General features: G+C 46.2%; 3 protein-coding genes and 2 long non-coding RNA genes across 8 annotated transcripts in view; 3 read left to right on the top strand and 2 right to left on the bottom strand.

Annotated features, from left to right (window-relative positions):
* The first annotated feature begins 2,406 nt into the window (after positions 1-2,406).
* On the top strand, positions 2,407-6,852 carry LOC123135994 (uncharacterized). Its single transcript, XM_044555267.1, has 2 exons — positions 2,407-2,665; positions 6,253-6,852. The coding sequence occupies exons 1-2, from the start codon at positions 2,438-2,440 to the stop codon at positions 6,487-6,489; spliced, it is 465 nt and encodes a 154-aa protein (XP_044411202.1). The 5' UTR covers positions 2,407-2,437; the 3' UTR covers positions 6,490-6,852.
* A 12,536-nt stretch (positions 6,853-19,388) lies between these two features.
* Positions 19,389-24,741, top strand: LOC125179615 (Transcription factor HBP-1a). Its single transcript, NM_001405774.1, has 14 exons — positions 19,389-19,525; positions 20,239-20,389; positions 21,371-21,436; positions 21,546-21,629; positions 22,031-22,114; positions 22,228-22,281; positions 22,357-22,396; positions 22,474-22,531; positions 22,611-22,662; positions 22,753-22,789; positions 22,884-23,098; positions 23,735-23,812; positions 23,899-24,024; positions 24,143-24,741. The coding sequence occupies exons 2-14, from the start codon at positions 20,336-20,338 to the stop codon at positions 24,242-24,244; spliced, it is 1,050 nt and encodes a 349-aa protein (NP_001392703.1). The 5' UTR covers positions 19,389-19,525; positions 20,239-20,335; the 3' UTR covers positions 24,245-24,741.
* Positions 24,742-24,864: 123 nt separating this feature from the next.
* On the top strand, positions 24,865-34,834 carry LOC543289 (uncharacterized). 2 transcript variants are annotated; one of them, NR_175968.1, is made up of 12 exons: positions 24,865-25,574; positions 25,658-25,696; positions 25,908-26,005; positions 26,183-26,297; positions 26,385-26,711; positions 27,394-27,462; positions 28,346-28,428; positions 30,447-30,730; positions 30,820-30,926; positions 31,805-31,956; positions 33,464-33,660; positions 34,178-34,834. NR_175968.1 is itself a non-coding variant. In NM_001405773.1 (12 exons), exons 1-12 carry the CDS (start codon positions 24,876-24,878, stop codon positions 34,488-34,490), a joined length of 2,472 nt encoding a protein of 823 aa, NP_001392702.1. In that variant the 5' UTR covers positions 24,865-24,875; the 3' UTR covers positions 34,491-34,834. The 2 variants fall into 2 exon arrangements, 1 of the variants encoding a protein (NP_001392702.1); NM_001405773.1 differs by having other exon boundaries at positions 30,458-30,730.
* A 334-nt stretch (positions 34,835-35,168) lies between these two features.
* Positions 35,169-37,476, bottom strand: LOC123135993 (uncharacterized). The gene is made up of 7 exons (XR_006466425.1): positions 37,324-37,476; positions 37,032-37,252; positions 36,740-36,885; positions 36,560-36,647; positions 36,268-36,484; positions 35,918-36,054; positions 35,169-35,835 (listed from the first exon to the last, which is right to left on the bottom strand). It is a non-coding gene; the product is annotated as an uncharacterized lncRNA (long non-coding RNA).
* Positions 37,477-60,781: 23,305 nt separating this feature from the next.
* LOC123133645 (uncharacterized) overlaps positions 60,782-60,948 on the bottom strand; it is a 3,749-nt gene continuing 3,582 nt past the window's right edge. Inside the window, exon 6 of one of the 3 annotated variants that reach the window (XR_006465336.1) lies at positions 60,782-60,948. This exon is cut by the window's right edge and continues 654 nt beyond it. This is a non-coding gene — a long non-coding RNA (uncharacterized lncRNA). The other 2 variants (XR_006465334.1, XR_006465335.1) reach the window with 2 other exon arrangements.

Below are 60,948 nucleotides of genomic sequence, written 5' to 3'. Positions count from 1 at the left end.
GATGACTATTTGATGCAAGATGGATATCTCTTCAAAAATGATCGTTTGTGCATTCCAAGAAGTTCTCTACGTGACAAGCTGGTTAGAGAGCTCCATTCAAGTGATCTTAGTGGCCATGTTGGACGGGACAAGACTATCGCTAACCTGGAAGCTCGCTACTTTTGGCCACAACTAAAGAGAGATGCTGGAAAGTTTGTTCAACGGTGCCCCGTATGTCAGACCTGCAAAGGCCAAGTCCAGAACACAGGGTTATACATGCCTTTGCATGTTCCTGTCGCTCCATGGGAGGACATTTCTATGGATTTCGTCTTGGGCTTGCCAAGAACAAGATGAGAAAGTGATGCTGTATTTGTGGTCGTGGATAGATTCTCTAAGATGGCTCATTTCACCCCATGCCGCAAAACAACGGATGTTCATCATGTGGCAAACCTATTCTTTCGAGAAGTGGTCAGACTTCATGGAGTACCAAGGTCCATCGTTTCAGACCGTGATAGCAAGTTTCTTGCTGCATTTTGGCTCACTTTGTGGAAGCAATTCAACACTGAATTGAAACTTTCTAGCACTGCTCATCCACAAACAGATGGACAAACAGAAGTGGTGAACAAGTTTTTGGGTAATCTGATCCGTTGCATTTGTGGAGAAAGAAAGGGACAACGGGATTTGGCTTTATCTCTTGCAGAATTCTCCTACAATAACTCCAAGCATAGATCCACAGGAAGGAGCCCTTTTTCCATTGTCTACACTAAAGTTCCATCACATGTGGTGGACCTGGTGAAGCTACCATCAAGGGGAAACTCAAAATCAGCATTGTCCTTTGCTGATAATTACACCGAGTTATTTGAAGAGATTCGCGGTGCCTTGGAAGCACAAAATCAGAAATATAAACAACTTGATGATTGCAAAAGGAGGCTAAAATCATTCCAAGCCGGTGATAAGGTGATGGTCTACCTCCGAAAAGAGAGGCTGCCTTTAGGTGTTAAAGGGAAACTTAGGCATCGAAGGTATGGGCCCTTCTCTGTCGTGAGGAAGATAAATGATAATGCTTATGTGATAGATCTTCCAAGCGATATGGGTATCTCCAACACTTTCAATGTTGCGGACTTGACTCTCTACCATCCAGAAGAAGCGCTCTATGAAGATAACTCGAGGGCGAGTTCCAAACAACCAGGGGAGAATGATGAGGAACAGTAGATGAGGAACATGAAAATATAATCATATGTCAAAATTGTTTGACTACTTCTAGATACTTCTGTTGTGGTCTAGCATTTATTTTCTTTTCTTTATCCTACCTACTGTTTTCTAGAGTCTTCTAGTTGTGAGTAGCTATGAGTAGAATGGTGAACCTTAAATAATGTTTATAGAGTATTCCAGCTATAAGTAGAAATATGTGAAGGCTTCCCAAAGCCCTATAAATAGAGGTCCTCACCTCTACTTTGTACCAGACTATGTACCCCCTACCTATAATAGAACTTGTTGTTCTTATCTAAGATCTTGGAGTAGATCTTGTGCCCTAGGAGTTCTGGATTGAACTCTTGCTGCCCTATCAGCCTACATTCGCCTCTAGAGTGATATCTAGCGCAACACGTTGAAGCTGTTCCTTCAACACTTGTGTTGTACACATTGTAGCAGCAAGGTGGAGTTGCTCCTCCACAACCTTTGTGCTGCTTCAATGTTTGTACCTCCGATGGAGCGCCCAGAGCGGTAACGCGCGCGCAAAAGCCACTAATTTTTTAACGCGGCGCTTATATAGCGCGTTTGTTGAACATGCTCTAATAGTGTGATTGTTGTGTGTTTCAATGTGGATGTTATGCCCTACCAAACCAATTGGCCTCCGGATCACCCCTCGCGGCGATGGATGGCTATATCACACGATGCAAGACAGGAGTCGTTGCGTGCCAGATATTATGATGAACGTTTGCTCGACATTTCCCCCCAAAAAAGTTAATTGGACTCAGCAATTCTAAAGTAAAAAAGGCGCATGAAAATGATGTGTAGGAAAAATTGAGGTTTTAATGCTACCTATCAAATAATCTCTCTAACAACATGGATGACCTAGGCCATCTATATATATCTTTTTGTAAGCTGCCGTACGGGATAAGTTGATCAGTTATAAATCATATTTTTCATTCTTAAGAATCCAAAGTCAGATTTATAGCAAATTATTTTATCCGCCGCAAAATATATAAAAGCACACACAAAAAAAAATGCCAATTCTGAACTTATCGAACAAGAAGAGGAGAAGTTGCTTCCCCACGTCTCCCCAGTGAAAGGTCCCAGCCCACAACTCCCAAGCAGCGAAAGGAAGGAAGGAGCCATATCCCCATCTCCCACCGACCATTGACATTCGCGCCCGGCCGCCGTCGGATCAACCGCCGCCCCCTCCCCCCCCCCCCCCCCCCCCCCCCCCCCCCCCCCCCCCCGCGGGATCCCGCCGGCGATGGGCTTCTTCCGCCGGATCGCCGGCATCTTCGGCGGCTCCAGGGACGACGCCGGCGGCGGCGGCGGGGACGTCCCGCACGAGAAGGTGGCCGCCGCCGCCGCCGCGGCGGCGGCCTCCGGGCACGCTACTAGGAGCGGATTCAGCGTGCAGGTGCCCGTGCCAGTCGACCGGCCGGCGGCCGGGCCCGTGCTGGCGCCCTGCCCCGCGGGAGACGGCGGCGTCCAGGTATGCCGGATTGCAACTGCAACCCCCCTGTACTACGCGGTGACGTGCGTGCTGCCAGTAGTTCCGCTGCTCCTCGTAGGTCTTGTATATTCACTAGCGCGTGAGATCTTGGTAGAGCTCTTACTTTTTTTACCTTTCTACTGTACTGCTAGTTGAAATGTATGATTGCTCGCCGAATTGCTGAGTTGATGAGTTCGAGCAGTAGCTCCGATGGCGGGAATCTCTGGCTCCGAGGATCTTCTCCGTCACAGCATCGCATATGCTGCGATTAGATGGCGGCGCCTTGGACGAATCCAATCTTGGCTGACGTCTGTGCCAGTTTTGTACTGCCTTTTAGCTTCATGCCGTGGGTTTGCTTTGCGTGCTTATGCAAACTTTAGGTTTTAGGGCGTCTGTTCTCCTTTTCTCCTGTTCCGACAATTGCAGTGCAGCTGTACGTTTTTAGAGTTTGGTATTGGCAGGCGACTATGGATACTAGCTCCTGGTCCTGGTGCTGCAGTTTTTCCCCCATCAATTTCAGGTTGTGTGGGTGTAGGTTCCTTGTGCAACTTTGTGAAGATTATATTTAGTCCACCGCCAAAAGATGTTTCCTTCTTGGTCATGACTTGGGCAACGTGGCTAGTCGGTTTAGCACAGTGATGCCTTTTTTTTAACTGCAATAGAGGGAAGCTGCAAAATGGTTAAGAAATAACGCCAACATATTTTGCTAGTCACTCAGAAGAGGGGAGCTTTAGCATGTATTGGTGAACTTTGTACCTGACTGTTACGGAGGGTTTGGAAAGGAGCTCACCCGGAAAATAAGCAATGCGGATCATTCGTGTTAAAACTTATGTTGTTCATTTGGGGCCAAACAATGTGTCTGATAGATTATGCTGTGCATGGGGTTTACACTGAGATATTTTCCATTAGAAGGTAGGATATCGTGCCATCGGTTGGATGCATGAGGAAGTATATGACTTCATCACTTCAAAACTTAGTTCGAGATACCAATTGTTTAGAACATATTAAGGCAGGTGTATATCTTTAGAGTTCAAATTCATTTGGTTATTGATCAATTACGTAGCCACTCTTCTACAAGCTTAACTCGTTTCATCTGATTGCCCGTTTCTTTTTCTAGTTTAATAGTACTTATTTAATCTGGTAGGCATACTTTATCATGTTTTAGAGATACCAGCAGGACCTCTGTGCATTCATTATGTAAAGATTAAATTTTGTTACAAACACATCCACTTACATGGCTTGCAGACTACTCCTAAAAAGAGAAACAATGGGCGCCGGCCGCACCTACTTGGCCACATTCCGAGCGTAGCACCATTGACCATCGTATAGGTGCACCTTGTCCCCCAGCTCACCATACATGCAGGCCCACGAAACATGGCTACTAGCATCATCTAACTGCCCACAATGACTAAATGAAAACCCGAGAAACCAACCCATTGACGAGGACTACCACTACAAATTCTATGCTGATGACACAAAGCACTGAGTGGCATCTATCAGGTAGTTGTGGTTGCCTTCCCCTTGGCGGTAACCTTCTTGTTTTTATTCTTGTTCACGTTCTCCGCATTCTTCATACGGCGTTAGCACCGTGAATGGACCAAGTTGGCAATGGACTCTTGAAATTGAAGTCCACATTTTCTATGAGGCCTGCACAACTCTTTTTTTTCCAAGCTTTGGCTTCACGTCCAAAAAAACACATGTCCGCGCAAGTAACTCCTGCGCCTCAGACTTGCTCTTGTTTCTAAACCCTTCCTTCTGCTTCTGCTTGATGTGACTGCTTCAGTGGGGTGTGTTGATGCCATGCCCATGCCGGCCTCCATAGGCACCTGCTTAGAAACAGGACCACATCTTGGTTTAGCAAGAATTGGCAGCACTGGCCTAAGATCATGGCCAAGAAGTCACTGAGCTTGCCACGGAAGCTTGTACTGTGTAACAAATCTGCAGGGCATCTTTGTCCATAGGCTGCTCGATGAGCGGCCTGGATGTCAGCTTAGCTAAGCATTTTTTGGAATTCGAGTCCTTTTTGCTTTTGGTACTTATCCAAGCTCAGTAGTGATTCAAAATTACCAGCTCTAGGTCCTAGCTAATGGAATTGCTCATCTGGTGGTCGCTGTTGACCTGTTGGTTTAGGTGTTTTTCTAGTGGCTGTAGGAATTGTGCAATTAATACTCCACCAATACTTTTTTGATAATGGCAAGGGCCAAATGGGATAATTACCTCATGATGAGTTTACCCATTTTTGTTTTTTTGGTATTCAATGTTAGTTTGCTGAGCGTTGATAGTTTATGCAATTATGGTCTATTTAACTCAAAAGCACAATTTTAGTTGTCTATTCAGTATGTTGTCGTCCTTCAGTATGTTGTCGTCCTATTTCTCTTTTAAGAGTCACTTCGGGATGTGAATCCTTTTAGTCTGGTATGACCATTTAGCCTACTCTATCATCGGATTTGACTCTGGTATTATGTGATGTGTAATGTGTTATATGGAAATAGACCTTTTGGTTCTGATTTTGATAGTGTTTAGTCTGGGAGCGCCCCTTGTTTGATCCTTGAGCAGTTACTGGTGATGTCCTACAGTAATCCCAGGACAGAGATGCACCTCACAGTGCCTAGTGCAAATAGAGCTGTTTCCCTGTTTTTTGTTAAAAATGTTTTTTTGCTGCGGATACGATATTATCGTTTTTGTAATTTATGTGATAGTCTATGGTATTGGATAGTGGATATGAGTAACTGTCACGTGTCACCATTAAATGATGAATTAGACCTAGCACTAGGCCTGGAGAGTGCACTCTTCTTGCACTGGAGTGTACACAAATGCATAATGTACAGAATTTCCCAAATCCATCACGAGTGGTGCCTAGACACTTCTCCAAAGTTTGATGTGGACTTGGAAATCTGGCTGCTGCTACGATTACTCATGGTTGATATAACTTCTACAAATATGAGTTTGGATATGCATCATATTCATATGTCATTCAAGTGATCATGTCCATTCTAAGCATAAAGGTCACACATGTGGTTTAATAATTTGTTATCTGCCCAGGTCCGACATTGGATCAAGGGCCACAGTTATTCTAATATACCTTATTCTGCAAGTTGCATAAAATATTTGTGGTATTGAACGCCAGGAATTAGAAGATAGCATTCAGGGATTACTGATCACCAAATCTGTTGTAGGACACCAGACTAGCTTTGTGTGCGTACATGTGTGAGCGCTTACTCTTTGGGTTAGTCCATGGGTGGGTGGGAAGATCTTAAAAAGAGTGTATGTGGAGTATTCTGTATGTTGTACAAGCCCATGGTTTTTCTGTACACTGTAGCTACCATATTTGGTGTTATTTGCCTACTCTTGACGAGGAAATGACAAAACACATCACCGTTTTCTCTAGTGATGCAATACGGGATGTCAGTTGTTACCCATCAATTGTTCTTTTTTTTGGATGGTTGTGCTATCAACACATTAAAATGTTTGTTTCGTATCATGGAAAATGTGAAATTCCTGATATGTTGTAAACTACCTGAGATTTTGTTGTTTCCATCGTGTTGTTTGAATACGAATTTATTCATGCCATGTCCTCATCCAACCAGGGCTTCCGGTGGTATACAAGGAGGCTAAGAATTGACGAAGACGGCGACGTCGCCGACGAGTTCTTGGACGAGGTCCTCCCCGAAAGCTCGAACAACAACGACGGGAGCCCCGCTGGAAGGTTCCAGGTGAAATACAACACGAGACCAACCGCTCTAGCGATGAGGAAGCAAACGGTCGCCGTAGACGGCGACATCCGCCATTGTGTGGAGCATCAAGGGCAGCTCCAGTGGGTGTGAGGGTGTAAACGCAAGCCTGGGTACTAGCGCGCCTTCGGCCGCCGCCTCGAGAACTGCCATCCACTCCCCCTCCGGCCCGAGGAGCAAAGGAGCTTTACCTTGTGCCCCTCGCCGTCTGGAGCCTCTGAGGAGTGGGTCTGGTTTGCACCATTCTCAGTTGAGTGTGTTGGGATCGGGCCTGGTTTCATGGCCGATCAGATCCCTTGTACCACTATTAGTAGCTGTACATTGTTGGACAGTGAGAGGAAAGCAGACAAAGCTGAATTGTTGAAGGGGGGACGTGTACTTTCAAAATAGAGCAACCAACTAAACCCTTAAACTGAAGGGCTGATGAATTTGTGCGAGATCCCTTTTTTTGCCTGCTGTTCTCGGTCTATTTATTTTTTTGCCATCTAGGATCCATCATGGTGGATTATGAATTTATGATGATTTGTTTACGTGATCAACTTTGTGCGATAATTCGTATTTACAACATAGACTACCACTACCTACAACCACAAAGTTTTCGTTCGTTGCACTGTTCTTTGATTTCATTGATGGGGCTGTAATGTGACGTTGATTTGAATTTATACATCCGTGAGCTTGAAGCATTGTATGTTTTGATTGTACAGTAGAAACAACAAAAGAAGGGTCTTCTCAATGAGTTTTGAGTCAATGAAAAACAAAATCCTATCAAATATAATCCTAGACCTTAAACCCTGATTCCTCGAGACCCCTGCTTTGCTTTCATACATCCGTCGTCCAATGAGCTTTTCGTCCATCGCACTGTTCTTTGATTTCATTGATGGGACTGTAATGTGATTTGAATTTATACATCCCTGAGCTTGAAGAATTGTTTGTTTTGATTGTAGTAGAAACAGCAAAGGAAGGGTCTTTCCAATGAGTTTGGGTCAATGAAAAAAAAATCCTATCAAATATAACCCCTAGACCTTAAACCCTGATTCCTTGAGACCCCTGCATTGCTTTCATACATATGTCGTCGCCGGTGCGATAACTTTCAAGAATAAAGGGATGCGATGAATGCGACCTGAAGTAGCAACGATTTTGTGAATTCCTCGCCTAGATTTGCACTCTCGCGGCAGGGGAGGTTCGGCTCCTCCGCGGCCTCTGCGCGGCATGGCGTCGCCGGCGCCGGCGAGCCTCCTTCGTGCTGCTTGGTGGCTCTCCTCCGGCAGGTCTCGGTGGGGTGGCGGCCCCCTTTTCCTCCTGTGCGAGCTCCTCCGAGTGCTTGTCGTCGGATGTGGCAGCTTGCCGGATCTGGCCAGCTCCGGCCGGTTTTGGTCCCATCGGGAGGCTGGCCCGGCTGCGGACGCTGGTCTTTGGCGTGGATGCGGTGTAGAGGGGGGGGGGCAGCTTGCGCGGATTCGGCCCGGAGCTTGTTCTGGTGGGTCGGGGATGAGGTACCAGTGCTCAGGCTCTGCTTGGTGTCGTGCGTCCGTCATGCGGTGGAGGGTTGCGGTTGCCGGGGCGGCGGCCCCGGATTTGGTGGGGGCGGCTTCGGCCAGGGGGCGGTGAGTGCCTGGTCATGGTGGATCGAGGATCCCGCGGCCAGATCGGAGTCGAACGGCGGGCGCGCCCAGGTTCTGGCAGCGTTGCGGCTGCTGACCTGATGGTCGCGCAGGCGGCCTCAGCGGGGGTGGGCACTGGCTGGAGGTGCTCCCCTTGGTGCTCTACGAGGTTTGATGGGCGGCGGTTCGTGGTCGGCCGGTTCGGGCAGTTGGTGGTCGAGCTTCACCAGGAGAAATCCTATCTCCGGCCTTTGCGGGAGACGGCGACGCGGGCGCCGCGTTCTTTCTTGGAAGCGTCGCTGCTGTGTGCCGCTCCTCCCCTCTCCCCGTAGCCTTAGCTCCGGAGGGAAACCTCAAAATTGCGTGATTGGGCGATGAAGGCGTCTTCACGTCTTCTTCCTCCTTGGGGGCATCGTCTCGGAGCCAACTACAACTGGAGACTAGTGGTTGCTGGCATCTTCGCCGCGGTGGATGGCGGCATCTTCGCCGCGCGGTTTGCTGAGGCGGTCGTTCGGGGGCGTGGATCTCTGTTTGGCAACGATGATGGCGTCGAGAGGAGCTTGGGTCGCAGCTCGGACTTCGATAGTCGGATCTTCCCGGCGTGTCCAAGGTGCTTCTCCGTGGGTTGCCTGGTTGCTTTGAAGTCGGAGCTATTGGAAATATGCCCTAGAGGCAATAATAAAAGTATTATTATATTTCAATGTTCATGATAATTGTCTTTTGTTCATGCTATAACTGTATTATCCGGAAATCGTAATACACGTGTGAATACTTAGACCACAATATGTCCCTGGTGAGCCTCTAGTTGACTAGCTCGTTGTGATCAACAGATAGTCATGGTTTCCTGACTATGGACATTGGATGTCGTTGATAACGGGATCACATCATTAGGAGAATGATGTGATGGACAAGACCCAATCCTAAGCATAGCATAAAAGATCGTGTAGTTCGTTTTGCTAGAAGCTTGGCCAATGTCAAGTATCTCTTCCTTCGACCATGAGATCGTGTAACTCCCGGATACCGTAAGAGTGTCTTGGGTGTATCAAACGTCACAACGTAACTGGGTGACTATAAAGGTGCATTACAGGTATCTCCGAAAGTATCTGTTGGGTTGACACGGATCGAGACTGGGATTTGTCACTCCGTATGACGGAGAGGTATCTCTGGGCCCACTCGGTAATGCATCATCATAATGAGCTCAATGTGACCAAGGTGTTGGACACGGGATCATGCATTACGGTACGAGTAAAGTGACTTGCCGGTAACGAGACTGAACAAGGTATTGGGATACCGACGATCGAGTCTCGGGCAAGTAACGTACCGATTGACAAAGGGAATTGTATACAGGGTTTGATCGAATCCTCGACATCGTGGTTCATCCGATGACAACATCGAGGAGCATGTGGGAGCCATCATGGGTATCCAGATCCCGCTGTTGGTTATTGACCTGAGAGCGTCTCGGTCATGTCTGCATGTCTCCCGAACCCGTAGGGTCTACACACTTAAGGTTCAGTGACGCTAGGGTTATTAGGAAGACTAGTATGTGACTACCGAATGTTGTTCGGAGTCCCGGATGGGATCCCGGACGTCACGAGGAGCTCCGGAAGGGTCCGGAGGTAAAGATTTATATATGGGAAGTCGTCAAACTGGCACCGGGAAGTTTCGGGGTCATACCGGTATTGTACCGGGGCCACCGGAAGGGTTCCGGGGGTCCACCCTTCCCGGGGGACCACATGGGCTGCGTGGGGCAGGGAGCCAGCCCCTGGTGGGCTGGGCGCACCCCCTCCCTTGGGCCCTTGCGCCTAGGGTTGAGGGGGGAACCCTAGAGGGGGCGCCCCCCTTGACTTGGGGGGCAAGCCACCCTCTCCCCCTCTCCCCTTGGCCGCCGCCCCCCCCCCCTAGATGGGATCTAGAGGGGCCGGCCCCCTTCTCCCTTCCCCCTATAAATAGAGGGGTGAGGGGAGGGCAGCCGCACCACCCTCCAAGGCGCAGCCCTCCCCTCCCCAACACTTCTCCTCCTCCGTTGTGTGCTTGGTGAAGCCCTGTCGGAGTACTGCTTCTCCACCATCACCACGCCGTCGTGCTGCCGGTGGAGCTGACTTCCTCAACCTCTCCTTCCCCCTTGCTGGATCAAGAAGGAGGAGACGTCTCCCGTCCCGTACGTGTGTTGAACGCGGAGGTGCTGTCCGTTCAGCACTTGGACATCGATGATCCGAATCACGTTCGAGTACGACTCCATCATCACCATCTCCTTGGCTAGCTTCCGCTCGTGATCTATAAGTGGTATGTAGATGCAAACTCTCTCCCTTGACTCGTTGCTTAGATGAACTCATAGATGGATCTTGGTGAAACCGTAGGAAAAATTTTAATTTTCTGCAACGTTCGCCAACAGTGGCATCATGAGCTAGGTCTATGCGTAGTTCTCTAATGCACGAGTAGAACACAATTTGTTGTGAGCGTGGATTTTGTCATCTTACTTGCCTCTACTAGTCTTTTCTTGCTCAACGGTATTGTGGGATGAAGCGGCCCGGACCAACCTTACACGTACGCTTACGTGAGACCGGTTCCACCGATTGACATGCACTAGTTGCATAAGGTGGCTGGCGGGTGTCTGTCTCTCCCACTTTAGTTGGAGCGGATTCGATGAACAGGGCCCTTATGAAGGGTAAATAGAAGTTGACAAAATCACGTTGTGGTGATTCGTAGGTAAGAAAACGTTCTTGCTAGAACCCAATCGCAGCCACGTAAAAGATGCAACAACAATTAGAGGACGTCTAACTTGTTTTTGCAGCAATTGATCATGTGATGTGATATGGCCAGAAGTTGTGATGAATGATGAATTGTGATGTATGAGATCATGTTCTTGTAATAGGATTCACGACTTGCATGTCGATGAGTATGACAACCGGCAGGAGCCATAGGAGTTGTCTTTATTTTTTGTATGACCTGCGTGTCATTGAATAACGCCATGTAAACTACTTTACTTTATTGCTAAACGTTAGTCATAGAAGTAGAAGTAGTCGTTGGCGTGACAACTTCATGAAGACACGATGATGGAGATCATGATGATGGAGATCATGGTGTCAAGCCGGTGATAAGATGATCATGGAGCCCCGAAGATGGAGATCAATGGAGCTATATGATATTGGCCATATCATGTCACAACTATATAATTGCATGTGATGTTTATTATGTTTATGCATCTTGTTTACTTAGGACGACGGTAGTAAATAAGATGATCCCTTACAAAAAAAATTCAAGAAGTGTTCTCCCCTAACTGTGCACCGTTGCTACAGTTCGTCGCTTCTAAGCACCACGTGATGATCGGGTGTGATGGATTCTTACGTTCACATACAACGGGTGTAAGATAGTTTTACACAGCGAAAACACTTAGGGTTAACTTGACGAGCCTAGCATGTGCAGACATGGCCTCGGAACACGGAGACCGAAAGGTCGAACACGAGTCGTATGGAAGATACGATCAACATGAGAATGTTCACCGACGATGACTAGTCCGTCTCACGTGATGATCGGACACGGCCTAGTCGACTCGGATCGTGTAACACTTAGATGACTAAAGGGATGTCTAATCTGAGTGGGAGTTCATAATTTGATTAGAACTTAATTATCATGAACTTAGTCTAAAACCTTTGCAAATATGTCTTGTAGATCAAATGGCCAACGCTCATGTCAACATGAACTTCAACGCGTTCCTAGAGAAAACCAAGCTGAAAGATGATGGCAGCAACTATACGGACTGGGTCCGGAACCTGAGGATCATCCTCATAGCTGCCAGGAAACAATATGTCCTAGAAGGACCGCTAGGTGACGCTCCCGTCCCAGAGAACCAAGACATTATGAATGCTTGGCAAACTCGCGCTGATGATTACTCCCTCGTTCAGTGCGGCATGCTTTACAGCTTAGAACCGGGGCTCCAAAAGCGTTTTGAGCATCACGGAGCATATGAGATGTTCGAAGAGCTGAAACTAGTTTTCCAAGCTCATGCCCGGCTCGAGAGATATGATGTCTCCGACAAGTTCTACAGTTGTAAGATGGAGGAAAACAGTTCTGTCAGTGAGCACATCCTGAAGATGTCTGGGTTGCACAACCGTATGACCCAGCTGAACATTAACCTCCCAGATGAGGCGGTCATTGACAGAATCCTCCAGTCGCTCCCACCAAGCTACAAGAGCTTTGTGATGAAGTACAACATGCAGGGGATGGTAAAGACCATTCCTGAAGTGTTCTCGATGCTGAAGTCAGCAGAGGCTGAAATCAAGAAAGAACATCAAGTGTTGATGGTCAATAAGACCACTAAGTTCAAGAAGGGCAAGGGTAAGAAGAACTTCAAGAAGGACGGCAAGGATGTTGCCACGCCCGGTAAGCCTGTTGCCGGGAAGAAGTCAAAGAATGGACCCAAGCCTGAGACTGAGTGCTTTTATTGCAAGGGGAAGGGTCACTGGAAGCGGAACTGCCCCAAATACTTAGCAGATAAGAAGGCCGGCAAAACCAAAGGTATATTTGATATACATGTAATTGATGTGTACCTTACCAGTACTCGTAGTAACTCCTGGGTATTTGATACCGGTGTCGTTGCTCATATTTGTAACTCACAGCAGGAGCTGCGGAATAAACGGAGACTGGCGAAGGACGAGGTGACGATGCGCGTCGGGAATGGTTCCAGAGTCGATGTGATCGCCGTCGGCACGCTGCCTCTACATTTACCTACGGGATTAGTTTTGAACCTTAATAATTGTTATTTAGTGCCAAGTTTGAGCATGAACATTGTATCTGAATCTCGTTTAATTCGAGATGGCTACTCATTTAAGTCTGAGAATAATGGTTGTTCGATTTATATGAGAGATATGTTTTATGGTCATGCTCCGATGGTCAATGGTTTATTCTTAATGAATCTCGAGCGTAATATTACACATGTTCATAGTGTAGATGCCAAAAGATGTAAAGTTGATAACGATAGTCCCACATACTTGTGGCACTGCCGCCTTGGTCATATTGGTGTCAAGCGCATGAAGAAGCTCCATGCTGATGGACTTTTGGAGTCTCTTGATTATGAATCGTTTGACACATGCAAACCATGCCTCTTAGGCAAAATGACCAAGACTCCGTTCTCCGGAACAATGGAGCGAGCAACCAACTTATTAGAAATCATACATACCGATGTGTGCGGTCCAATGAGCGTTGAGGCTCGCGGAGGATATCGTTATGTTCTCACTCTCACTGATGACTTAAGTAGATATGGGTATGTCTACTTAATGAAACACAAGTCTAAGACCTTTGAAAAGTTCAAGGAATTTCAGAATGAGGTGGAGAATCAACGTGACCTAAAGATAAAGTGCCTACGATCAGATCGTGGAGGAGAATATTTAAGTCACGAATTTGGCACACACTTCAGAAAATGTAGAATCGTTTCACAACTCACGCCGCCTGGAACACCTCAGCGAAACGGTGTGTCCGAACGTCGTAATCGCACTCTATTGGATATGGTGCGGTCTATGACGTCTCTTACCGATTTACCGCTATCATTTTGGGGATACGCTCTAGAGACAGCTACATTCACTTTAAATAGGGCATCGTCTAAATCCGTTGAGACGACACCGTATGAATTATGGTTTGGGAAGAAACCTAAGCTGTCGTTTCTAAAAGTTTGGGGATGCGATGCTTATGTCAAGAAACTTCAACCTGAAAAGCTCGAACCCAAGTCGGAAAAATGCGTATTCATAGGATACCCTAAGGAAACTGCCGGGTATACCTTCTACTTAAGATCCGAAGGCAAGATCTTTGTTGCCAAGAACGGATGCTTTCTGGAAAAAGAGTTTCTCTCGAAAGAAGTAAGTGGGAGGAAAGTAGAACTCGATGAAGTACTACCTCTTGAACGGGAGAGTGGCGCAGCGCAGGAAACCATTCCTGTGATGCCCACACCAACTGAAGAGGAAAACAAAGATGATGATCAAGGTACTTCGGATCAAGTTACTACTGAACTTCGTAGGTCCACAAGGACACGTTCCGCACCAGAGTGGTACGGCAACCCTGTCCTGGAAATCATGTTGTTAGACAACAATGAACCTTCGAACTATGAAGAAGCGATGGCGGGCCCGGATTCCAACAAATGGCTTGAAGCCATGAAATCCGAGATAGAATCCATGTATGAAAACAAAGTATGGACTTTGACAGACTTGCCCGATGATCGGCGAGCGATAGAAAACAAATGGATTTTTAAGAAGAAGACGGACGCGGATGGTAACGTTACCATCTATAAGGCTTGACTTGTCGCTAAGGGTTATCGACAAGTTCAAGGGATTGACTACGACGAGACTTTCTCTCCCGTAGCGAAGCTGAAGTCCGTCCGAATCATGTTAGCAATTGCCGCATACTATGATTATGAGATATGGCAGATGGACGTCAAAACGGCATTCCTTAACGGACATCTTAAGGAAGAGCTGTATATGATGCAGCCGGAAGGTTTTGTCGATCCTCAGAACGCTAACAAAGTATGCAAGCTCCAGCGATCTATTTATGGACTGGTGCAAGCATCTCGGAGTTGGAACATTCGCTTTGATGAGATGATCAAAGCGTTTGGGTTTGCGCAGACTTATGGAGAAGCCTGCGTTTACAAGAAAGTGAGTGGGAGCTCTGTAGCATTTCTCATATTATATGTAGATGACATACTCTTGATGGGAAATGATACGAAACTTCTGGACAGCATTAAGGCCTACTTGAACAAGTGTTTTTCAATGAAGGACCTTGGAGAAGCTGCTTATATATTAGGCATCAAGATCTATAGAGATAGATCGAGACGCCTCATAGGTCTTTCACAAAGCACATACCTTGATAAGATTTTGAAAAAGTTCAAAATGGATCAGTCCAAGAAGGGGTTCTTGCCTATGTTACAAGGTGTGAGACTGAGCTCGGCTCAGTCACCGACCACGACAAAAGATAAAGAAGAGATGAGTGTCATCCCCTATGCTTCAGCCATAGGATCTATTATGTATGCCATGCTGTGTACCAGACCCGATGTAAAGCTTGCCGTAAGTTTGGTAGCAAGATACCAAAGTAATCCTGGCAAGGAACACTGGACAGCGGTCAAGAATATCCTGAAGTACCTGAAAAGGACGAAGGACATGTTTCTCGTTTATGGAGGAGACGAAGAGCTCGTCGTAAAGGGTTACGTCGACGCTAGCTTCGACTCAGATCTGGATGACTCTAAGTCACAAACCGGATATGTGTATATGTTGAATGGTGGAGCAGTAAGCTGGTGCAGCTGCAAGCAGAGCGTCGTGGCGGGATCTACGTGTGAAGCGGAGTACATGGCAGCCTCGGAGGCAGCGCATGAAGCGATTTGGGTGAAGGAGTTCATCACCGACCTAGGAGTCATACCCAATGCGTCGGGGCCGATCAAACTCTTCTGTGACAACACTGGAGCTATTGCCCTTGCCAAGGAGCCCAGATTTCAGAAGAAGACCAGGCACATCAAGCGTCGTTTCAACTCCATCCGTGAAAATGTTCAAGATGGAGACATAGAGATTTGCAAAGTGCACACGGATCTGAATGTCGCAGACCCGCTGACTAAACCTCTCTCGCGTGCAAAACATGATCAACACCAGAACTCTATGGGTGTTCGATTCATCACAATGTAACTAGATTGGTGACTCTAGTGCAAGTGGGAGACCGTTGGAAATATGCCCTAGAGGCAATAATAAAAGTATTATTATATTTCAATGTTCATGATAATTGTCTTTTGTTCATGCTATAACTGTATTATCCGGAAATCGTAATACACGTGTGAATACTTAGACCACAATATGTCCCTGGTGAGCCTCTAGTTGACTAGCTCGTTGTGATCAACAGATAGTCATGGTTTCCTGACTATGGACATTGGATGTCGTTGATAACGGGATCACATCATTAGGAGAATGATGTGATGGACAAGACCCAATCCTAAGCATAGCATAAAAGATCGTGTAGTTCGTTTTGCTAGAAGCTTGGCCAATGTCAAGTATCTCTTCCTTCGACCATGAGATCGTGTAACTCCCGGATACCGTAAGAGTGCCTTGGGTGTATCAAACGTCACAACGTAACTGGGTGACTATAAAGGTGCATTACAGGTATCTCCGAAAGTATCTGTTGGGTTGACACGGATCGAGACTGGGATTTGTCACTCCGTATGACGGAGAGGTATCTCTGGGCCCACTCGGTAATGCATCATCATAATGAGCTCAATGTGACCAAGGTGTTGGACACGGGATCATGCATTATGGTACGAGTAAAGTGACTTGCCGGTAACGAGACTGAACAAGGTATTGGGATACCGACGATCGAGTCTCGGGCAAGTAACGTACCGATTGACAAAGGGAATTGTATACAGGGTTTGATCGAATCCTCGACATCGTGGTTCATCCGATGACAACATCGAGGAGCATGTGGGAGCCATCATGGGTATCCAGATCCCGCTGTTGGTTATTGACCTGAGAGCGTCTCGGTCATGTCTGCATGTCTCCCGAACCCGTAGGGTCTACACACTTAAGGTTCGGTGACGCTAGGGTTATTAGAAAGACTAGTATGTGACTACCGAATGTTGTTCGGAGTCCCGGATGGGATCCCGGACGTCACGAGCAGCTTCGGAAGGGTCCGGAGGTAAAGATTTATATATGGGAAGTCCTCAAACTAGCACCGGGAAGTTTCGGGGTCATACCGGTATTGTACCGGGGCCACCGGAAGGGTTCCGGGGGTCCACCGGAAGGGTCCACCCTTCCCGGGGGACCACATGGGCTGCGTGGGGCAGGGAGCCAGCCCCTGGTGGGCTGGGCGCACCCCCTCCCTTGGGCCCTTGCGCCTAGGGTTGAGGGGGGAACCCTAGAGGGGGCGCCCCCCTTGACTTGGGGGGCAAGCCACCCTCTCCCCCTCTCCCCTTGGCCGCCGCCCCCCCCCTAGATGGGATCTAGAGGGGCCGGCCCCCTTCTCCCTTCCCCCTATAAATAGAGGGGTGAGGGGAGGGCAGCCGCACCACCCTCCAAGGCGCAGCCCTCCCCTCCCCAACACCTCTCCTCCTCCGTTGTGTGCTTGGCGAAGCCCTTTCGGAGTACTGCTTCTCCACCATCACCACGCCGTCGTGCTGCCGGTGGAGCTGACTTCCTCAACCTCTCCTTCCCCCTTGCTGGATCAAGAAGGAGGAGACGTCTTCCGTCCCGTACGTGTGTTGAACGCGGAGGTGCTGTCCGTTCAGCACTTGGACATCGGTGATCCGAATCACGTTCGAGTACGACTCCATCATCACCATCTCCTTGGCTAGCTTCCGCTCGTGATCTATAAGTGGTATGTAGATGCAAACTCTCTCCCTTGACTCGTTGCTTAGATGAACTCATAGATGGATCTTGGTGAAACCGTAGGAAAAATTTTAATTTTCTGCAACGTTCCCCAACAGGAGCTGCGCTGGAGCGAGTCCAGGTGGTGACGATGATAGACGCTCGGTGGTCGGGAGGCACGGTCGGCGCAAGTCCTACATATTTCCCGGGTGATGCCTGTCGTCAAAGTCGGAGCTGTCAGTTGTTCGTGTGTGTGGCTATCTGTTGGCACCTGCCGTCGTAGCTTATGATTCATATCGGTGACCAGGTTGACCGGTGGTGCCCATGTCTTTATGGGTTGGGTTGTATCGGGTTTAGCCCGGTTTTCCGCCAATTAACCGGGCAATTCTCACTTCTTCTTAATTAATGAAAATGGCAAGTCTTTTGCCTCGTTTAAAAAAAATAAGATTTTGTGAATTCCTCTATTTAAGGTCCAACAAACCTTGGCACCGCAATCATACATACTTTTTTTTTTGTGTTAACAAAAATCATACGTGCTTTTTTTCTTCGGTTTCCACACTTAGGACTCTCACTCATTTCACAAGTTGCTCTTATAAAAATCTAAATTTATCTCCATCCTTTCGCAGTGGAAAAACTCATGTGAAATCTACTATCCTCAGTTTAGAACTTGGTCACCTGATTTTGACAGGGTCAATATTTCTAAAGGAACTCTCCTATTTAATTAAATAATTCACCATATTCCCTATTTTTGAAGCTCTTTTATTCGATTGAGATATTAAATTTTGAATTTGGTTTACGATTTTGATCGGTCCAACGATTTTTCAAATCAATCAACACTAACCAGCTAGAAAAATATATCAACCCCCTGCACCCTCTTACCACCTGGAAAAAGAAGCATCACCATGTGATGATACTATAGCACCAATATAGTACATGTAACCACCGACGTAAAAATTTACCTATAAAAGTATGAGTTGATTAGCGCATAATACAGTAGCACACCATGAAAGGCCCATCAAATAACCACATTATAAATAAATATAAAACACATTCCATCGTCTCCCTCATCCGCCAAACTAAATATCCCATCAGTTCCAAAATATAAGGGGTATTAGTTCTTTGGAAAGTCAAATTTCTTTAATTTTGACCAAGTTTAGAGCCAAAAATATCAACATCCGCATATTAAACCAAAAAATTATAAAAATTCATTTCATGATGAATCTAATAAAACAAATTTGATACTATGAATTTTGATATATTTCTTTCTAAATTTGATCAAACTTAAAGAGGTTGGACTTTTCAAAAAAGTAATACACCATATATTTTAAAACAAAGCGAGTATTTTTTTAAGAGTCTCAACAACACCAACGGCACAGCAAAACGCGCCCAACCGTTCTAGTATAATCCAAAACTAAAAACCCTGATTTCTTGAGAACCCGACCACCACATAACTTTCATATATCCACTGTCGCCAGAGTGATATCTTTGCAAATCCCACGTGCTTTGATCATAAGATTCGACAATCCATGACGTGACAATCATACATCGTTTTTTCTTCGGTTTATTCCACGCTCTTAGGACCCTCACTCATTCCACAAGTTGTTCTTATAAAAATCTAAGTTTATCTCCATCCTTCCGCATTATTAAGGATTCATCATAATTGGCATGACATGGCCTCACAATTCATCACAAAGAAATGATTAATTACTCCTAGTTGAGAGAAAGAGAAATAGAGGGAGGGAGAGGATATGGGCAGGCCAGCATGGCGCCGGCGACGGTTGTTGCCGCCGCAGCATCCATCCAAGTGGGCCACTCCCGGCCTATCCATCCATCTACCCAGCCAGCTGCGCGCTTGCTCACGCCGTACCCGCCGTGGACCCGGCCCACCAATCACCGCCCGCCTGGACCGCGGGCCCCGCGCGCCAGCGGCCCGTCCCCGCGTCCTCTCGCCCGCCGTCCGCCGTGAACCCGGTCCACGCAGTCGCCCCCCGCGGAGCTTCCATCTCTTCTTCCTCGATCCCTCCCTCCCTCCGTCCCAATCCCTCCTCCACCACCCCTCCCCCCGCCGCCGCGCATTTGCTGGTCCCGGCGAGGTCCGCTCCTCTGCACGCGTGGGTGGCGGCGCCCTCGCCGGCGTCGCGTCGCGCCGGCCCCCGAATCTCCGGCGAGCCGCTCGCGCCCCAAGCCCGAGCCCGGTGAGGCCTACTGGTAATTTTTGAAGCACTCGGGAGGGTTACGTGACGTATCACTCGCATTGGACGAGGGCCCCGCGGATTTCTGATCTCTGGGTGGGTTTGAAGCCGTGGCGCCGGATGGACGCGGCTCCGGCTCCGCGCCCGAATCGGCTAGGGTTAGGTAGATAGGGTTCGGCGGGTCATCAGAAATTTTTAGCTGGCGTGGATTCCTGAGGTGGCGCTGCGTAATGCGTCTTGGAATTCCTCTTGAAGTTCAGTGCGATTTACTTTTTTAAATTCGTTCTAGTTTACTGCTCGATTGGACGCCAGGGGATCACCAGACGAGTGAAATCTTGCTTCCGTTGCGAAATTCTTAAACCTTCCGCTCCTACAGTATCATGATAAAACTTGCTCTTTACTTGCTGCTAGAATGGTTGATTTTGTAAGAGACCTGATCACACTAGCACTCAAGTGCTCACAAGCACCATTGATTCAAGTACAGAGTATCGATTACAGACTAATTGGTAGCTGGGTAAGGAAGAACAGAGGAAGGGGAACGAGATGAGAAGAGAGCCGAGCCGCCGGGGTGCCGGTTCCGTGATCCACTGTGGATACTCTCGAGGCCGCCTCCTCCCAGACTCTTATCGCCTTCGTGGTTCCCGAACGGGCCAGGCCCAGCTGGCCCAAGGGGCCAGCCCAAACACGTGATGGTAGGAGGGCTCCTAACAGATTTCCTTTCTGCTGCAGCTCTAGGTCTTCCTGCCACCCAGAGTTTTCGATATACTGGTTTTGATATGGAGTGATTGGTGGAGCTGGTCGTCCGGAAGCTCTGCTGGTGAATCCGATGGGGAGCAACGATCCTAGCACGCCGTCTAAGGCTTCGAAGCCACCAGAACAGGTGCCTGATTGCACAACGTCTTCATCTTTTCGAATGAATGGATTGTCTTGTGGTGCTTATTTTGGTTCTGACCATTCGCTCGAAAAGATAAAGTTGATTGGTTTTTTAGTGCTCCTTCCCGTGTGTGTTTCTGTGTATGTAGCTTGGATGTGTCGCAAGCACCTAATGGTACTTAGAATGATGATTATTAAAGCGACAGTAACTTTGTTACGCCCAAATTAGAAGACACTTTGAATAAGTATTGTATGATATAAATTATAGCAGAAGTGCACATTTCCTTACTACTCAGATTATCATGGTTTGGCTGGCTCAAGAACATTGATGCCTTGCAAGTCTTGTTTTTGTAATTGAAGTGCGTAGATCTGCTCAAGCAGTGGCACTGATAGACTCCTTAACTTTTTACCTTTTTAGTAAATATCAAGGAACCCAATCTCTGGGGCAGTAACCACGCAATACCCCAACCTTTGGAAATTTTACCACACAAATTCTCTCTTTCATGGAACTAACACAAAAACTGACAGGCATGGCCGACATGGCAAGGAGATAGATGATTAATGGAGCTAAGGTCAGGGTTATAAAAAAATTGGAGTTTTGCAAGGGAATAAAATGGAATTGGTGCTGCAAATGGTACTGTTTAGTTTGATTAGTTCATTCTGGCAGGAATTATGCGGTGGGTTTTGTGTTTAATGTCCTGTGTGGGAGCGCCAAAATTTGTGGTTACATTTCGGGGGTGTGCGACTAGTGCTCCAATTCTCGATCCCACAGCTTGTCAGTCTAATCGTCATTGTTTTGAACCAACATTTAACAGCATGGACTGCATTACTGAAAGATATTTTGGCTACTTCAGTTCTAGTTACTTTCTACTAATCCCATTTTGGAAGGAGATACCTGTTGGATCAAAATACAAATTCCCCGTTTCTGTTGTAATAAACATTTTCTTTCTACTAATCCCATTTTGGGTTCTTACTTTCCTATTCTCAGGAGCAACCTCCGGCTACTACCTCTGGCACCACAGCTCCAGTTTACCCTGAATGGCCCGGCTTTCAGGTTATTCTATGATTTTTCTACCAATGAAGATGGATGTGCTTTTATTTTACTAAATCAATTATGTTATTTACTGTTTTCATTGACTTTATTATCTTGTAAATCTTGGCAGGGCTACCCAGCGATGCCACCGCATGGGTTTTTCCCCCCTCCTGTTGCTGCAGGCCAGGCTCATCCATACATGTGGGGACCTCAGGTGCCCTCTATAGGAAACTTTGTCCCTTTTCCTCATAAATCCCTGTTCAGCTTAGAGCAAGACCAGCAAAGTATGGATTTGTGCTGTTTGGAATCTTGGTCTCTATTATTAGGGACTGCTCATCTGATCCTATCTCAGTTGATGTCTGCCTCAGCTTGAATTTGGGATCTTTCCTGCTTTGTTGATAGACCATTTATGGTTCTTATTACATGTGTTTCTCTTCTCAATATTATTAAAAAGGTCTCTCCAATATTATTTACTTAGCGATAAGGAATTCTGTAAGAGGAAGAAAGGGGGTGAAAGTTAGGCAGGTGGCGGTTTGCATTAACTGTAAAATCATGCTTATATGTAGGCATGTGCTTTTGTATGTAAACCTAAAAATATGGACCTGTTAATTGCAGCACATGGTGCCACCTTACGGGACACCACCACCCCCCTATATGATGTATCCACCAGGAACAGTATATGCCCATCCGACTGCTCCTGTATGAACTTTTGTACCTGACAAGTGTAATCTACAAAGCTATCTTCCTATTCACACACCATATGTATCCAATTTTACTGACACGCTCGTACGAATCAATAACTACTTGTACAGGGTGTGCATCCATTTCATTATCCTATGCAAACAAATGGAAATCTTGAACCTGCTGTAAGTAATAATCTCTTTGTTTCTTCTTTTTCTTCTGATTGTCACTAGTTCATGAAATTTTGACATGTCTTTCAGGGAGCTCAGGGAGCTGCACCAGGTGCTGCAGAAACGAATGGTAAGTCTTGTCCAAGATCAGTGTTAAGGTTATTTTAAGCTTGGGAGCCAGGTTTAGATTTCTGTTCATAATTTCAGGGAAAAATGAGCCCGGCAAAACATCTGGTCCATCTGCCAATGGGGTTACGTCCAACAGGTTTTTGTTAGCAATGTGTGGTAATTACAAGTTTCTTTAGTTCCAAAACAACTAATTGTAAGGTACCTTCAACCTGCAGTGAAAGCGGAAGTGATAGTGAAAGTGAAGGAAGTGATGCCAATTCTCAAAATGTGAGTTTGATATTACCCTGCACATCATATCTTTTATTTGGCTGAAGTTTCAGCTTTCTCTTGACTTGTGGACTAACTTTGTTGCAACAGGATTCACATTCAAAGGAGAATGATGTAAATGAAAATGGTAGGCACTTGAGGGCTTATTTATAGTTTTATGATAGATAAAGTGGATTTGCACATTTCTTTGCATAAGATGGAGGGTACATTCGGTGATGCAGGCAGTGCTCAGAATGGCGTATCTCATTCATCATCGCATGGAACATTTAATAAACCCATGCCGTTGGTTCCAGTACAATCAGGTGCAGTGATAGGAGTTGCTGGTCCTGCGACAAACTTGAACATAGGGATGGACTACTGGGGTGCAACTGGCTCTTCACCTGTTCCTGCAATGCGCGGCAAAGTACCGTCTGGTTCAGCTCGAGGAGAGCAATGGGTAAAGTCCTTGGCACATGCTCTGTCTCGCCTTACTTTCTGCACAAACGTTAGACTAAGATCTTACCTCTGAAGACTGGCATGTCCTGCTATGTTACCAGAATGTTTCTCTCCGAAAAGGAGTCAAGGTAAACTAGTCTGCTATGTAATCATTGCTGGCTGTGTAGTGCTTGACCATACATTTGCGTTACTAGTCCGCTGAACCAAAATTGCTTTTGCAACCGTGCTGCTTATACTTTAGTTCTTAGTCAAACATTATGTTGCTGCCAGCCTGCCACCCACCGAGCCACACCTTTTGACGGCATTTTGTTTCATTTCCGAACTGCAGCTCAAATTTTCCTTAGGTTATTTGAAGATAGCTCTTGGTTGTTCAATGTGAAACCAGTTTGATGTATTCTGTTATTGTGCTCAGGTGTAGTTCTTGACAAGGCATTTATACTATAACATACCTACAGTTCACTGAACAAAACCTTCTGCTGGACCTTTTTTCCCCTTCATTTTCAAAATGTGATTGTAGGAAAGTTTAGTCAATCCTACCATGCGTGAATGATACCATGATTTGGAGTTATTTTTTTAATCGTATTCAGCCATTTTCTCCATATAATAACTGTATTCTTGCCAATAAATAATTATTCAGGATGAAAGGGAACTGAAGAAGCAGAAGAGGAAGCTGTCCAACCGGGAATCAGCGCGCAGGTCCCGGCTGCGCAAGCAGGTATGATGTAAAACCGACGCCGTACTCACTGTACACTTGAAATCGCCAGTTGCTTTTTTCTTAAAGCATGGTATTATCTGTTCCAGGCTGAGTGTGAAGAGCTCGGGCAGCGCGCTGAGGCTTTGAAGTCAGAGAACTCGTCCCTCAGGATCGAGCTCGACCGGATCAAAAAGGAGTACGAGGAGCTCCTTTCGAAGAACACCTCTCTGAAGGTAGCAAAATAAACCTCACATTGTCCCTGCCTCCCTGATCATGTGTTGTAATAATAATACCTTGATAAAAAGATGAAGGGAGCTTGACTAAACGCGGTGGTGTTGGCACCTGCTGCAGGCGAAGCTAGGGGAGTCCGGCGGCGGCGGCGGCAGCGATGCGGTCCCCGACATGAACGAACGGGGCGACACCAACGGCGGCAGCCACCAGAAGGAGCCCTGACTGACCGATCGACGACGCATGCGGCCTCTGCTACTCTACTTACATAGCTCGTGATGATTGATGATGATGATTCTTGTAACAAACAAACTTGGCGACCCCGATCCGCCACACACTCACACAATGAGATGGTTCTTCTTTTTTGTGCCTCTTATCGACCTGATGACAATGGCGACGCCGTCGCCGCCACCTGCAGACTCCTGTGCTTGTTTCGTCCCTACTGTGGAAAGAGAGATCATTTGTGGGCGCGTGCACTTCTCAGTTCTCACCGCCAAAACTCATTGCAAATCTCTACTCCTACTTTTTTTCTTCGTGTGTTATGTTCGAGCTCATATGGATACGGCGTGCGTCGTAGGGGGTGAGCGTATGTGCGTGTGTATGAAGAACGTCTGCATTTGTAACGTGGTTTGATTTGGAAAGAAGGTCCGTGGATTCGTTGGGCGAATTTGCCTGTTGAGAGTGTGTTTTTCTCATGTTGTGTGTGGGAGACGTAGACGGTATATAGCACAGGACCGAAACCCCCTGGAGGGCGCGTCGTCTGCCTCCCAAACCCCAGTGTCCAGCCCCCACCCCCCACCACCCTCGCCTACCGCTTCCTTCCGCCGCCGCGAGGGGAGGCGAGGCGCCCGCGGGGATGGACGGCGACGGCTTCGACGACGGTTGGTGGGAGGCGAACCAGCAGTACCTCGACAACATCTGCCGCGAAGCAGAGGAGAGCTCCGCCTCCCGCAACCCTAGCACCGCCACCCCCGCTCTCGCTCCCGACCCAGCCGCCACCACCACCCAGCACCACGCGCCGCCCTCCGCCGCCTCGTGCCCTCCTCCTTCCTCCGCCGCTCCCCTCTCCCGCGTCCCGGCCGCCTCGTACCCTCCTTCGTCCTTCGCCGCATCTGCCGCTCCACTCCCCCGCGTCCCCGCCTCGCCAAATGCATTCGCCGCACCCGCCTCCACCCTCTACCGGCCTCCCGCCGCGCCTCCCCATGCCGCCGCCATCTCCCCCTTCGCGCACCCCTCCCACATGCCCGCCTCCGCGCCCCTCCACTTCTCGCCCCCGAGGGAGCTCTCCCAGCGCGTCCCGGACGGCGGCTGCGGCGGCGGCTTCTCTCCTCCGCGGGAGTTCTCCCAGCGCCCCTCCTCCTCGGCGGCGGCCGAGAACACCGACTGCCAGATCACAGGGGTGGCGGGCCCGGACCGGCCCAGGGGCGCGCCGAGGGAGAGGGATGCCAGGGCGCCCAGCCAGGCCCATGGTGACCGCGTCAAGGCCGTGCCGCCCAGGGGGAGGCTCCCTAGGGCGGCCAAGGAGAAAGAGAGCAAGTCGGCCGAGGAGCTCAGGGTGAGATAGCCATAGATACTGCTTTCATCACCGCGCCGCCTTTTGTGATCTGACAATGCTTGTGATCCCACTGGATGTTGCAGAGGGAGCTGGAGCGTACCTTGAAGCAGATGAATGACTTGGTGCGCATCTCACTGGCCGCTTATTGTTATTGGTTCATAAATAGTAGCACTACTAGTTTTACCATTCATCAATGCCCATGCTGTGTTGTAACTGATTCAAGCTTGGTGCGTTTTGATCCTACTCTGTGATGTGGACCGCTGCAAGTTCATGGCAGCTACTAGGCTAGTGTTGAATTTGATTCGCATATTTACTTGCAAATCAATCATGCAGAAAAACGAGCACATTGAGCTGAAGAAAGGCATGAAAGAGAAAGACCTTGAAATCGAGGCCAAAGAAGCAGAGATTCATAATCTTAAGAAGGCAAATGTGTAAGTACCATTCTCTTCAACTCATGTAACACACGTTTTCTGTGCGAACTTCTGTAAATATAACTGTACTTGGTTCACATGACATTCTGTAAATATAACTAACTGGCCTTGAACCAGTTGAAGAGATATTTATACTAAGGAGATGGATATTAACATTAGATTTTTTTTTTGGTGCAGCAGAGATATTTCTAGTAAGGAGATGGATATTGATCAGCCTTGCCATACCCCTGCAAATGAGGCTTTGCATGCCAGGGGTTCCTGTTGGACATCCACGAAGAGAGTATCTTTGGAGGTACTATGCCTAGCTTATTTGTATTGTTCTCTATATTATATTGTTGAAACAAATTTCATTAATGATCAGTTCTGCTGTCAATGGTAGGAAAGCGGCCACCCTGAATTAGAAAGGAACAAATCTAAGGACATTAAGACTAAAGGAGTCCAGACAGATCTTCCACTGAACAGTGGACATCTTGAGCGCAAGAAAGTATTAATGAATAACATCTCTAGCAGCCTATGTGCAATCTGGGGCAGGCCAGCTAACAGTATGTTAGGGAGGAGTTTGATCTCGAAGATCCTTGCTTCTTGCTCAGAAGAAATGTTGACACTTTTCCAATCTGCGAGATTGCCAGACAAGTGTGAAACCTCTACTGAAGCGAGCTCCTCCATGAATAATGCTGTTTCGGAAGTATACGATATTATTGTCAAGGTGATGGTCATGTAAACACAAAAACTTTTGATTCCTTTTTCTCTGTTGCAGCTCGCACTAAGTATGCATTTCAAGATTGAAACTCTACTTTGCTTTTCAACTTTACTTTTCAATGCTAAAATCTGTTATACAGTGCTTGCAATTTATTTGCCTTGCGATAGGACAGAGTGGTAAACGATTTGTTTCCATCCACCAGAATAATGCACCATTTAAATTGGAAACACCGCACTCACCCATTTTCTGTTTATGCAGTAGCTAGTGTTAGACACATGTATAGTTGTTTTATGTTAGCTGTGTAGCATCTTCGTTGTATAAGATTAAGGGATTTCCACCACACCGGTAAGTGCATATGCCATATATACCATCCTATGGCCTCATAGGAATACAGGTTGCTATTTCTTCTAACAGCCAGAATGCTACTGTTAGCTTGTCTTCCTATATTGCCCTCTAATCCAGTTAGTTCCTCTGAAAAAAGGTAGTTTTGTATTGTTTTTGTTCACAGCCCAATGCAAAAAGAAGTGTGTTGTTCCCCATATACCTATCTTTACGTTTTATTCCTCCATGCATACACTGAATATAGTACTTAAGAGTCAAGACGAGTACGTGGTATATTCTGTAACGAAGGGAGTATTTTTTTAAAATAACATCTCATATCTCCAACCTATTTATTTTGTTTCTGCAGATGAATAGTGACACCATACCTATACGGACGCTTCTTGAAGCATTGCTAAATCTGTGTGTTGTTGGTAATGTGAGAACCAATTATCCTGCTTTATCTCCATAACAACACTTGCTTATTTAGTCATTTCATTGTTGTTTGTTTGACTATCTGTTGTGCTTCTTCACTGGCATAGGAAAAGAAATAGCTCTAAGCACTCCATATAAGCTAATACCCCCTCCGTCCCAAAGTGTCGCTAATTTAATACAAAGTTGAGTTGGGACGGAGGGAGTACTGGTTATTAACAATTTTTAACATAGTTGAGTTGGTCGTGAGATCTTATGGGTTTCACCTCTAGCCTACCCCAACTTGTTTGGGACTAAAGGCTTTGTTGTTGTTGTTGTTGTTGATTAATTCGACTTGAATGATTGCAAAATGGTTTTCTCTGTGTTGTTTGTAATTCCTTTAGGGGAGGAAAATGGTTGATTTTCTGTAATTACCGATGAACACAGGGTTACCTTTGACCAATTTCCAGCCATGTTTTGGGTGTAAAATTCATAGCCAGACAGGAACCAGTTCTAATTAACAAGGAATCATCATATTTTGCAAGCTTAAGATCTGAGCACTTGTATTCCTCTTCCCTTGCTTGTTGCTTAGTTGAAGAATAAAAGGCTGACCAGTTGACATTATGTAGGCTCTGGAAAATGCTAGTGTTAATAGCTATATAGATTGCTTATCCAACTACGCCTATGTAGGTAGAGTCTGTTCGATTGGATATACAGTTTCTACTGATTTGAAGAATGGTAACTATGACACATCATGATTGTTTTCTCTTCTGTAGTGCTTAGTCATTAAACCCTCTTAGCTTTTGCTATGTATGTCGAAGTGAGGCAATCTTTTTTTTTTAATTACGAGTTTTGGCCTTCAACTGGCCAGCTGGTTTATGCATGCATTGACCTGTTCCCTTTCTTTTCAGGCTGTTGTTGTCGGTAGAGCGCTGCGGATATTGCATAGCATCTTGCAGAACTTGCTCACTCATGGAACCAGGTCTAACCAAAGGTATGCCTTACTTCATTGAATACATTTCTTGTTGCCAGGATTCCCAGGATAGCTGTTATTGTCTGCATCTTTGGAATGCTAAACAAATGTAGAAAGTAGTAATTAAGACAAGGGAAATGCAGAACAGCCATTTTTACCATATTCAGTATCAATGTTATCTTTCTCTAATGATCAAGTGGCCTTTGTTTTTGTGTGAGGGTCAAGGATGCCTTTTGGTTTGTCAAATGTTCAACCTAGATAATGTTAACCAGTAGCCATAGTAACACATTAACAACTATAGAAAGAAGGCATCAAAATGACACAAATGACAGCTGAACACCAAAAGAAAAGCCAAACCAGAAATGAAAATACTTAGGCCTACCTAAAGAAAACAGCAAAAATAAAGAAAAATATATCCAAGGAACAGAAGTACAGCTAGAGCTACAGCTATGGCCCAGACCTAAGAGAAACCAGGGGGTATCATGAGCAGCGGTACCCTTCTCAGTATCTTTGCGCCTGCCAATTTCCATGGCCCTGCTTCCACCCAAATGGAGTCTACCTGCTCCTGGTAGCATGATACTTTGTCAAGCATGCAGGTATTGTGCAGTCTCCAGAGCCTTCAAATCATGAAGACGTTGAGTGGCCAAGTGCCTTCAGCTTGTCATCACCAGCGCACTCTGCTGCACTCAGAACCACTCAAAAAACCGATCACCGCACCGGGTGGAGGGTCATGCCATGAAGTCCATGTCTGGCCAAAGCTAAATGCCAGACCTGCTGGATGAAAGTGCATTCTGACAGCATGTGCAAAATTGTTTGTCCTTCCTGGTCGCAAAGTAGGCGTGTCTCAGGATGATCCAGCCCTGGTTTCACGAGGTAGTCCACCGTCCAACACGGGTTTTCCGCTGGTAAGGTTAATAACTCCTTCGATAATAGGTATGATTGCTAGTAGTTATGCGAGTCCAAGTCCCGGAAAGACTACACTTCCTGCTCTTCTTCCACTGCTTCAGCCCCAACCTACTAGTTTTAAGGTTTTCTTTGGATGATATATGATGGGTCAATCATTTGCTTCATTAGTTCCTTTCTCTTGTGTGACTATCATGAGAAGAACTCCATTCCAAGAAGTCAAATGACAAGAAAAAGAAACGAGTTCAAGATACGTTGTTATCAGTATTGATGAAATGGCGAAAGTGTCATTCGGGACGAAGTGAAAATTTGCATTTCAAGGATGCCCAGCAGTGTCAGTTTCCAAGCTGGCAACTTGGCTGTGCTGACGAAAAGCTTCTAGTATGACAAGCTGGCCAAGTAGAGCCCTGACTCGGTCCATTGCAAAATAAATTGGTCGTCATCGTCAGGGCTGAGGCTAACACCATCAGTGGCCTCCACCAGATGAAGGAATTCCATTTCCTTGCACATTCAGTCCTAGGTACCGTTGTTTTGAATGGAATCAGAAGAACAAACCATATACCACATGCCTCCCCAGTAGCTGAGCCACTAATGCTGTAGCAAAATATCTGCTGTATCTACCTTTCCATTGAAGACTGTGGACATCAGATTAGAAAAATCTAAAAAAAAAACATTATGTTGGGGAGGTGGCATTTTTCAAACATATAAAAATTCAAGAATGCACTCTAGGCCTCCAGCGCATTTGGGAACTATGAAAAAGAGAAACAAGTAATAACCAATAGTAAAAGGAACACTACCCAATGCTGACTTATTTTTTCTAGCTTTCAAATGCAAATCAGTTTGAACTTGAAAAGTTTCAGGTTTATATGACTTCACCTCACCTAAAGTGTCAAAAAAAAACCTCACCTACATATGGAATTTCTTAGGGTTTTTTTTCCTTCTAAAACTTGTACACATGGTTTCTGCAGAGTTTTCAGCGAAAGGGCTGTTTCCCTCCTATTTATAGATTCTACCAAGTCCAGTTTTTGAAAATAGGCAGTAATGCAGTAACAAGTGCGGATTGTATGATTACGTTACTTCACTTCTTTATAGTTGTAGGCTGTCATGCTTATGAACTTTAATACGACTTTCCTCAGTGTAACCTCAGGAACAATGTTTCTATTGAGACGTATGTTGACAATAACATGGAAATGGAGAGGAACAATCAAGAACACAGTTCTGCTTTGCTGAATATGCCTGACCCAGAGGAAGCTGGACTTTACATTGGAAATATGTTTCTTCCTTCTACATTCTGGACTCCATTCTTCACTGGAGTGCTACAAATTGCGCTAAAATATTCGGAAGAGGGTATTCGTGTTGATGCATTATCCATAATGATTCTCATTGTAAGGACTAGTGATTCCAAAGGGGAGCGTGAAAAGTAAGCAAACATGTGAAGAATCTTTATTTTTCTTAAATTGGTTGAAATTACGTATGCTGACGCCTAATATATTCTGCTGCTACTTGCAGATTTGGATTTATTTCTATAATGGAAAGCTTGCATCAGTTGCTGCAGAAAGAGAATGCATTGCTCGTAAAGAAGCATTCGGTGCATCTACTTTTCTTGCTTTTGAACTGTAAGCTCTTGTGCTTAGATATTCTATCTTCCATATTTAAGAACATAATATGTTGCATATGGAGCACTATTCTTGCCAGTTGAATGCTCCACTGTGCCTTCTGCAGAATAGTTAGTTGCATGACACCATATCCCTTGAATTTCTTAGCTATTTTAGGGGGAAATAATTACATAAATGCTTGGACAATCACAAACTTGCATTAAATGCTTGATAGAAGTGTTTTGGAGCCTCGTCAATTTCCCGAACATTCTGCTGCCTAACTGGCTTATTCCAAACACACATCGTGTACATGATTGCATGTGGCATCTCATAAATTAAGTTGGTTGCTGTATCTCTATTGCAACTTAGCATCATATAGTTCTTCCATTTTATTTGAAAAAAAAACTGATGCAGTGCTCAAGTTTTAATGTAAATTGTATTTATCGATGGCCTAGTGTCACGTATAGCTTTTGCTCATGAAGAAACTTGCGTTGAGTCATATCGTGGTCTTCTGGAGGTATTTTGATGTGGACTTGTGCTGTCTTGGTTTTAAAAGCCTAAAACTGCATATTAAAAATGGAAGAACTGCTAACTGTTCGCAGGCAAGGATTCTTTTTAAACGTAAATATGGTGTTCGCAAGGATTCTATACAGTTCTCCAAGTTACAAATATTTTCTGCTAACTGTTCACTCTGTTAAAAAATCACGTGCTCCAAGAAGAAATGCTATTTTGTCCCCGTCCGTTCCTCTTGGTATACTAGATGTACTGGGGCACACAATCTTTTTGGTATTTGTTTTCTGATTCTTTTTAACAGGATGTAAACATTTTTTGTTGCTGTTATTTTGATTTCCCTGTGCCCAGTAACTGCAGGCTAATACCTGTTTCTGCCTTGCTGTTAGGCCCTGTGATGTTGAAGATGCTTTGCAGTGGAGGTAAAGATGGTTCTGAACTGATGGAAACTGTTGGATGTGAAAACGAACCACAACAAGCTATAAACTCAGTTCTTAAGGACTTGTCTGAATGTTTAACTTGTGAAGCAACGACTTCTCTGGTATGTTCCTTTGTTCTTTAGTGATTCAGTCAGGACTCTGCATAAACATATTTAGCTTTAACTTATTGTCTGTAGCATTTATAGGTTGGAACCTTTGATTTAAGGGTGTGTTTTGTTTGAGGTCAAAGAGGGATGGATGGGGATCCGCCTTGTGAATGGTTTGAAACCCACACCTAATCCAAGCCAATCCACTCACAAAAGTCAAAGATCCAAATCAAACCAGTCTGCAGAACAATTTGCAGAATCCAATGCACATCAGAGATCAGACCATGGGAAACTTCCATCCAACCCACACCAAACCGTTCCAAACTTTTGGGTTGACCCCGATTCCTCAAACCGTACAAGCCTGTGGTTGTGAAGCTATCCAACCTGCAGGACGTCTTGGTATGGTCGTGCCGTATGGAACTGAAGTTTCTCAGCTCCATCCACCTCTTGGTGTGGCCATGGTTGCAGACGTCAAAAACCGGTGTGGTGTTCACATGGATTGCCAACTCTTGATTCGACCGTTTCTCATGTGATGCCGTGGCATGTCACGCCGCTCGAATCAATGGCGGAGAGTGAGAACTTGAAGCGGCGCCGGCGGGGTGCATGGAGGAGGACGATGCTAGCGGCATCACGTTATGATGGCAGCGGCGGCGGCGGCGCATAGCGGCAGCCATGGAAACCCCATAGAAGTAGAGAGTCTGCGGCTGGTGGCTATTGGCCTGGAGCGGCTGTACTCATGTGGGTCGAACCCATGGCCTCTCTATTCGGACCCTGCCCGCACCACCCCAATCCAGACCACTTTTGTGCTACACCCGCACCGCCCCACCCATTTAGTGTTTTCTGTCCATCATAGCCCAACCAGAGTGAAACCAATCAGTAACCCGCACGGAAATACCCAAACGAGACTGCCCCATTCCCAGGTTGGGTTGGGGATATCCAAGTCTACATGGATGACAATATCCCATTTTTGTTCGGTTGGGTCAGGGGGATGAGCCAGTTTTTCGTTTGGTTAGAGGGACAAGAGTTGGATTTGATGAGCCTTTTTTTTTGTTTGGTCAGACGGATGTGGATAAACATTGGGTTGTGACGACCATTGTGAAGATGTGGTGAGATTAGCCCGTGTTATAGAAACAATTCATATGTCTGAATGTACAGTAGTTCAAGCACTCGGATACAGTTCTTTTTACGAGGGGGCGGGACTTGAGACGGGCCAATGGGGGTACACCCTCACCTGCACTCAAGGGACCAATGCAAGCAAAGGGTGGTTGCCCTCATCCAGCAGAGAACCAAACAGTTGGCAGCACCCAAAAAGTGGATATCTCTGGCTCCCCTCAATCAAATGCACCCTAAAAAGAGAGTAACAGGTTCTTTCCCCTGCCATGCTAAAAAACATTGCTGCATGAGCATAATATGTCCTCCAAAGTTTTAAGTTAGATTGCAACAATAGGAGCTCACCGTTGCTAAATAGCGTAGCATTTGTATTTCCAAATTTTATCAACTAAAGAGAGCTGATGTTTTTCAGGAGCTCAAGCTTTGTCGGCTAGTTGTGAATCTATTAGCGTACATAGCTTCTAGTGGCAAATTGGGATATGAAGTGCTTCTAGGTTCAGTGACTGCCCACGGTGCTAGTTTTCTTGAGTTGACCATGGAAGTCCTTGCTTCCAAGATGGAATGCAAAGTTGATTTTTCAACCGAGGTACATGAGCTATTGAATGAAAGGTATTCTTCAAACTTCTCCATCCTGAACTGAGCATCCTTTTCCCAGTTTTTCGGATCTTAGCATGAATGTATGTGCTGTTTACTGGCAACTTTGAAGCTACTCCCTCTGTCCCATCATATCATTCGCCATATTGGAGTAATAACATCTTATATTTTGGGACGGAAGGAGTACGTTTTTGTTGATTCAGTATTTTTAAAATGTTGTAAAATAGTTACACAAATAATAGATCAGGAGGCTAACTTATTGCCCTAAGATACATCACTATAAGGAATAATTCATTGAAGTTTGTATGCATAGTTGTATTTCTTTGTTAGGGAGCTTGAGCCCACCTGAAGATTAGATGTATATTGCTTTGCCCAACTGTTCAAGCACATACAGTGTGGGCTGTATGACAAATCTGAATAGCTGTTGCAAGATAATAATCTGTAATTTTATTGTAGATAACATGCTTTTGTGTTCTTGAACAAGTGCTGTAAATATGAGAGTTTTCTGTGCTTCCCTATTTGCATAACGCAGGTATTTGCTGATGAGAGAAGTTCTGATCCTTCTAAACCGACTAGCCTCGCACGCCATGTTTTCAAAGCCAACCCTGGAGGTGCTGATGGGGAGCAAGCGGTGCGCGGGGTTGACAATCGACATCGCGAACCGGCTGCCCCAGAGGAGCAAGTACCCCTTGAGGAAGCTAAACCCTCAGATGGCGAATGATCTCGCCGATTTGGCCCAGAAGTTCCGTTCGCGGGTGTACGGTTTCCTGGAGGAGCAACAGCATTCGACAGCTGAGCGTTGCGATACAGGCGCCTTGGGCAAGCCTCCGAGAGTAACAAGATAGCTGGGTGTGGACAACACTGTAACATTTGAATCAGCTGGGCAAGCGTCCGAGTTCCAAGATTGGGTGTGGACAACACTGTAACATTGGAATCAGCTGGGTCATATATATCTCACTTAAGTTAGTAGAGATCTCTTGTTTTGCGCTAACGTCGTAGGGTCTAGGCCTTCCTCTTTGGGTTGGCTGGTGTGATGTACAGAGGCAATGTAAGCCTGGCAAAACAAGGGATCTGCCGATTAGCAGAATTGTCCCACAGTAGCTTGCAAATATGTCTATATTGTGGGACGGAGTACATTTCCCTTGCATACAAGTAACTACATTTTGATCACGTGAGAAAGACTTCCAATGACAAGATTCTCCTTACAAAGTAGCTTTCATCAGCCATATCATTATAGCTTTGAAAGAGGGGTAATTATTGAGTGAGTAAAATACAACAGCAAGAAAACATGACAAACCACTAAAATACAACGGCCAGATAAACTGAACTGCATTTGGTTAACATTTTGGTCTCAAAGACCAACTTTGAATTTCATCATGGAAAATTTAAGTTTGAATTTCAAAGCTTAGGTCAGTGATTCATCACAGTTCAAAGCATAGGAAACTCAAATAGAGGAACTACAAACAGACACTAACAGATGCCATCACCATGATAAAAGACAAACAGTTAATGCCTCCCAGCAATACAGAGTGCAATGAAAATTGAAGACATCAAATTTGTATCGATGAATAAACATGTCAGCTATCCTGATTCTTCAGGGCCAGAAGGGAACATAGCTCAGTTCTTCCTGAAGATCAAGTTCTCTACATAGTCATGTGCTCACCCATTCAGTACAAGTCTCATGAATTCAGAGATTTCATAGTCATGTGCTCACCCATTCAGTACAAGTCTCATGAATTCAGAGATTTCAGTAACTACAGTAGCAAGTCTCATGAATTCAGAGATTTCAGTTACAGACAACTACAGTAGCAAACACAACTAGAGTAGCAAACAGACAGCATTCACCTGAAGGTAGGTTCCCTCTTAGGCAGGTCCCCAACAAGCAATGCTGTGTTCAGTTTCATGTTTTGCGTGAAACTCCTCTCATTTGGAGCTTCCTTGAAGCAAGATACCTTGATGACATTCCTATATAACCTATTAGCATTTACCTTTCCTATTCCATAGGCCAATAACGTGCCATCCTCACTCCTACGAGCACAGAACCGCTTCCAGGCATTCAAGAAATAGTAAGAGAGCTTGCCCTTTTTCTTGACAGCCCCTACTAGCACAATAGCATGACATGGTATATCTTCAGGAGCTCTTACTTTCAGAGCCTGAAAGAAATCAGGGGGTTCGTACGAAGTACAGTACCTGAGAAGACAAAAATTGCTCCTATGAATAAACACTTGCATGGAAGTATAGAAGTCAAGTGTTCTGTAAGAACTACATTTACCTTAGGAAAGTCAGTTTGGTACCCTGAAGAATAGTTGCGTGCAGCGGAAAACCATTCGCCAATGCAGAAACAATGGCCTGCTGGTCATTCCTGCTTATGGTAGAGACATTGGATGCCCTATATATAGTTGATTCACGCTGCAAACAACAAAAGACACTGACCAACGTAAGAGGCATGTACAGCCAAATGTTAGCAGCACGATAGAAAATACTTAGTAATTTGAATAGAAAACAGACCCAGAAGGCAACAATGACAGAAATTATGTAGGCAGAACAGTATTAGCAGAAGAACAGTGAGGAGTGAACCAGTACAAGGAGGCAGTAAGAAAAAAATTCATGTAAAGAGCTTACATTATCCATAATTCCTAGCTCTTTAAGAGCCATTGCCATTAAGATGGTTTGATCCGTTCCACCGGTAGCTGGAACTCCTCCAAGCATAATTTTGTATTGATCAAATAAGTGGAACGGATTCAATGACCTGATTAATGTAGGGTCCTTAGCTAGCATCAAGTACTGAATTTTTTTCGCATCTCCATGATTTTGGCAAAAGCAAATGCTTCGCACAGCTCTGCAAAAAATAATCTATTTAGTTCCCAGAAAGAAGACAGTATTTACTGACAAATTGGGGTTAGTAAATTAGTACCGCTATTGCCTTGATCCAATATATGTCCAAAAATCTTGTGAAGGTTGACGGTAATTCCACATAAGTTAAAATCGAAATCCAGTGGACACTACAAGTGAGACAGATGTTTCAGAGGATCAGAAAAATGAGAAATGACATATAAAATGTAACATCAAAATAAGCCATTCAATAACTCAAGACCTTTTCTTTACAGCACTTGCACTCTAGAGCAGGTACGTCAAAAAACGTGTGCTTCATGATTGGATTCCACCAACCATATCTCGTGCACCTAAATGGTCGTGCAACCACATCCTTTGCACTTCTTCTGCCTCTTTTACGTCGGATGACTGGTATTAAAGAAATGGTAGTATTAATACTTGTTTTCGACCCGCAATCTTTAAGCTCAAAATTAGAGAATGCCGCTACTAATGAAACAAGTAAAACCTAGGAGGCTGGAAGAAGAGGGGGTGATTAGGGAGGATATAAGATATACCTTGAGGGATTGCCAGCGGGGGACGCGGGGGATGCTGGGGACGCATCTCCAGCAAAGGGGACGCCGGCTCCGCAGCGCACTAAGTTGAGATCTGGCGTGGATGAACGCCGGCTCCGCAGCGCACCAAGTCGAGATCTGGCGTGGATGAACGCCGGCTCCGCAGCGCACCAAGTCGAGATCTGGCGTGGATGAACGCCGGCTCCGCAGCGCACTGCTCAGATCTGAGGATAAAGCGATGAGTATGGCGAGGAAAAAGATTATACCACGTCGGAAGGAGCATAGCAACTTTAACCTCGAGGGGCGGAAGAGCAGTCGGCTGCTCCGACGATCGTATCGCACCAGCGGCGGCGGCGGCGGCGGCTTCTTTTGATTGTGAGATCGGGGGCTGCTGCGAATAAGTAAGTGGTAAACCCTAACGCACGCGCGTGGGTTGGGTTGGGCCATTCACGAGTGCTCGCCAAGGCCTAGGGCGTTATTATGGTTTTGTGAACCTTCTGCAAAAAGAGGACTGGTTTTGTGTGAAACGGGCCGGCCCATCCCAGCGTGCGAGAGCACTGGTTTTGTGGAACTTCTGCAAAGTTGCTGACTGGTTTTGGGAACTTTCTAGAAGGTTCCTAAACCCGTTTCGTTTCTTTTTCTGGTTTTTTGTTTTCGATTTTTTTATTTTTTGCTTTATTCTCGTTTCCTTTTTTTTTCATTTTCGCGTTGTATTTCCCATTTCTTCAAAAGTTTGAAATTCTGTATATATTGTAAAAAATGTTCATAAAATTGTAAAATGTTTGAGTTTCAAAAAGTGTACAGGAATCTAAAAATGTTGCTCTATTTCGTAATTTGTTCACAAATTTTAAAAATGTTCATATCTTCGGGAATTGGAAAAATGTTCAAGGTTGCAAATTTTGGTCTGAAATGCAATAAATGTTCCCTTTTAAAAAAGTGTTCATGGTTTAAAAATTTTGTTAGATATTTCATGAAATGTCGAATTTTTCAAATTCTTGTTCACAAATTTGGAAAATGTTCGTAGTTGGAAAATTTGGTCTAAAATGCAAAAAATGTTTGTATTTAGAAAAGTGTTCAATAATTTCAAAAAATGTCCGAGGTTTCAAATTTTTGTTAGATATTTTTTGAAATGTTCATTTTCAATTTTTTGTTCACAAATTCAAAAAATGTCGTGGTCTGATTTTTCTTCTTAGAATTTTGTGAAATGTTCCATTTTTCAAATTTTTGTTCAAAAATTTACAAAGTTTTGTAGTTTATAATTTGTTGGAATTTCATATCTTCTTCACAACTTCGAAAAATGATTCACATTTTTCAAAAACATTTTCTGCAATTTCAATTTTTTATCGCATATGCAATTTCAAAAAGTGTACGGACTTTTTTCAAAATATACACTTTCAAAAAAATGTTTAGCCTTTTTTAAGATGTCCACTATAGTAACTAATTCCGGCTCGCTACAGTAGATTAGGTCGGTTGTACTGGCATTGTAAGTTCTTTTAGTGACGCAATGTTATGCTACCTAAAATGTTGGTCAACTGGAGTGGCTAGGAGCCCTCAGTCGCAAGCGTTTGGTGTAAGTTTGATTCCTAGCATCGCGCCCTAGTCCATTTTTTTGTTTTCCTTTTTTCCTCCCGCGATACAGCTGGATGGGCCGGCCCAGCCAGGCTGCCTCCCTGTGCGTGGCCACGCCAATTTGACGCAAAGAGCATCCAATAGAAGCTCTCGTGATGGTAGGCACTTCTAGAAGTACTCACCCCTAAAGAACTCCTAAAGAACTCATATTTTACCTCTTTATTCATATTTTTTGACACGGGCCTTTGTTCTTTTTTTGAAAGGAGTAGCCCATCACTTAAGAAATATACTAGTGACTGGGGCGCCACCTGGTGGCGCCTCCTGAGACGTTATGGTGCGTCACTAATTAGGTCACTGTACCTGTTAACACATCTGCATGACAATAATGGTTGGTGTCGTGGAATTGTCACGTCATATGTCCTCGTGAAAGGACTTAGTTGTAGAGCCATCGCAACTAGGAAGCTTAAAGGGGTTAAATCGGGACAAAGGACACGAGAGGGTTTATACTAGTTCGGCCCCTTACGGTGAAGGTAAGGCCTACATCTAGTTGGGTTGGTATTGATGTTTCGATGACCAAGGAGCAAGATACGCTATGCCCGGCTCTCGATGAGTTGTTTCTTGCCCTAAGCCGCCAGCAGGTCGTCCCCTGATATACACGGGTTGACGCCCTGTGGCTTACAGAGTCCCGACCGGCTTATAAACAATGTCCGGCTCGGTGACTAGTTAAATCTACCTTATGTTACAAGTCATGCCATTACGGCAGTTTACTACAACGGGCCTTAAGTCGCCTGTGGGCCTTTAAGCCCTTTATTGAACCGCCATCTTCATGCTTGGCCTTGGACTTCTCTCTGGTGAATCCTTTTTGCGTAACCCGGCCCCTCCTGGGCGGCTTACACAAATAGTTATATCCCCAACATTAGGCCCCAGATTGATTTGAACCTGTTCATGTCAATCTTAAAATACCTTAACATATACTCAATCTTCTGTCCGTGCAAAAGTTTTATTTTAACCCGCCATGGCATCATCTCTTGGATCCGGGTTAAGCCGCTGTGACGTCACCGTATCTTTCAACGGATCTCTGTCTTTATTGACTGTTCCGAAAATCGAGGCGTCGAGGCCGCTGGATAATAATTCTTATCTCCTCATTTCCCACGCCGGCTCAGTTATTCTCTCCTTATAAATAGGCGCGACCTAGATCTCCCATTCTCCTCCTTCCAGTCGTCTTCTTCCTCTTGCCTCTTCTCTGTCACTCGAGCTCCGCCGCCGCCGCCGCAGATCTCCCTGTCTTCATCGACTCAGGCCGCTGCATCAACCTGACTCTGACCAGAAATCGACAGCGAACCTCCGCAGCTCGTCCGCATCCGTGAGTTCCTCCCCTTCCCTTTCTTTAGATCTGCATTGGAGCCCTGTTGAGTTCGTCGGCGTTCATCACCGCCCGACGCAAACCCTCGCTAGTTTGCACCTCCAATGCCCTGTTTTGATCGTAAAAACTATGTAGAACTGCTGCGGTAATTGTTTGTGTTTATATTGCATAGAAACAGATCTCATTTCCCTTGTTTGGAGACCTTCTTTGAGTGCATGAACTTCTCTGTCCTGTTTTTAGGTCTAGAAAATTTGTGTTTCAGAGCAATAATTTGATCCAGAATAATAGCTGTCGTCTGTGAAACTTGTTTCTATCACCCGGAAAGCTTCTTCTGGTAAATGCCCTTAAACACAACTGTCCAAGTGTCCAGCTTAAATAAATGATACTGATCTTGTGAGCCTTACTTGCTTCTCACGACCTTAAGAATTTTGAACTACTCTTGATACTTGTAGCGGCTTAAATACTGTTGCACAGTCACCCTTATATCATTAGGCCCCTTCTTAAGCCGCCACTTTAAATAATTTAAATATTTCTCCCGGGTTAAAGTTGAACTGGAAACTTCTTATTTTGTCGTAGGCCAACTGTTGTCATGGCACCTAAGGCGGCCAAAGCCCCTGTGACTTGCAATTGGGTTCCATCCACAGTTACCAAAAGCAAACTTGCTGAGTTCGTGAAGTCTGGCCACCTGCCCAAAAAGGAGGTCATGTCTTATCATGCCCCTGACCCGTCTGAAGAGAGGCCTCATCCCAAAGAAGGGGAGGTGATAGTGTTCACGGATCACATGAACCGGGGATTTGCCCCTCTCGGCTCAAAATTCTTCAGGGAAGTTTTGAATTTCTTTGATCTTAAACCTCAAGACATTGGACCCAATTCCGTGTCAAATCTTTGCAATTTCCAAGTCTACTGCGAGGTATACCTGGGAGAGGAGCCAAGTCTGCTGTTGTTCAGAGTACTTTTTTACTTGAACCGGCAGAATGAACGTGCCAACGGGCCTAGTCTTGAGCTTGGCGGCATCTCAATCCAGCGGCGGAGAGATTGTCTTTTCCCTTATGCTGAGCTGCCGAGTCACCCGAAAGATTGGAATCAGACGTGGTTCTACTGTCAAGACACTTCACCGGCCGACGAAAGGCCTCTGCCCGGTTTCGCGCCCTGCGCCTTGAGTCCAACCATCCGCTGGCGGACAAGTTGAACGCTGTTGAGCGCCTGCCTCTCAACCCCACCATCAGGAAAATCAAAGCTCTGTTGGGAAACGGGTTAAACGGCATCGATTTGGTCCGGGTCTGGGTCACCTGGCGAATACTACCATTAAGCCGCCGCTCCGGCTTAATGTGTACTTACACAGGCGAGAAGGATGACCCAATGCGTCATAGTCCTGACGATTTACCAGATGATGTGGTAGATGCTACAACCCAGTCACTGTTGAAGGAGGGCACTGTGACTAGCAATGCCTTCGGCTTACTTCCCTTCTGCAAGAAGAACCCGACCCCTGCAGTGAGTTACCAATCTTAATAAACCCTTTTTAACATGTTATACCTTCTTTGTACTTATGACTCCTTATCTTTTTCCACGGGCTGGTGATAATTTCTGAAAGGTCAAGTATGACCATGAGGCTGCCAAACAGTCCAGGGCAGCCAAGAAAACCGAAAGGAAAGCCGCCAAGATGGGCACCTCAAAGAAGAAGAAACCCAACGCCTCTGATATGCTTAAATTGGATGACTCTTCTTCCGATGATGAAGAGGTAATCTTTTGATTTTCTTAATTCCTTTGTCGTTACTCTACTGATATTCTATCCTTTCAGGAGGATACAGGGAATAGTCAAGCAATTGACGAAGAGGTAACTATAATCTCCTCCGACTCAGAGCCTTTGCCAAAGCAAAAAATCCGAAGGGTGACCCGGAAAGTAAGATTTTCACATCCTCTAGCTTACCAAGATCCTCAATTTCTTTTGAAGCAACAACAGCTTGAGAACCGAAGGCAGACTCGGGCCAATCAAGACGCAGAACTCTCCTCCGGCTTACCCGATGTAACCAGGAAGCGTTGGACCGAGGTTATCTCCGATTTACGTTCTGCTTTACCTTTGGCGGGTTTGATTCGCCAACCTCTCAATTCATCTGACTCCAATTATCAGGATACCTCTCCTTCTTCTGACGAGTCGATGCAATCAAACATGTCGGCTTTTAAAACGGCTCTCGGGTAATGTAACCTTTCTTACTTTAAGTTCTTCCATACTTGCACTTTGATACTCATCCATCTATCTTTATTGACAGCCTGCAAGTGAAGCCCAACAAGAGGGCAAAGAAGAATAAGCCGTCCCAAGACCCGGTGGTCCCTGAACCGGCGTTTGACTCATCCGTTCCTCACAGCTCCACTCATCAGCCACCGCCTGAACCGGCTTCTGATATTCCGGTGCCAACCTCTGACCTGCCTGTAGAAGATGTTGTCCACAACTCTGATAACCCGGAAATTCCTAGCCCGGTCAAGATGACTGACCCGAAAGTTGAATTTCTGAAAAGTCAATATGTTGAACCGGGCTGGCCTACTGTTCTTGCCCAATGCACTGCCAAGGAGGAGTTTGCCCAACATCGGAAAGCCAAACAGGACATTACTGATTATACTCACCTAAGCATTGGTGATATAGTCTCGGGCTATCTGAACCAAGTGCACAATAGTCGTGACCTGGAAATTGACATGGTGAAGCAAATACAGCACAAATCTGAGGTATAACTTATGCTTTTTTCCTGAACCTTACTTACTGTACCAGCCCCCAAGTCTATTGCTTATGAATGAATATGCTGTAGACTTAGAAATCTACTTACTGTTAGGTTGTCCGGTTTAAAGTGAATACATTTAACCCGGTGATAGCATGAGACTTTGAATTTGTGTTACACATTAGCCCCCAAGTGTCAAGTATCTTTACTTGTAAAGTGCTTGAGACTTAATATGTATGACTCAGTAGGATAGGTTAAAAAATTCTTTAAGCATACATTAGCCCCCAAGTGCCAAGTATCTTTACTTGTAAAGTGTTTGAGACTTGAATGTTACCTTACCATGATTCTTACCATAACCTGATGTCAATACAGGCCACCATAAGTCAATTTGAGTCGGAGATTGCTGACCTGAAGAGCCAGCTAAAAACCCAAGAGCTTGAAACTCAGAAAGCCAACTCCAAGTTTGAATTCAGTGTCTCTGAACAAGAGAAGCTGAGGAAAAATTTTGAGTCCGAAAAGAAAATTTGGGCTGATAAGAGGGCTTCACTGGTGACCCGGGCCGAGGCGGTAGAAGCATCTCTTGCAGAGGCAACAACCGAACTGTCCGACTTAAAACGGCAGATATCCCAAATGGTCTCAGCCATCTTCGGTAAGTCACTCTGAAAAACCTGAAATATTGTAATCTTCCAAGGATTATTGTAATAGTTATCTCCGGCTTATTGTGATGCCTGTGAACATACATGCCCCAGGAGTACCAACCTGAAGCAAAATATGTTGATCAAGCTTAAGGCGGTTTACACCTTAGTAGAGCAGCTGTACTCCGGGTACAACGCGCTTTGGCCGTTGTGGCCTTATCAAATACCACTCCTCGCCTCCTACAAGATGTGTTGAAGCATCTCTCAGTGCTACCTCAACGAATTCAGGATTTAAGGCGGGCATCTGCGAGAGCCGGAGCCGTGGCCGCATTAAGCCGGGCAAAGGCGTGGGTGCCAGAACTTGACTTGGCTGATCTCTCTCTTGGATACCCAAGCCTGAAGGAGGACGGCACTGCATTTGACGACCAAGACTTCATTGCCTGTGTCAAAGTCGTACGTCCCCTGGCGACTCTCATTGGGAACGATACTGATCTTACTAAGTATTCGCCGGGCTATGATAGCGAGAACCGGAGAATCCCAAACGTCCCATACGACCAAGTCAGCCTGATCCCTCCAACGCGTAAGCATACCTTTGCCCCTGAAGTGGACCCGGCCGGTTTAATAGATGATGAGGCTGAATTTGAAGCCTTGAGCGGCATTGACTGGGCCTCGTCCACCTTCCAGGACAAAGCAACCAACGGAGAGGCGGAGAAGGATAACCCGGAGTCGTCAAGCCCGCCGAAGGAATGAGCCGCCAGGCGTTTTATAACTTTGCCAAAACAATGCTTCGCTTATTCAGACTCGGGGAGTCTTGTAATAGGATAGAAAAACTTCTTAATGCTGGTCATGCCCTTGCGCATGTTTATGGTGCTTATTACTTCTGTAAGCCGTCATCACTATATTTCGCTGGCTTATGTTAACCATGTATTTCCTTGATGTTTAACTTGCTTAGCCTTATCCTGCACATAAAACAAGCAAAACTTTCTGGGCGGTTTACTGCACTAGGGGGTTATAGAGTATTGATAACCCGGAACATGACCAAAAGACATCATATATAGGCCGGTTCATGATTATTTAAAATATAGTCACAACAGCATACCTGTGACCCTTTTGATAGTCTTCCCGGCTAATTTGATGCTTTACTTGGCACCTACGATCCTGGGATGATCAATATTGAACCAGAAGAATTAAGGACCATCTCCTTAAGAAGGTTTCAAAATAGTTAAAGTAATTATATGTATGAGCAATGTTCACAGGCTCCTGATTCGAATACGATCAGAAAACCGTCCCAAAGGGGTTAAGCTAAGATTTGGATATGATCATAAAGCCCCCAGTGGCTTTGGCGATGCCGATCAAGTGGGTATCGACAGCTATATTCTCTTTGGTTCGAATACGACCTATGTTTGAACAGGAATCCCCCAAGTGAACATAAGAGTTGTTTAATGACGCTGATTCGAATACGATCCACGTCAGACCCAGAGGGGTTAAGCTGTGATTCAAATATGATTAAGAAGCCCCCAAGTGGGTTTGGCAGTATGCCGATCAAGTGGGTATCGACAGCTATGTTCTCTTCGGTTCGAATACGACCTATGTTTGAACAGGAAGCCCCCAAGTGACCATGGCTAGATTCAGATATGATCATAAGCCAGTCCAAAGGGAAAGCCGGATTCAGATGTGATCCGCTCCCTGTTGGTTGTCTCCACTACCTGATAAAAAAGACACATAGAGTTTTGAGGGTAAAAAGGACGGAGGTCCTGCTTTATTTCTTTATATAATATATACATCGTCAAAAATATATACATCTTGAAAGCCGGTGGCTTAAGTATAATAAGGCCGGAGGTGGGCTATATTCCACGGCCGGCGGGTCTCCTCCTCCGACTTAAGTGAGTCTTTGTGCTCTCGAATATCAATGAGGTAATATGACCCGTTGTGCAGATTCTTGTTGACCACAAAGGGCCCTTCCTAAGGCGGGGATAGCTTGTGCATATTAGACTGATCCTGGATGAGCCGGAGCACCAAGTCGCCTTCCTGAAAGGTTCTGCTCCCTTCCTAAGGCGGTGATAGCGATGCAGGTCTTGTTGATAAATCGCCGAGCGGGCTATTGCCAAGTCTCGCTCCTCATCCAGCAAGTCAAGTGCATTCTGACGAGCTTCTTCGTTGTCAGCCTCAACGTAAGCCGCCACGCGAGGTGAATCGTGCCGGATGTCACTTGGCAGGACCGCCTCTGCACCATACACCATAAAGAAAGGCGTGTAGCCTGTAGATCTGTTAGGCGTAGTGTTGATGCTCCATAACACGGAAGGTAACTCCTCCACCCAACAACCCGGAGTCCGCTGTAAGGGGACTAAGAGCCGGGGCTTGATACCTTTCAGGATCTCTTGATTAGCTCTTTCTGCTTGACCATTGGATTGAGGATGAGCAACAGCCGAAACATCAAGCCGGATATGTTCTCTTTGACAGAACTCTTCCATGGCACCCTTGGAGAGATTAGTGCCATTATCAGTTATGATGCTATGTGGGAAACCAAAACGAAAGATCACCTTTTTCATGAATTGAACCGCTGTGGCTGCATCACACTTACTAACCGGCTCTGCCTCAACCCACTTTTGTAAACTTGTCCACTGCCACCAGTAGATGTGTCTTTTTATCTTTAGACCTTTTGAAAGGTCCAACCATGTCAAGCCCCCAGACTGCAAACGGCCAAGTGATTGGGATCATCCTCAATTCTTGATCCGGCACATGAGCTCGTCGTGAGAACTTTTGACAACCGTCACATTTGCTGACCAGATCCTCCGCATCAGCATGAGCCGTCAGCCAATAAAAACCATGACGAAAAGCTTTGGCTACGAGAGATTTTGACCCGGCATGATGGCCACAATCCCCTTTATGGATCTCACGAAGTATTTCTTGGCCTTCTGTAGGGGACACACAGCGTTGAAACGCCCCCGTGACACTTAGGTGATGTAACTCGCCATTAACAATCGTCATAGATTTGGAGCGCCTGATGATTTGTCTCGCCAAGGTCTCATCCTCGGGCAACTCACCCCGTGTCATATAAGCCAAGTAGGGCATTGTCCAATCCGGGATAACGTGAAGAGCCGCCACCAGCCGTGCCTCCGGGTCTGGCACTGCTAGCTCTTCCTCGGTAGGCACCTTGACAGAAGGGTTATGTAAGACATTGAGAAAGGTGTTGGGCGACACCGGCTTATGTTGGGATCCCAACCGGCTTAAAGCATCAGCCACCTCATTCTTCCTTCGATCGATGTGCTCCACTTGATAACCCGTGAAGTGACCAGCCACAACATCTACTTCTCGACGATAAGCCGCCATAAGGGGATCCTTAGAATCCCACTTGCCTGACACTTGTTGAGCCACGAGATCTGAGTCACCCAGGCATCTTACCCGGCTTAAGTTCATCTCCTTAGCCATCCGGAGACCATGGAGTAAGGCCTCGTACTCAGCTGCATTGTTAGTACATGGAAACATAAGCCGAAGTACATAACAGAATTTGTCACCTCGAGGAGAAGTTAACACCACTCCAGCCCCCGAGCCTTCTAGCTGCCTGGACCCGTCAAAATGAATAGTCCAATATGTGTTATCCGGCTTCTCCTCAGGGGCCTGTAACTCTGTCCAATCATTGATAAAGTCCACCAAGGCCTGGGACTTAATAGCAGTACGTGGCATATACTTCAAATCGTGAGGCCCAAGTTCAATGGCCCACTTGGCGACTCGTCCTGTGGCCTCCCTGTTCTGAATGATGTCTCCCAAAGGGGCAGAACTTACCATAGTTATAGGATGACTTTGAAAGTATTGCTTCAATTTCTGGTTGGCCATAAACACTCCGTAAATGAGCTTCTGCCAATGTGGATACCTTTGCTTAGACTCAATGAGCACCTCACTGATGTAATAAACCGGTCGTTGAACCGGATGCTCCTTGCCAGTTTCTTTACGCTCCACCACGATGGCAATGCTGACGGCTCGTGAATTGGCAGCCACGTATAGCAGCAACGGCTCTTTATCAATGGGAGCCGCAAGAACCGGCGGTTCAGACAACTGTCTCTTCAAGTCTTCAAAGGCAGCATCAGCGGCATCACTCCAGACAAAAGTGTCTGTTTTCTTCATCATCTGATACAGCGGTAGGGCCTTCTCACCTAACCGGCTTATGGACCGGCTTAAAGCAGCAACACGACCTGCCAATCGCTGAACATCATTGATGCACGCCGGTTTAGCTAGAGAGGTAATTGCCTTAATCTTCTCCAGATTAGCTTCAATGCCTCTGTTTGATACCAGAAAACCCAAAAGCTTGCCTGCAGGTACACCAAATACACACTTGGCCGGGTTAAGCATCATTTTATAAACCCAGAGATTGTCAAAGGTCTCTTTCAAATCGGATATTAAGGTTTCCTTTTCTCTGGACTTCACCACGATGTCATCTACATAAGCATGAACATTACGCCCGATTTGATCGTGTAGACAGTTCTGCACACATCTCTGATAAGTCGCCTGAGCACTCTTGAGTCCAAACGGCATAGATACATAACAGAAGGCCCCAAACGGAGTGATGAAAGTCGTCTTCTCCTGGTCCTTAACTGCCATTTTGATCTGATGATAACCAGAGTAAGCATCCAAAAAGCTCAAACGCTCACAACCCGCCGTAGCATCAATGATTTGATCAATACGGGGGAGAGAAAAGGGATCAGCCGGACAAGCCTTGTTTAAGTCCGTGTAGTCCACACACATCCGCCAGGTGCCGTTCTTCTTGAGGACAAGCACCGGATTAGCCAACCACTCCGGGTGAAAAACTTCAACGATAAACCCGGTCGCTAAGAGCCGGGCGACTTCCTCTCCAATAGCTTTCCGTCTCTCTTCGTTAAAACGCCGAAGAAACTGCCTGACCAGCTTATACTTCGGATCAATATTGAGAGTGTGCTCAGCGAGTTCCCTCGGTACACTCGGCATGTCAGAAGGTTTCCATGCAAAGATGTACCGGTTCTCACGGATGAACTCGATGAGCGAGCTTTCCTATTTGGGATTCAAATTGCTGCTGATGCTGAACTGCTTAGAAGGGTCACCCGGGGTAAAATCAACAAGCTTTGTCTCAACAGCCGATGTAAACTTCAACGCCGGGTCGTGCTCTGTAGTTGGCTTCTTCAGGGAGGTCATATCCGCTGGGTCAACATTATCTTGATAAAATTTAAGCTCCTCCGCTGAACAGGCCGACTCAGCATAAGCCGCATCGCCTTCTTCACACTCCAACGCCACCTTCCGACTTCCATGCACAGTGATGGTGCCTTTGTGACCCGACATCTTGAGCTGTAAATAGACATAACATGGCCGGGCCATAAATTTAGCATAAGGCGGCCGCCCGAACAGAGCATGATATGGGATTCTGATTTTGACCACCTCAAACGTCAACTTCTCAGCTCTGGAGTCATACTCGTCTCCGAAGGCCACCTCCAGCTCAATCTTGCCAACTGGGTAAGCCGACTTACCAGGGACCACTCCATGGAACACAGTGTTGGACGTCCTTAAATTTTTATCAGTTAACCCCATGCGTCGAAAGGTCTCATAATAAAGGATATTGATGCTACTACCCCCGTCCATGAGTACCTTAGTGAATTTATATCCACCAACCTGAGGTGCTACCACCAGAGCCAACTGACCCGGATTATCGACCTGTGGAGGGTGATCTTCTCTGCTCCACACAATGGGTTGTTCTGACCACCTCAAGTAACGGGGCACTGCCGGCTTGACAGAATTTACGGCCCTCTTATGAACCTTCTGGTCACGCTTGCATAAGTTAGTGGTAAACACGTGGTACTGCCCACCATTCAACTGCTTCGGGTTACTTTGATAACCCGACTGCTGCTGCTGCTGCTCTCCTTGACCAGACTGTTGTTGATTATAGCCTCCTTATCGTCCCTGAAAGCCGGAGCCTGAGCCGCCACTCGGGCCATGAAAACCACCAGCCCCTGAACCGCCACCAGACCCATTATGGCCATCATAGGTGTTGGAATTTTTAAACGCCTTCATGATTGCGCAATCTTTCCACAGGTGTGTGGCGGGCCGCTCCCTGGTGTCGTGTCTCGGGCAGGGCTCATTGAGCAGCTGTTCAAGAGATGGGCCTGACCCGCCGGATCGAGGCGGTTTACCCTTACGTCTCTGACTGTTACCCTGCGCGTTGGCGTTGGCCACAAATTTCGGGTTACCGTCCGCCTTACGCTTATTGCCGCCTTGATTCCCCGGGTTATGCTGCTGACCCTTTCCATTGCCGTTCTTCTTTCCCTTCCCGGTCTTCTCATCGTCAGACGCGGGATCCTTGGTACTATCAGAATCGGCATACTTAACTAAAGCCGCCATCAGCGTACCCATATCCTTGCAGTCACGTTTAAGGCGCCCCAGTTTCTGCCTCAGCGGCTCAAAGCTGCAATTCTTCTCCAACATAAGGACTGCAGAGCCGGCATCCATCTTGTCAGATGAATGAATTATCTCCTTGACCCGGCGTACCCAATGGGTGGTGGATTCGCCCTCGACATAGATTGCTTACAGGTGTCTTTGAAGTTCTGGATGAACCGGGCCTTTAACTCTTCCCATGAACCAATGGAATTGGGTGGCAAACCCTTTAACACGGGCTATTCCATCTAACATCATGGTGAAATATTTAGCCATCGTCGCGTCACTGACTTCCAACAGCTCCATGGCCATCTCATAACTCTCGATCCATGCTCCGGGCTGTAAGTCGGCCGTGTAATTCGGCACCTTTCGAGGTCCCTTGAAGTCCTTGGGCAGACGTACATTGCGCAAAGCCGGTACCAAACAAGGAACACCACCGGTTCTAGTGGCTACTCCCGCCTCAACAGAGGTCGTTGGATACTCCGGGATGCCCTGATAAGCCGCCTGTTGAGCCGCTGCCTGAGTCGCCCGTTCGTTCTCCTGACGTATTCGATCTTGCACCGGGTGATAGCCACCAGGCTGGTTATGGCGTTGGGCGTTGCTTGACAAAGCTTCAGACTCCATGTGCCTGCTGTAACTCGGGCTCCGGTTCTGGCGAGGCGGCGCTAACCAAGGCGGGGGAGTTGAATGAATTCTGTCCCGGCTGTAAGAATAGGTCTCCTACCGAGCTAAGGCCGTCTGAAGAAGTTCTCTGACTCTCCGGGTGTCCACTGTCGCCGGGTCATCACCGTTCATGGGAAGAGCCACCAAACGTGTTGAAGCTGCAATTAAGTTCTCCATGGGGTTGGAAAAGTGACCCGGTGGAATTGGCACATAACGCGGCGGTGGCATGCTCACGTGAGGTGGTTCCATCTCCCGAGGCTGAGTCTGTTGGGGAACGTAGCAGAAATTCAAAATTTTTCCTACGAATCACCAAGATCTATCTATGGAGAGACCAGCAACGAGTAGAAAGAGAGTGCATCTACATACCCTTGTAGATCGCTAAGCGGAAGCGTTCAAGTAAACGGGGTTGATGGAGTCGTACTCGTCGTGATTCAGATCACCGATGATCAAGTGCCGAACGGACGGCACCTCCGCGTTCAACACACGTACAGCCCGGTGACGTCTCCCACGCCTTGATCCAGCAAGGAGAGAGGGAGAGGTTGAGGAAGACTCCATCCAACAGCAGCACAACAGCGTGGTGGTGGTGGAGGAGCGTGGCAATCCAGCAGGGCTTCGCTAAGCACCAGGGGAGAGGAGGAGTAGGGAGAGAGGTAGGGCTGCACCAAGAGGGAGAGAACTCATGTGTATGGCAGCCCCAAACCTCAACTATATATAGGGGGAAGGGGGGCTGCGCCCCCTTTAGGGTTTCCCACCCCCAAGGGGTGCGGCCAGCCCTAGATGGGAAAGGGGCGGCGGCCAAGGGAGGATTCCCTCCCCCCAAGGCACCTAGGAGGTGCCTTCCCCTCCTAGGACTCTTCCTTAGGGTTCCCCTTTGACCCTAGGCGCATGGGCCATGAGGGAAGTGGCGCCCCAGCCCACTTTGGGATGGATCCCTTCCCACTTCAGCCCATGGGACCCTCCGGGATAGGTGGCCCCACCCGGTGGACCCCCGGGACCCTTCCGGTGGTCCCGGTACAATACCGATGACCCCGAAACTTGTCCCGATGGCCGAAATAGGACTTCCTATATATAAATCTTTACCTCCGGACCATTCCGGAACTCCTCGTGACGTCCGGGATCTCATCCGAGACTCCGAACAACATTCAGTAACCACATACAAGCTTCCTTTATAACCCTAGCGTCATCGAACCTTAAGTGTGTAGACCCTACGGGTTCGGGAGACATGCAGACATGACCGAGACGTTCTCCGGTCAATAACCAACAGCGGGATCTGGATACCCATGATGGCTCCCACATGTTCCACGATGATCTCATCGGATGAACCACGATGTCAAGGACTTAATCAATCCCGTATTCAATTCCCTTTGTCTAGCGGTATTTTACTTGCCCGAGATTCGATCGTCGGTATCCAATACCTTGTTCAATATCGTTACCGGCAAGTCACTTTACTCGTTCCGCAACACATCATCCCGTGATCAACTCCTTGGTCACATTGCGCATATGATGATGTCCTACCGAGTGGGCCCAGAGATACCTCTCCGTTTACACGGAGTGACAAATCCCAGTCTCGATCCGCATAAAACAATAGATACTTTCGGAGATACCTGTAGTGCACCTTTATAGTCACCCAGTTACGTTGTGACGTTTGATACACCCAAAGCACTCCTACGGTATCCAGGAGTCACACGCTCTTATGGTCAAAGGAAGAGATACTTGACATTGGCAAAGCTCTAGCAAACGAACTACACGATCTTTGTGCTAGGCTTAGGATTGGGTCTTGTCCATCACATCATTCTCCTAATGATGTGATCCCGTTATCAACGACATCCAATGTCCATAGCCAGGAAACCATGACTATCTGTTGATCACAACGAGCTAGTCAACTAGAGGCTCACTAGGGACATATTATGGTCTATGTATTCACACGTGTATTACGATTTCCGGATAATACAGTTATAGCATGAATAAAAGACAATTATCATGAACAAGGAAATATAATAATAACACTTTTATTATTGCCTCTAGGGCATATTTCCAACAGTCTCCCACTTGCACTAGAGTCAATAATCTAGTTCACATCACCATGTGATTAACACTGACAGGTCACATCACCATGTGACCAACACCCAAAGAGTCTAGGGTTTGATCATGTTGCTTGTGAGAGAGGTTTTAGTCAACGGGTCTGAACCTTTCAGATCCGTGTGTGCTTTGCAAATCTCTATGTCATCTCCTAGATGCAGCTACCACGCTCTATTTGGAGCCATTCCAAATAACTGTTCTACTTGGAGCTATTCTAAATTGTTGCTCCATTATACGTATCCGGTATCTCTACTCAGAGCTATCCGGATAGGTGTTAAGCTTGCATCAACGTAACCTTTACGACGAACTCTTTCACCACCTCCATAATCGAGAAAATATTCCTTAGTCCACTAATTTCTAAGGATAACTTTGACCGCTGTCCTGTGATCCATTCTTGGATCACTCTTGTACCCCTTGACTGACTCATGGCAAGGCACACTTCAGGTGCGGTACACAGCATAGCATACTGAAGAGCCTACGTCTTAAGCATAGGGGACGACCTTCGTCATTTCTCTCTATTCTGCCGTGGTCGAGCTTTAAGTCTTAACTTCGTACCTTACAACTCAGGCAAGAACTCCTTCTTTGACTGGTCCATCTTGAACACCTTCAAGATCATGTCAAGGTATGTGCTCATTTGAAAGTATTATTAAGCATTTTGATCTATCCTTATAGATCATGATGCTCAATGTTCAAGTAGCTTAATCCAGGTTTTCTATTGAAAAACACTTTCCAAATAACCCTATATGCTTTCTAGAAATTCTACGTCATTTCTGATCCATGTCAACAACATATACTTATCAGAAATTCTATAGTGCTCCCACTCACTTCTTTGGAAATACAAGTTTCTCATAAACTTTGTATACACCCAAAATCTTTGATCATCTCATCAAAGCATACATTCCAACTCCGAGATGCTTACTCCAGTCCTCAGAAGGATCGCTGGAGCTTTGCATACTTATTAGCATCTTTCGGGATTGACAAAACCTTCCGGTTGTATCACATACAACCTTTCCTCAATAAAATCGTCGAGGAAACAATGTTTCGACATCCTATATGCAAGATTTCATAAATAATGTAGTAATCGCTAATATAATTCCAACAGACTCTTAGCATCGCTACGAGTGAGAAAATCTCATCGTAGTCAACTCCTTGAACTTGTCGGAAAACATCTTAACGACAAGTCGAGCTTTCTTAATGGTGACATTTACCATCATTGTCCGTCTTCCTTTTGAAATCCATCTGTACTCATTAGCCTTACGACCATCGAGCCGTTCTGCCAAAGTCTACACTTTGTTTTCATACATGGATCCTCTCTCGGATTTTATGGCCTCAAGCCATTTATCGGAATCCGGGCCCACCATCGCTTCTCCATAGCTCGTAGGTTCATTGTTGTCTAGCAACATGACCTTCAAGACAGGATTACGTACCACTCTGAAGTAGTACGCATCCTTGTCATCCTACGAGGTTTGGGAGTGACTTGATCCGAAGTTTCATGATCAATATCATAAGCTTCCACTTCAATTGGCGTAGGTGCCACAGGAACAACTTCCTGTGCCCTGCTACACACTGGTTGAAGTGATGGTTCAATAACCTCATCAAGTCTCCACCATCCTCCCACTCAATTCTTTCGAGAGAAACCTTTCCTCAAGAAAGGACCCGATTCTAGAAACAATTCATATTGCTTTCGGATCTGAATTAGGAGGTATACCCAACTGTTTTGGGTGTCCTATGAAGATGCATTTATCCGCTTTGGGTTCTAGCTTATCAACCTGAAACTTTTTCACATAAGCGTCGTAGCCCCAAACTTTTAAGAAACGACAACTTAGGTTTCTCTAAACCATAATTCATACGGTGTCATCTCAACGGAATTACGTGGTGCCCTATTTAAAGTGAATGTGGTTGTCTCTAATGCCTAACCCATGAACGATAGTGGTAATTCGATAAGAGACATCATGGTACGCACCATATCCAATAGGGTGCAACTATGATGTTCGGACACACCATCACATTATGGTGTTCCAGGCGGTATTAATTGCGAAACAATTTCCACAATGTCTTAATTGTGTGCCAAAACTCGTAACTTAGATATTCATCTCTATGATCATATCATAGATCTTTTATCCTCTTGTCACGATGATCTTTCAACTTCACCCTGAAATTACTTGAACCTTTCAATAATTCAGACTCGTGATTCATCAAGTAAATATACTCAACATCTACTCAAATCATCTGTGAAGTAAGAACATAACGATGTCCACTACATGCCTCAGCACTCATTGGACTGCACACATCAAAATGTATTACTTCCAACAAGTTGCTTTCTAGTTCCATTTTACTGAAAATGAGGCTCTCAGTCATCTTGCCCATGTGGTATGATTTGCATGTCTCAAGTGATTCAAAATCAAGTGAGTCAAAACGGTCCATTTGCATGGAGTTTCTTCATGCATATACACCAATAGACATGGTTCGCATGTCTCAAACTTTTTAAAAACTAGTGAGCCCAAAGATCCATCAACATGGAGCTTCTTCATGCGTTTTATACCATTATGACTTACATGGCAGTGCCACAAGTAGGTGGTACTATCATTACTATCTTTTGGCATGAACATGTGTATCACTACGATCGAGATTTCAATGAACCATTCATTTTAGGTGCAAGACCATTGAAGGTATTATTCACATAAATAGAGTAACTATTATTCTCCTTAAATGAATAACCGTATTGCAATAGACATAATCCAATCATGTCTATGCTCAACGCAAACACCAAATAACAATTATTTAGGTTTAACACCAATCTCGTTTGTAGAGGGAGCGTGCGATGTTTGATCATATCAACATTGGAAACACTTCCAACACATATCGTCAGCTCACCTTTAGCTAGTCTCCTTTTATTTCGTAGCTTTTATTTCGAGTTACTAACACTTAGCAGCCGAACCGGTATCCAATACCCTGGTGCTACTAGGAGTACTAGTAAAGTACACATTAACATAATGTATATCCAATATACTTCTATCGACTTTGCCAGCCTTCTCATGTACCAAGTATCTAGGGTAGTTCCGCTCTAGTGACTATTCCCCTTATCACAGAAGCACTTAGTCTCTGGTTTGGGTTCAACCTTGGGTTTCTTCACTGGAGCAGCAGCTGAGTTGCCGTTTCATGAAGTATCCCTTCTTGCCCTTGCCCTTCTTGAAACTAGTGGTTTCACCAACCATCAACAATTGATGCTCCTTCTTGATTTCTACTTTCGCGATGTCAAACAACGTGAATACCTCAAGGATCATCATATTTATCCCTGATATGTTATAGTTCATCACGAAGCTCTAGCAGCTTGGTGGCAATGACTTTGGAGAAACATCACCATCTGATCTGGAAGATCAACTCCCACTCAATTCAAGTGATTGTTGCACTCAGACAATCTGAGCACAAGCTCAACGATTGAGCTTTTCTCTCTTAGTTTGCAGGTTAAGAAAATCGTCGGAGGTCTTATACCTTGACATGGGCACGAGCCTGAAATCCTAATTTCAGCCCTCGAAACATCTCATATGTTCCACGACGTTTCGAAAACGTCTTTGGTGCCTCAACTCTAAACCGTTTAACTGAACTATCACGTAGTTATCAAAACGTGTATGTCCGATGTTCACAACATCCACAAACGATGTTTGGGGTTCAGCACACTGAGCGGTGCATTAAGGACATGAGCTTTCTAGTGTCCGCATAATCGCTACTGTCAACTTTCAACTATATTTTCTCTAGGAACATATCTAAAACAGTAGAACTAAAGCGCGAGCTACGACATAATTTGCAAAATCCTTTTGACTATGTTCAGGATAATTAAGTTCATCTTATGAACTCCCACTCAGATAGACATCCCTCTAGTCATCTAAGTGATTACATGATCCGAGTCAACTAGCCCGTGTCCGATCATCACGTGAGATGGACTAGTCATCATCGGTGAACATCTTCATGTTGATCGTATCTACTATACGACTCATGCTCGACCTTTCGGTCTCTGTGTTCCGAGGCCATGTCTGCACATGCTAGGCTCGTCAAGTTAACCCTAAGTGTTTTCGCTGTGTAAAACTGTCTTACACCCGTTGTATGTGAACGTAAGAATCCATCACACCCGATCATCACGTGGTGCTTAGAAGCGACGAACTGTAGCAACGGTGCACAGTTAGGGGAGAACACTTCTTGAAATTTTGTAAGGGATCATCTTATTTACTACCGTCGTCCTAAGTAAACAAGATGCATAAACATGATAAACATCACATGCAATCAAATAGTGACATGATATGGCCAATATCATTTTGCTCCTTTTGATCTTCATCTTCGGGGCTCCATGATCATCATCATCACCGGCATGACACCATGATCTCCATCATCATGATCTCCATCATCGTGTCTTCATGAAGTTGTCACGCCAACGACTACTTCTACTTCTATGGCTAACGCGTTTAGCAATAAAGTAAAGTAAGTTACATGGCGTTCTTCAATGACACGCAGGTCATACAATAAATAAAGACAACTCCTATGGCTCCTGCCGGTTGTCATACTCATCGACATGCAAGTCGTGAATCCTATTACAAGAACATGATCAATCTCATACATCACATATCATTCATCACATTCTTCTTGGCTATATCACATCACATAGCATACCCTGCAAAAACAAGTTAGACGTCCTCTAATTGTTGTTTGCATGTTTTACGTGGCTGCTATGGGTTTCTAGCAAGAACGTTTCTTACCTACGCAATACCACAACGTGATATGCCAATTGCTATTTACCCTTCATAAGGACCCTTTTCATCGAATCCGTTCCGACTAAAGTGGGAGAGACTGGCACCCGCTAGCCACCTTATGCACCAAGTGCATGTCAATCGGTGGAACCTGTCTCACGTAAGAGTACGTGTAAGGTCGGTCCGGGCCGCTTCATCCCACAATACCGTCGAAACAAGATTGGACTAGTAACGGTAAGCATATTGAACAAAATCAACGCCCACAACTATTTTGTGTTCTACTCGTGCAAAGAATCTACGCAATAGACCTAGCTCATGATGCCACTGTTGGGGAACGTAGCAGAAATTCAAAAAATTTCCTACGAATCACCAAGATCTATCTATGGAGAGACCAGCAACGAGTAGAAAGAGAGTGCATCTACATACCCTTGTAGATCGCTAAGCGGAAGCGTTCAAGTGAACGGGGTTGATGGAGTCGTACTCGTCGTGATTCAGATCACCGATGATCAAGTGCCGAACGGACGGCACCTCCGCGTTCAACACACGTACAACCCGGTGACGTCTCCCACGCCTTGATCCAGCAAGGAGAGAGGGAGAGGTTGAGGAAGACTCCATCCAACAGCAGCACAACGGCGTGGTGGTGGTGGAGGAGCGTGGCAATCCAGCAGGGCTTCGCTAAGCACCAGGGGAGAGGAGGAGTAGGGAGAGAGGTAGGGCTGCACCAAGAGGGAGAGAACTCATGTGTATGGCAGCCCCAAACCTCAACTATATATAGGGGGAAGGGGGGCTGCGCCCCCTTTAGGGTTTCCCACCCCCAAGGGGTGCGGTCAGCCCTAGATGGGAAAGGGGCGGCGGCCAAGGGAGGATTCCCTGCCCCCCAAGGCACCTAGGAGGTGCCTTCCCCTCCTAGGACTCTTCCTTAGGGTTCCCCTTTGACCCTAGGCGCATGGGCCATGAGGGAAGTGGCGCCCCAGCCCACTTTGGGCTGGATCCCTTCCCACTTCAGCCCATGGGACCCTCCGGGATAGGTGGCCCCACCCGGTGGACCCCCGGGACCCTTCCGGTGGTCCCGGTACAATACCGATGACCCCGAAACTTGTCCCGATGGCCGAAATAGGACTTCCTATATATAAATCTTTACCTCCGGACCATTCCGGAACTCCTCGTGACATCCGGGATCTCATCCGGGACTCCGAACAACATTCGGTAACCACATACAAGCTTCCTTTATAACCCTAGCGTCATCGAACCTTAAGTGTGTAGACCCTACGGGTTCGGGAGACATGCAGACATGACCGAGACATTCTCCGGTCAATAACCAACAGCGGGATCTGGATAGCCATGATGGCTCCCACATGTTCCACGATGATCTCATCGGATGAACCACGATGTCAAGGACTTAATCAATCCCGTATTCAATTCCCTTTGTCTAGCGGTATTTTACTTGCCCGAGATTCGATCGTCGGTATCCAATACCTTGTTCGATCTCGTTACCGGCAAGTCACTTTACTCGTTCCGCAACACATCATCCCGTGATCAACTCCTTGGTCACATTGCGCATATGATGATGTCCTACCGAGTGGGCCCAGAGATACCTCTCCGTTTACACGGAGTGACAAATCCCAGTCTCGATCCGCATAAAACAATAGATACTTTCGGAGATACCTGTAGTGCACCTTTATAGTCACCCAGTTACGTTGTGACGTTTGATACACCCAAAGCACTCCTACGGTATCCAGGAGTCACACGCTCTCATGGTCAAAGGAAGAGATACTTGACATTGGCAAAGCTCTAGCAAACGAACTACACAATCTTTGTGCTAGGCTTAGGATTGGGTCTTGTCCATCACATCATTCTCCTAATGATGTGATCCCGTTATCAACGACATCCAATGTCCATAGCCAGGAAACCATGACTATCTGTTGATCACAACGAGCTAGTCAACTAGAGGCTCACTAGGGACATATTATGGTCTATGTATTCACACGTGTATTACGATTTCCGGATAATACAGTTATAGCATGAATAAAAGACAATTATCATGAACAAGGAAATATAATAATAACACTTTTATTATTGCCTCTAGGGCATATTTCCAACAGAGTCGGCCCTCCTGTTCCGGCTATCATAAACTGATTGGCCTCTGGCGGGTTATTTGGGCCGGCTCCGGGTGTAGCAAAAAGAACCCGAGGGTCGTAATTTGGAGGTAAACGGGACTGAGTTTTCTGATGTCTCCTCCTCATTACCTCATTGGATGCGTTTAGACTCATAGTGAGCTGGTAAGCTTCTGACTGCAAGCGCTGTGCCCGGGCGTCGAGAGCCGCCCGCTCTGTAGCTAGTCTAGTATCCTCAGCTGCCAAGGCCTCCTTGGCCTGAGCTATCTCCTCACGCACCTGTGCTACCGCTGCGTCATGCTCATCTTTGTCTGCAGGAATAACCGTGGCGGTTAATAGGGTCGTAAGCTTGTCCATGAGATATATCAGCACCTGAGCCGGTGGGTGTACGGGGCCGCCTGCCCTGGCTGCTCCTAACCCGGACGTTACCGCTGCAGCAGCCGTAGAGTTTGAGCCGGGCTGGTTCCCAGCCATGAAGACTCCGGCCCATCTTGGCAGCTCACAGGGGTTCGGAATACTGATGCCATCGGAACAACCCCCGAACACGCCGTCTTGCACTTGGTACAACGAATCTGTTGAACCGGCGGACGAATCACCGTCTGAGAGGACGGCCGTCTCATGCCTATCTTCAGATCCTTCAGAAAGTTCCTCTCCGTGGATGCAGCCCACGAAGGCACGCCTCATGACAGGTTGAGTCCGGGTCTTCCTCGCACGCTGAGCCGTCTCGACGAGGTCGGTGCAGTTGTCCGGCTCAGGGCCCGGCTTACCGATCCGGCCGATGAAGACGTGGATTCCGCCGAAGGGGACCCGGTATCCGTACTCAATTGAGCCGGCGTCGGGACCCCAGCCTTCGTCGTTGATGTAGATCTTGCCGCGACGACTCTTGGTCATCCGGCCCACCACGTATCCCTTGAGCCCTTCGAAGTTGCCCTTCAAGAACTCAAATCCACCGTGCACTGGCCCCACGATGGGCGCCAACTGTCGTGAAATTGTCACGTCAGATGTCCTAGTGAAAGGACTTAGTTGTGGAGCCATCGTAACTAGGAAGCTTGAAGGGGTTAAATTGGGACAAAGGACACGAGGGGGTTTATACTAGTTCGGCCCCTTACGGTGAAGGTAAGGCCTACGTCTAGTTGGGTTGATATTGATGTTTCGATGACCAGGGAGTGAGATACGTTATGCCCGGCTCTCGATGAGTTGTTTCTTGCCCTAAGCCGCCAGCAGGTCGTCCCCTTATATACACGGGTTATGCCCTGTGGCTTACAGAGTCCCGGCCGGCTTATAAACAGTGTCCGACTCGGTGACTAGTTAAATCTACCTTATGTTACAAGTCATGCCATTACGGCGGTTTACTACAACGGGCCTTAAGTCGCCTGTGGGCCTTTAAGCCCTTTATTGAACCGCCATCTTCATGCTTGGCCTTGGGCTTCCCTCTGGTGAATCCTTTTTGCGTAACCCGGCCCCTCCTGAGCGGCTTACACAAATAGTTATATCCCCAACAGTTGGCTTCGTGCAGGCATCAGGAAGTGTAAGAGAAATGACAATGGAAGAAAGGATATTAATCGTGGTGATAAACACATACGAACCCATAGGTAGCATGTTGATATCTGATGATCCATTACAGATAGTTCAGGTGGATCAAAAGTAAAGCAATCTG

Source organism: Triticum aestivum, chromosome 6B (assembly GCF_018294505.1).
Source record: "Triticum aestivum cultivar Chinese Spring chromosome 6B, IWGSC CS RefSeq v2.1, whole genome shotgun sequence".
Taxonomy (NCBI): domain Eukaryota; kingdom Viridiplantae; phylum Streptophyta; class Magnoliopsida; order Poales; family Poaceae; genus Triticum; species Triticum aestivum.
This window is presented reverse-complemented; position numbering and strand designations above follow the sequence as displayed.

Bases quoted from the DNA above. Each gene is read 5' to 3' on its own strand.
- LOC125179615 (NM_001405774.1), top strand. From the start codon at position 20,336: ATGGGGAGCAACGATCCTAGCACGCCGTCTAAGGCTTCGAAGCCACCA. The intron at 22,663-22,752 runs GTGAGTTTGATA...TTGTTGCAACAG, and splicing joins GTGATGCCAATTCTCAAAAT to GATTCACATTCAAAGGAGAA. The intron at 22,790-22,883 runs GTAGGCACTTGA...TCGGTGATGCAG, and splicing joins GAATGATGTAAATGAAAATG to GCAGTGCTCAGAATGGCGTA.
- LOC123135994 (XM_044555267.1), top strand. From the start codon at position 2,438: ATGGGCTTCTTCCGCCGGATCGCCGGCATCTTCGGCGGCTCCAGGGAC. The intron at 2,666-6,252 runs GTATGCCGGATT...TCATCCAACCAG, and splicing joins CGGGAGACGGCGGCGTCCAG to GGCTTCCGGTGGTATACAAG.
- LOC543289 (NM_001405773.1), top strand. From the start codon at position 24,876: ATGGACGGCGACGGCTTCGACGACGGTTGGTGGGAGGCGAACCAGCAG. The intron at 28,429-30,457 runs GTATGCCTTACT...GTGTAACCTCAG, and splicing joins GGAACCAGGTCTAACCAAAG to GAACAATGTTTCTATTGAGA. The intron at 30,927-31,804 runs GTAAGCTCTTGT...CCTTGCTGTTAG, and splicing joins ACTTTTCTTGCTTTTGAACT to GCCCTGTGATGTTGAAGATG.